Source organism: Daldinia childiae (genome assembly GCF_008694065.1).
Source record: "Daldinia childiae strain JS-1345 chromosome Unknown Scaffold1, whole genome shotgun sequence".
NCBI lineage: Eukaryota > Fungi > Ascomycota > Sordariomycetes > Xylariales > Hypoxylaceae > Daldinia > Daldinia childiae.
Window position 1 is genome coordinate 3,336,373 of NW_022984642.1, and position 51,764 is coordinate 3,388,136.

Consider the following 51,764-nt stretch of genomic DNA (forward strand, 5'->3'; position numbering starts at 1 on the left):
ATGGCTGACATTCTGCGCCTTAGGTAGATAAGAATTGAGGGTAAGGATTGCTTTCTCACGCACCGTCAGATGAAAGAGAGGCTCCAGAAAGTTTGAATAATTCAGTTCCTATCTGAATAGGGAAAACGCGTTCATGAGGGAGAATTCTTGGGATTTTTGAGATTAGTTCGGGATCTGATGGCGGAAGAAGGAATATATCGCGACCCTTGTTGGTCTCACTGGAATGATTAGACGTGTTCATTGTGAATGATGCGATCTATATTGAACACGAGACATGGCCGCTACTAATGTTGCTGCTGCTGCTGTTGTTGTTGGTGGTGTTATTGATGTTATCGTTGCTATTGGTGCTTTTGCTACTAGATTCATCTTAGTAGGAATGAATAGGTGTAGACGATCGGCGACATTGTTAATTAGAATATGATATGTCAATATATCTTAATTAGGTTATGGGTTTGATTTGGTTTGATTTGATTTGATTTGATATGAAATCGCGCGAATGAACCAGGGCTGATTAAACTTTATTGATGGTCAGATAAGCAATCGGCAAACTGATGTCTGTAGTTAACAGTTAACGAAGTTGCAGTTAAGAGAGATTTGCAATCATTTTACAATCATTTTGAAATCAGCTTAGGGGTTGCTTAGGGGGTGCTTACCTTAGGTACCATAGCGGCAAAGGGTGGTTTTGAGAAACGGTTATTCATACTTATAATTATTTACCTGAAAAAAATCGTTTTTGTCTAGATTATCATTTTTAGGTAGAAAATCGTTTTCAAGTGGAAAATTGTTTCCGAATTTAAAATTAAGATTTTTTTTTAATTAAATAAAGTATATAGTGCTGAATAATAAGACATTCTCGCGTGCATGTGTCCCCAATTGGCCTAGTAGTAAAACTTGCAACCCGTAAATCCCGTAATATGTCCAAAGTCCACTATTCGAATCAGCTCGAGTGTAAAAAGAAAAGAAAAGAAAAAGTTAAAAAAAAAAATAAAAGGATTGAAATTTTTATTATTTTTTAAGAAACGATTATTTATCGAGAAATAATTCTCTGAGAAATAACGTTGCTTCTCTAATGAATAATGCATATGGGAGGTACGGTACTCGGTCGAGGAATCGTTTCTCAAAACCACCCTTTGCCGCTATGGTAGGTAATTCGCCCCCTACTTAAGACAGCTAAGGTTACAGTTACATTAGGTAAGATAGGTAAAATAGGTAAGATACATACTCGGGTATGTACCTAAGGGGATAGGAAGCCGTGCCTGCATATGAGGCGGTGCGGCATAACGAGGGTTCCATTTTCAGCTGTAGAAAGTTTAAAAGTTAAAAGTTCCAATTTCTCTCCCTAGGTAGTTTTGCTAGTCTCCGGTCTCTAGTGGCTGAAGGGTGGCTGTTCTCTTCGAATAGCCGAAATAAGTTGCCGTTCGGTAGGCGCTAGACCTAAGGAGGAAGGCTATATATTTTTATATATATATATATATATATTTTTTTTTTATATTTTATCGTTATATTTCTTTTTTTTATAGTTATTCTTTCTTATATTCGTTAGGCTTAGTAATTGCTCTCTTGATTGTTCGTCGTTACGGTAATCTCATATCGATCAGAGATTTTCGGTAGTTATACCCCCGAGGAATCTAACAATAAGGGAGATTATCTTTCAAAGTTATCAACTGGTCTGCCAACCGACGTGTCGATAACTGGCGGTGCCTCAGTAAATAAACTTGCCCAAAACCTGTAGATTGGATTGGTTATACGCTCCTGTGTGCGTGGGTGTTCTAGCTTGGAGTCTTGCGTAACGTTGAAACGCTCTCGGATGCTCCCTGGAATATGTGGGATCGAGGCGCTTAGGTAGTCTCTGCTGTCCCCACGAATGAAGCCCATGGCATGAATTGTCCAGGATAAGTCCCTCGGCGATCCCTCCGTTCCCATATCTTGCCAGGCCTGGATTTCGACGTAGTGCGTCGTTACTCGTAACGTAAAGTCTGTAGGACATCGTGAGCATGAGCCGGTGGACGTTTCTATGTCTCTATATTGGTATTGTCGTATCCTTCCGGTCGCGCCGTCAAGAGCATTCTCGAGCGCAGGTCCCCTTGTACGGATGTAATAGATGTTCCTTTCTGAGCGAAACCGGGTGTGTGGGCATATGGCTAATTCACCCAGAGCTATGTGTGAAATAGCTATGTTCTGGTTTGCGTTGTAAACCCAGGTGGATAAGAGTAAAAATCTGAGCTTGCCATCGGGATCGGAAACGATTTTAGGGTAAGCTGAGTACGTAGCTTTGAACAGGAAGAGAATGTGAATCTAGCGGCGACCAGAACGCATCCATACGAGAAGGGAAATGCGAAACATGGTACGGCTTTAGCAGTGCTCGGAGATAAGTATCATATTTGGGGTCCTTCATGCGCGTATACTTCAGAGCGAGCTGAATATGCCGATGATGTAGGGTAAGAAAACGACTATCTATCCTAGTCTGGTCGTTATAGACAACCGTCCTCCAGCGGTTCAACCCGAGAGGGCAAGTGAAATTTACTGGTTCACTAGGCACGTCCCGTTCGTCGACAATATGTAGTGTATTACATGCTTCACAGACCCAATAATCCGGAAGGTCTCTTGAAAGCAAGCTAAGGTAGTTGATGTATTCCCAGCGAGTATAGCGGGGATCGTTCTTGTGATAGATGTTAGTTGGTTCAGTGTTTAATATTTTGTATATCGCACTACACGTATGTGAGAATAGCATGCAGCTAGAGGTGTTCAGAAAGCTTGACAGATAGGTTACCAGCTCCACCGGCAGTTCCAGAATAAAGCATGTAGTATTTGGTGTCTGGTCTTGTTGTGGCTGATGTGAGGGCCCTATTCGCTTTCGCTTTCGCCTTGCGATGAAGTCACGAAAGGAGCCCATCTTCTTTGACGATGTTAGAACTGAAGTATACCGTTTTAAAGGAGATGGGTGAATATGATAGTAAGGGGTGAAGTGATTCTATTGAAGACAGATGACGCGATCTATCAATTTATAGGAAAACGCTTCTCATTTTCAAAAGTAAGAAAAAAGAAAAGAAACTCTTAAGTTATCGGCTCGGATTAAGGGGCTAAGGTATAACTCTACCTTAGGCAATTCTATAACTCTATAGTAAGATCTTGAGGCTCCAATGCTGAGCGCTATGCCCAACGCTTATACACCCATCCAACTCAATATCAAGATTCGTATATTTCCTCTTATTGCCACTCAATAATAGTTCCTTAGTCCTTATAGTTTATACTTAGACCATGGTATTTGTGTCCATAGCGCGCGGTATGACCTTCTTTACACCTCGCCGGGCTTCTACTACGAACAAACAAGGTGGCCAATTTAAATGGGTAACTTAACATATATTTATTTATTGCGGCCGATGTACGAACTTGCGTCATCAGTAATACCAAATTCCATATTCAAGACATCGTGGTCCTAGTCCATTATAGACTTCCCTCTCTCGAATGCGTCCACCGCTAACTACCTATAATAAAGTGGGTATAATCTAGGTACGCACAAAAAGACATATATGCCATATGCCCGGTCGATCATCAAGGACACCTACCCATTGCCGTGACTATACCTGCCAATATAAAAAAGAAATGCTGTTCTGAGACGTGGTGGGGGGAAGGGGGAATATAACGGTAGTTGTTTCGTTGTAAGACAGACTGAAAAGAGCTTAACATGTGGACGGAAGAGGATAAGAACAGACCCCCGCCACGCATGTCCAAAGGTAATATCGGCATATTCAGCTCTACCAGCAACTTCGAAAGAAAGAAAAGTCCAATCTTGGGCATTATAAGTCCATATAAAGCAGCGTGTGTCACGCACTGAGATCCTACTTCCGAGGCGTAGCTGTTCTACTTGTTAATATCGACATCCGAGAAACCAAATAAAATTAATTAGGTACTTACCATTCACCATCTGCCTCTGTTTATTCAGCCAGCTTCGGGGGACCTCTTGTCGCCGCTGCAGCACGACGTGGGTACTCTGTAGTCTACTGGTGAGATCGTACCATGCAGTAGATATCATCGCGTTTTCGCGTTGTAAGTTCTTGATGATCTGGTCGGTCCGTGCCTGTCATTTTTTTGTTAGGCGTTGATAGAATGCTTCCATCGCAATAAAAAGGAGATGTCTCATAAGCCACCGTCTCCAGGTACAGGACAAATAATGATACATGATATTCAAACAAGAAACATATTTCTTAAGTATTATGAAACTACAAAGTAGATAAAGACTTTTCTGGTCTATATCTTCGACTGATCCACCGATATACGTATAAATGTGGAAAATTTTACATACCTTCTGGACACCGACTTCCGATCCAGCACGGACAGCCTTCAGTGTCCGCTCTAACTCACGATTCTTGACATCGGACTGCTCATACTGCTGTAAATCAAACAGGTTTAGTCAGTCTGTATGTTCGGGAGTGATGTTGTATCATAGCAATTCAGAAAACCTAGCGTCCCGTCGTCTAATCCGTTTAGTCCAGCCACTTGGCTTTGGTTCGTCCCGTGAGCTACGGTAAATGTGTGCTAGTATAGGGGCTGATGCCGGACTTGCACTGTCTTGTAAACCACCTCCCTTGAAGCTAGATGTAGTATATCTATTTCTAGAGATATCACCACCACGCGGAATGCCTATGGGGGCCGATAATGGGCGAACAGCTTTGCTAGAGGGACCGACATGTCTCGCTTGAGAATCTTCGGGAATTTCCTTTTTCTGCCCGAACCAGGAGCCAACAACATCCCAAACGGACTGATGCTTGACTGTGACTCTAGTAACGCCTTCGTCTTCGTCTCCATTTTCGTCTTCGTCATCGGCGATGGTAGAACCAGCGAGAGATGGAGTAGAAACAGATGAACTCACCTGTTGTAGCTGCTTGTATCGTGCCCGCAGTTTCTCCATTTTTTCGGATTGCTTGGCACTATCCGTGTTAACGGAGAGCCCGTCTGCGGCCCTCTGCATCTCACGGTTAGCTACTTCGGCCTCGCGTCGCAGCTGATCTTTCTCGATGAATGCCGTCAAGAGTTGCGACCGCTGGTTTTCGAACTCTTCTCTTAGCGACTTGTGCTTATTTCTTTCTGCTTCGAGCTCGGCGCGTAGGGAAATAGCAAGCATGCCATCGGTTCTCTTAAGCTCTGCGAGTGCCTCTTGGCTAGACTTCTCGACAGCGTTAACTTGTTTGGCATAGTCAGCATCGTCCGAACTAATCATGTATTCCCTGAAGATGATCTTACAATCACCCTGCAACTCTAAGAGAGCTCGCTCTTTGTCGGCAAGTTTCTGGTTCGTAGATTCTAGCTGTCGCTCGAGTTGCTTGGAACGGTTCTGCTCGGCGAGGACCTGCGTCCGGAGGTTGGAATACGCTTCGTCTCTGAAGTAGTTGGACATCAGCCACGTTGTGTTCGATGAGAGACTATAACAAGCTTGAAGAGCCTGAACTAACCCATCTTTACCCATGTTCTGGATAAGTGCATCCAGCTGGTGTTGACCAACGGTATACTTCTCGAAAATATCGTTATACTTGTCCTGCAGGGTTTGTCGAGTGGTGCGAAGATCTTCCATCTCCTGAATGAGTTGACCTTTTTCTGTTTCTGTACCTATGCTACTCCTAAGAACAGCATTCTCCGCTTGGAGACGCTGGATTTCGATGTTCCTCATCGATACGGCATTGCCAGATTCGTTCAGCTCGTCTTCAAGGGAGGTTGGAGCGTGCCCCGAGGGGGTACTCGGAGCGGCCGTGGGGTCGAGCATCATTACCTTCTCCTGCAGATCTTTAACGATAGCCTCATCCGTCTGACTTCGAGCCTGCAAACCCTCGATGCGCCCTCTTAGCTCGTTAATCTCCGATGTGTACATAATCTTCTGGTCTCCGAAACTAGCGACTTCTTCTTCATACTTCTGGAATTGCTCGGCATATTTTTCTGCTTCTTTCTTGTAGACCTCTATCCTTAGCGTAGAGATTTCAAGTTGCTCTAGGAGCTTAGCTGTGTCAACCCGTTCGTTATGCAGTGTTTTGAGCTCCGTCTCTACCGACTTCATCGACTCTAACTTCTTCCTCAAATTGTCGGCCATGTTAGCCTTCTTAGAAAGATCCTCGTTCTTAGAGCGGAGCTCTTGGTTTTCGTCGGCTAGTGCCTCTGCTTTCTGTGCCACTTGCTCCAGGCGAGCTCTCTCCTTCAAAAGTCGATCCCTTTCCTCGACCAAAAAGTTCCGCTCGTTCTCCAAGTTTGCGATGATTGATTCGTTCTCTTTTAGTTGGCGCTGGATATGGTGCTTGTTGAAGTTGCTAACTTCCGAGTCGATCTGCCTATGTAGATGCTCATTTTCTTCTTGAAGTTTCGAATGCTTTTCTAGAAGCTCGTCATAGTTATCCTGAAGACGGTCTAATCGTACCTTTAAGAGACTCGCTTGTCTTGTTGCCTCCTGCACATCTTCTTGTAGCTTCTGGTGCTGATTCACCAAGGCGGCTTCTTGCGCAAGATCATCGAGGTTTGCATCAGTATCATCATCGGCGGTCTCCTCGAGCTGGTCAAGCTTAGTTTTACTCTCGCTGATAATCCGGAAAATTCCCTGTTGCACCCTCTCGTCTAGCTGTGTAACTAATGTGATGTACCGACTGTTGTCGTCCTCGCGTAAGCAAGCAGCACATACGAAGAGGACCAAAATCTGGAAATAGTTAGTGTCGGTAGGGAACCCGTGTGGTAGACGAGAACTGCGACTAGAAAAGGACCGTATTTGAGAAGACCATAATATAGAGTTATTCACCTCGAACATGTCTATTTTGGTAGGTTCCCAAGCTAGTGCCTGAAAATCGACCAAGTCGATAAGGGGCTCGATCTTGGGGGCATGTCGTCGCGCGATGTCTTTAAGACCCAAGTGGATGATATGGAGGTATCGCTTTCTACCCTGAGTCATATCGCTATCGGTCGGCGTGGCGGCGAGGCTTTGTTGGAATCTCGAGGGGTTGTATTCATCGTCTAGAATTTCGAGCAGCGCGGAGAAAATAGCACCGTCGAAAAGATCATCGGGTTTCTTGATCTTGATATCTCGATTCTGACCAGGAAGTAGCTTTGCGAGCATTGAATTGGTCTACATAAAAAGACACTGCATTAGCGGTCGGGCGTATCCTGAGATATGAAGGTATACGGGGGACGGGGGGAGGGGAGAGAGGGGTATAAAAGATATAGAGGACTACATACCCATTCTAGCAAAGCTACCTGTGTAGCTTGCGAGGTGACGGAAGGGATCATGTCGGTAATAAGTCGTTACCTCGGGATATAGGGTCTAATTGTTGTCGTATATTAAGATTAGTGGTGGTCGTGAATCACAATGGATTCCAAAGAACCGGAACGGCAGCTAGCTGCGCGAAGGGAATGGCTGAATGACAGTCCAAGAAATATATACCGGATGCAGATGTAATCGCACCCCGAAATTTGCGTAATATACTAAGCACTTTCACTGAGTTTCACTGAATATTTAGCTGAGTTAGGTACTTAACGTCGGTATGTCGATCGAGGGAGTATGAAGAAAGTAAGTAGGATTTGATATGGAAGACAGCGCTATAAAAGACAGGTATAATTCATTGTGTTGAAGAATTACAATGGTTTAAGGTTTAACAAGTAAACAAGAGTATCATTTCTAAAGACAACTTTCTATTGTCATTATTAGCCAACAAGGCTGTGAAGGAATTATGACTTGATTTCAAAGGCGGGTTGAGTTGTTCGAGTTATTCGTTTCGTACACATTTGGAACTCGACGAAGAAACGGGACATAATCAAATACATAAGGTTAGGTACATTATACATTAATCAGCTATCCACATTGTATTAAAACGTTGTACATTACCTATGTACCATGGATATGTACATACACTAGCATCCAATGGATAGTATTATTATTGAATAACTGATCGTCGGGACAGGCGGCACGGGTCTTTGTGGACCCTCAATATCGATTAAACAGCACTCGAAAGAGGAGACCACCACCTTATGGCGCCTGTACTTACAGGGATTATGCATGTGCTAATACAGTACGCCCCTTGTAATAATGTTAGCTTACTGGACGTGCACGATACAAAACAAGGCTTCTAATTCTGGATAGACAAACGCCCTTTAAAGCATCTCAACTATTATACCAGGTTTTTATAGCATAAAATACCCTGAAACGACGTTTCCGAGAAGCTATAACAACCTCATAGGGCAACAATAGATATACGCTTTAGGATCTTAGCAAAGTAGCTCTAGGGGTCCGCTGAATAACATTATTACAAGGGGCGTACTGTACACTTAAAACTGCACATGCGCATGCTTAATGGTACACATCTATGCATGTCAGGTACGAAAGACTGTAGATTTTATGAGATTTTATACATAGCGTAAATACGTATGTAGTTACATACATTAACAAGTACTTTATTTAGCTGAATATGCTATAATTAATAATAATATAGCGAACACTTCCCAACTTCAAGTACCGCTCTTTATTTGATAATAAAAGAAAGGGAACAATAGTCAAACATATCTAAGAATTTCTTTTATAATTCGAGTCCTTTATAGTCAAATAGCCTTTAGAAACAAATCTCTTTTATTAATTCATGACATTAATGAACAAGTTAATATGCTAAAGAGTACGGAATATATCATACTATGTAAATCCTCGGTTTGAATCATACCGCAAGAAACACTCTCGACATCGGGACCTGGAAACATAACTACGTAACTCAGATCATCGTCAGCAAAGGAACACCTCGCAAATTTATCGAGAATGATCATCCCATCTATTGTCTCTTCGGCTGGTGTCTAAGATGGACAACACAGCGTCGCATTTCACTACTACCGTTTGTTTCAAGATGCAATCCGCCCCCACAGTGTCCGCGATGTAACACGATCAACTTGAGTGTCAAAGCTTAAGACAGATTCCTTTGCCAATTATTCCGTACGTACCCCTCAAGTATACTTGACAGGTCCGTCATCCCGAAATACCAACGTTATACGCGATATCTGCGCGATTAGATACAATGCCTGTACAATCATTGGCAGTTAACGAACTCCTCAGTCAAAAAGCTTTACGCGCTGTGACGCTCATCCTTCACACGTGGGATTAGCCTGCAGTAATATTAGATTTCAATTAACTATGAGAATCTCAAGGGGAGACTTTCGCATACATACGGAATACAGATCTACTAAACAAATAATTGGCTAATCTACGATGTTTCAAGGTGGTGACTATCCCACATACATTCAAATTAGACGAGCTGAGTGGTGCAGAGTCATATGGATCTAACATCTCTCGTGACGAGAAACGCATAGGTGATAGGTGGCCGAAAAAGCATTCCACAAGACAAGACGACTAGTTATTTGAATTCCGACCAGAATCTAACGGAGTCGGCCGAATGGATAGGTAGCGTTGGGCCTCTATGTAGACAACGCACCCAACTTCAAGTGATAATGGCCCTACCGCTTCTTCCTTCAATAGGGCTTCCACTCGTTGCCGTTTTAATAAACGCCGTATGGGGATCCACTCATGTACGGCATTCAATGGGGAATAAAAACCACACACAAATACCACATAGATAATCATTTTGGCATCAGGTGAGTATACCTGCGTATATTCTAGACACCAGAACAGCCCAGTCTCGGTGTCTTTCTGCAAAATCCAATGGTTACTTCACATCACGAAGGTGTACGATCTTGCTTTTGACTTCTCATCTGCCCACCTAAGTTCGAAATAGCGGCATGACAGCAACGCTCGACAGGGATGGGGAGTCAAACGCGGTGAGACTCCATCGTGAACTCCACAATACTCTGCGGCTAACGTGGCAGCTGCGTAGAATCGGATTGCTGGGATGCTGAGGGCTTAAGTGCATATAGCCAACGAAGCCAATGTTCTAAATACCATATATGGCCACTTGGACTTTCTCGGAAGCCTACTACACTCCGGACTTTATCCTGCTACCCTCCTGACTTGATGCATATTCAAGGGGACGACGCTAAGACTACTCCAAGAAACCTTGCATCCTCGGCGTTTTCGGTCATGGTGAGTAGCGTATAGACAACGCCAACCCGCATATTCCAAATAAATAAATCATACAAGCACAGCCACCCATTACATCGACTGACTCTGTTCGACTGGGCTTCGAAGGAATTAAAGATCTTAAAAGAACATGGTGCAGCGAGAGTGTGATATTTCCTACGAACACTATAGCCACCCTAAGGAACCCATCTCCTCCGGAGAAATACAAAAAACGCCAAAAGGATGTTGTCTAATTCAATCCACTCCGTACGTCCACTTTTCGTATCACCTGTCCTTCAACAACGCCTGTTCCGTCTGTCTACCTGCGGGCTCCGTAGTGCGGAGGAAGGGTATATGGCAGGTCATCCGGCGCCTTAGTCATGGCCGTCGTTACGTATGCGATCAAGCATTACGGTATTTAATTCTCGCCCTTGGAGATCTGGACCACCTGATCCTCCTCGATGACAGCGTTGTACTCGGCACTCCAGGCTGAGACCGTCTCGAGGATCTTCTGCGGTGCCTTAGCTGCGAAGCCCCTATATTAAGGATCACCTAGTCAGCCTATTCATTCACTATTAACAGAATATGTTTCGCCTCATGACGTAATGCAGACAAAATAAAACATCTAGGTAAGGAGAAGGAGAAGAATATCGATCGAAATGAGGGCGTACTTGATAAGTTGGTACTCGTGGGTGATCACGCCACCCGCCTTTCGGATATCATCCTTTGCGCGGTTGACGATGTCGTCGGTAGTTCCGCTCGGGAAGCTGACGATGACAGACTTTTGGATATCGACAGCCGAGACGCCGGCGACGACAGCAAGTGCTGCAGCGATGGTAGAGAAGAAACGCATGTTTGTTGGATGAGAGTACTTAGGTAGGTAAGGTACTTTTGGATTTAGCGGTATTGTGGCTTGCAGATAGTAGAATAAGTATAGCCAATAATAGGTGATGTGATGATGCGACAAACAAAGAGCTGTCAACCAAGACCGGCTAAGAAAGAAGAGAAAGTCTGGACTATTTGTAAAAGCTTGATTCTTGTCTAGAGGAGAACAATACAGGTTCGAGTTTGATTAAATCGAAGATTGAATGATTGAAAGATTGAAAGGTTAAAGATAAAACGTCAGTGATGGTGGAACTTGGCAGTTTGACCTGCGTGTCGATCTTATGAATAGACCCTTCCGCCTGAACTTAGCTGGGGAAAGAGCTGGGAGCAGCCTGGGGTCCCGGTACAGGCCGCGCTGGCCTACATAGAGTGGGCCACCTAAACTCTCGCCTTTTGGGGGACTTCCCGGATAGGCAGGTGATGGGGCTTGTTCACCATGACGGACCAATCAAAATGAAGCCAAAGACCTCATAATTAATGCCGTGCCACACGACAAGAATGTCGCAGCCACCTTCAAAAAGGCAGTTCGGAAACTCGCATTAGACATGAGTTAAAACATGTGACTTTGTTATTCAAGCAATTCTATCGTACAGATTAGCAACACAACATTAAATCCACAAATATCAGGCAAGATGAGCCGACTTTTGAGTCTTTAAGATTTCTCTACACAGATTCATCTCCGTTATCCTAGATGACAATGATTGATCATCCATACGATCGTGTCGCTCTGTAAGATTTTACTCATAGTCCAAGATGAAATTCTCGGACAAAGTCACGCCTGAACCTACTTGGCATCCCTCTCAATATCACTAGGTGTCTTGCTTTATGTTATTCAACAATAAAATTGACGTTATCGTACTCCAATATAGTTTTGATTATATTACAGTTTTGCCTGATCTCAAGGGTAGCAGGTGTCATTAGCGAGGCCGTAGCTTGAGATGTTTCTGTACTTTAATATCGAGGGCGCCACTACTATAAGACAACGTAAAAAAAAAGAATCGCCACTTGCTAAGACAGCCTAGGTTCCCTCTTTGTTCTACTCAGCCGCTTCTGGTTTTACGAATACCAAAGTCAAGTTCGGTGCGAGGTTTAAACGGCAGTCTGGGCTGAGAACAAGAAGGCGATTGTTACTCAACGTACCAAGAGCACTTGAGATATCTCATAACTCTAAGACATAAGCTCTGGTAAACTCGTGCTAGACAATTTCGTTCTTTTTCATGGGTGATCCGTCTTTCGGTGACGTAAAGGGGCCCAAGAACAAACCAAAGATGATCGGATCATATATTCGGGGGATGCCGTTTAGCAATTAGGACTACCGGCGTAGCTATGGCGGTACTAAAGATCAACATAAAGTAACTTGTTCAAGGTCAGATAATCTAGACGCTTCAGATAACTTTTCTGATATATTTTCTAGCAGGAATAGAGAATGTAGGGTGCGTATATTCACTAAAAGGACGACTATCTAAGTCGTGTCGTCTAATACTACGAAACGCATGATCATTTTACCCCCTTTCAAACGAGAACTACTTTATATGCCCAAGACATAATAACTTCAAAGTCATTGGACTGAGCTTGTGAAGATTTTTTACTTATCCTAGATCTATCAATTCCTATTGTTATAATATATAAGATCCTTCCTACGTGGGCGCCTGATAATACTATAATATGGAATTTGTTTGAATAGAGTAGATAGTTTGGACAGTAGCGAAGATATTTGATCGAATACGACTATAACCATGTCGGCTACAAGCAGCACGACCCTAGGATATTCGCGGGATTCGCTGTGGCCTGATATGTAGACAATCCTCGGATAATTTATGATCTATATGTAGTTATATGTAGTTAGCTAAGAGCTGAGCTTGTTGCTAAATTTACAAAGAAGGCGAGAACATACTATTGTACCTTACATCCCATTCTAGCTAGAGTGGACTACCATTTTGGCCACTAAAATAGCAAGGGCACCATGCTAAAGATTGTGAGCTATAACAGCATGACAGTTAAAAAGATATATAGTGAAAGCAATAGAGTTATACTACGAGCCCAAGAGCATTATTATATATTAAATACTATGGATAGGCCTCAGGACTTTAATATTGACGTATGGCGACGAGAGTGGGAATAAGGAGCAACCCAGCAGACATCTCAAAACAGGTATGCCGGACACAAGTTTACACGGACAGGGTATCAAACCAAAACATACGTTTTTTAGTTAGCTATCTATAAATTATACCCATCAATTACTTCTTTTATAGCTAGACGTGATTACGTGCTCGCTGCTCAACTATAGATAAGTTATCAAAAAACGAAGCACTAGCCAATAGAGATGATTTAGTGTATATGACACAATTGGATCACACCATATGCAACTCGGATGTCACCATGCAAGGCCTTAGCCTTAAGCCTCATCAAGTTAATCAATTTGCAACATCCTCATATTTAAAAGCAACGGTTTGTATCTCTCGAGACACGCGTGGGAAATATGTGTACGCCAACCAATGTTATCCGTCCGCCATGGATGCTGCAAAGGAGGCCCAATCTACTACTACTACTCACCGTCGACCCGCCCCCAAGACGGTGACTGAGAAATATGCAGATGTTACACTGCGCCTGATTGAGGACCATGGGGACGAGTTTGGGCCCCTGACTCCTGAAAAGGAAAAGGCGTTGAAGCGGAAATTGTATCGCCATATTATGGTTCTCATATCTGCTATCAATATCATCCTATTTGTAAGTCGCTTGCCCCCTATGTCAGGCACCGGTAGGCTCATCTTCTCGGTGGATATAGATCGATAAGTCTACGCTGGGATATGCTGCTATTCTGGGGCTGTTTGAGGAGACCGGAATCACAAAGGATGAATATAATAACTTGAATACCTTTTTCTACGTCGGTATGTATAAATTTCGTAGGACCGTTATACCGATATTGTGATCTAACTCCCTTAGGGTATCTTGCCGCCCAGTGGCCTGGACACTATCTTCTACAGAAGCTTCCGTTTGGCAGATTTGTCGGCGCAATTATATTTCTCTGGGCCGTCATCATTCTCCTCCACTGCGTTGCTACCAAGTACGCCGGGCTTGTTGTCCTGCGCCTCGCCCTCGGCGCCGTCGAAGCAATTATCGTCCCCGCCATGGAAATCACCATCGGTATGTTCTTCAACCGCGAGGAGCAAGCTTTTCTGCAGCCAATTTTTTGGGTCACTTGTCAGGGGGCTCCCATCGTGGCTGGGTTTATATCCTATGGTCTGCTATGGAGCAAGGGCTCGGTGCTGCCTTGGAAGTTATTTATGATAACTACGGGCGGTTTGACCCTTTTGCTCGCCATCTGGACTTGGTTCTGTTATCCTAACAATCCTGCCGAGGCCCGGTTCCTCACCTTAGAGGAGAAAGTCCACGTTATACAACGGGTACACGGGTCCAGTCAGAGTTCTATCGAACAGAAACAGTTTAAGAAAGCCCAACTTATCGAGACCTTAAAGGACCCTGTCTCGTGGCTATTTGCTCTCCAAGCGTTTACGCTGATGTACTCAAACAATCTCACATATGGCCAACAGAATCTCCTGACTACCTCTCTCGGGGTCTCTAGCCTCGGCTCTACGTTGGTTGCAGTAGCAGGTGGCGGATTCGGGGTGGTCCTTTGTATCGTCGCCGCTATAGCACTTAAATGGCATCCGCGGAACTTTGCAGTCCACAGCTTGATCTGGTGCATTCCCGCTGTGGCAGGCGGAATTGGCATGGTGGCTATTCCGTGGGATCGGAAACTAGCATTGTTAACATGTCTGCTACTCGCAGGACATACGTACGGTATCACATATATCATCGCGCTTGGCTGGACAACATCGTCGGCAGCGGGTTACACCAAGAAGCTAACACGGAACGTCATGTTTATGATCGGGTACAGCGTCGGTAACCTTGTGTCGCCGCAAATATGGGTTCCCGTCGCGGCGCCCCGGTACTACGGCGCTTGGATTTCCATGATTGTCGTTAGCTGGGTCGGCACGCCAGCTATCCTATTCATCATACACTTTATTCTAGCGCGCAGGAATGCAGAGCGAGAAAGATGGATCGCGGAGTTTAGCGAAGAGGAAAGGGACGCCGGTCGTGTTGAGCAATATGATGATGATGGACAGGTCGTCACTAGAAAGGTGGACATTGCTATGCTGGATTTGACGGATATAGAAAACAAATTCTTCATATATCCGTTATAGATTCGATTTTAAGGGGGGTCAAACCTGGATTACTACATGGCGTGTTCTTATCTACAAGAACACGATTTTTATCGAAATATTATTAGAATAGAATTTAGTCCGTGTCACTTGCAATTGCACGTACTGAGGTTCGTGCTTTTTGCCTTCGCCAGAATAGTAGATATCCGAACGTTCGTTTTAGCAACCACCTTTGATCATTTTACATATCTCTATGAAGCTCCAGAATTAATTTCTAGATAGTCCGATCTTGTGACAAGAATAGAAATGGATAGATATGTCCTGGTACTTGAACAAGTTGGCTATGACTCACTACTAAGGGGATCTGAGCAGCGACGTTAGCAGACGCGTTGTAGGTAGGTAAAATCATTGTCTCGTGCCTACAGATACGATTGAGAATTGTGTAAAGCCATTCGCCTTAATGTATTTGTCTTCTTGAAGCGCTCCTAGCCGTGTTCATGAAGCAAATGTTCCTTAGTGGAACCATCACAGGAAAGAAGCGCAATAACAAAGACAAGTAGAGGCACCCCTAAGATACACAAAGTCTCTTAAAAGATAGAACAATATAAGTCCCAAGGAGTACCTATTTACTTAATTAAATAATAGAAAGAAATTTGTTTTAGATGTTTAATAATTTTCACGGCTTATGGACGTAAAGTAGTTGGGTGGGTGCGACAAGCAACGCTATAAGGGGTAATACGGGTACGAAAATTCATCCAAACATCTCTCCCATGTCTTCCAAAAAGCTCCATGGCGCAGCGGAAGCGCGCCGGGCTCATAACCCGGAGGTCCTCCGATCGAAACGGAGTGGAGCTAGACATGTATTTTTTTTGTTTCGTTTTTCTTTTAAAACTTTTTTTTTTTTTCTTTTTGTGAAAATTTTCATTTCTTATGCTAAGTCCATGATACTACATTGACCCTTGTCTAGGATTTTAGTTTAGGGTAGTTTCGTTGGGGTAGCTAGCTAGCTAGCTTACGAGATTGCTAGGTTAAATGAGCAACAACATTTCTTTATATTTATAATAGACTCTTTTTTTTTCAGCTACATATTTCCTAAATATTATAGTTATATTTAATAACGGGATTAAGTTGCCCGAACAATTGTAGTAATTTAAATATATGCTTATACTCTACACTAGACCGCAGGCGCACCTTTCCTACTAGCTTAAGCACTACAATATAATTGCGAGCATGGCGGATATATCTCATCAGAAAGTTGCAAGTGGAATATAGATTCTAAAATGAAATAACTACGAATGATAGCGAACTGCCGAGAAATGTATTAAGAGATTTTACGCCGAGACCCTAATTGGCTACATCAAATTAGCCGTTGAAGGAGGCAGATTGCTATAGAGGAGCCATGTCTTTACGCACCCAAATACGTTATATTAGGGACCACGACCTAAAGTAAAGAAGGGTTCTTATCGGATTAATATATTCCTCTATGTAGGCCTGTAAATAAAATCATTAGGGTCTGCCTCGATTTAGAATAAATTTAGACAGACAATCTGAAGCTCATCCTGTGTGTAGCTACCAGGGCAAGCGATACTCTTATTTTGACGTTGATCTTAAAGAAAAGGGGAAATGAATATGGGTAATTTTCGAAGCATCTTCGTTAAAGTGGCAATAGGCCTGGTTTTAACAAGTGTCGCTTTTGCTGCTCCAAACGTGACGGCGGTACCTCTCATAGAGGGCTGCGCAGCGTATCCTGGATACGACAATGCGACCGGTATCGCGGGGCCTCTACGCGTCGTGGCCGACTCGACAGGCAAGGAGCTCGATGGCTTCCGATTCATTCCCAAGTTCGCCATCGCCGTTGGTGGTGGTAGCTGGGGTTTTGTATGAATGCGCTTTCTTCGTTTCTAGGTTTATGCCAGGGAGAATAGAGGACAAGGGCTAATATAGGAATACCGACGTAGATGGTGATCCCAACGACCGAGAACGGAACAGCCGACGCCAACGACACGCCTTTCCGCTGTGGCAATGGTACGCTCCAGGCTCACTTGAATGTGGGTATCGAGGGTGACCGGTGGCAGACTCTCATCGCGGCTGGGACACCTGCTGAGTCCGTCTTTGGATTTGGCCTCCCGGACCTGCCTGATCCTAATTACCACCTTGAGATTTGGTACGTCTGCCCACGGTTCCTAGTCGTTAAATTTTTGCGTGAAGGCTGACATGTGTTTAGTATGTTACGAGAATCTATTTCATAGACCCCTTCTCAGCTACTATAGATATAACGAACTCTGCATGTCTATGTCGAGCACAGATCTCGACCCAAGTACAGCGACGCTAACATTCTCTAGATTCACACCTCGTGGATGGAGTAGCACAGCCAGGCGTATTTCTAGGAGCTGTCAATGTCACGACCTGGGGGTTCAACTACCAGAATAATACCGAAGCGGGCGAATACTATTTCCTGAGATTGCTGGGTCCCAATAGCAATAACTTGGCGACCGGGAAGCCGCTGAATCCAGGTGAATTTACTGGATATATCAAGATTACCGCAGCTTGAATGGGTATTCAGGGGCATAATAGGTTACTCCGGGGGTCCGATAGAATCTGCGTGGCTAACCGAGCAGAATCTCCTTAGTCAGATATTGCGAGGTCGAGTAAGGAGAAACTAAAGTGTATCGAAGGCATAAACGGAATCAAGGAGTTATAGTAGTCTATTTGGTTTAGTCTATAGTCAAGCCGTACCGCCGAAACATTAATCCCAGAGCCAAGAGATCGTGCGTTTCCAGCCTCCCGATTTCTCCTCAGGTTCATCGGGATACTGATCTGCCTGTAAAATTGCATCATCGAGCGGTATGCTCTTCAGCGACGCAACCCTAGTTTTCTTAACATACTTATATATCAGATATGCACAAAGCACGAGCGGCATGTCCCTACGTAACTGTTAGCACACGTAGACCTACCAGCGTTATAAATATCATAGAAGTATCAGGGGATAATACGTACAAGTAGGCTGAGATGAAGCCGCTAGCATCCCAATTTCCTGCTGTGAAGACCTCAAAGCCACCTGTCAACAATATGATAATACACATTATAAGAGCGAGGATCGAGGTGTAGTCTATACAGACGGTTAGCATATTACTCATCTACTATTCTCAAATACACAAAACTTACAAGACCACCAGTTATGCCACGGCAGCCGTGAAACCGGGATACCTTGCTTGGCCACGGCCAACTTGAGTCGAATGTGGTTAATTAAGATCGTGATCCACGACACTAGAATGCTAGCTGCCGTTAGATCGACGAGGTACCAGAACACGGTCAGTGCGCTTGAGTCCAGGCTCAGGAAGCTGAGAAACATGAATGCGGTGTAGAACAGCACGCAGGCGTAAGGGGTACCCCAGGATGTAGTGCGGAGGAACACGCGAGGAGCCTGTCCTTTCAGAGCTAAGGCGTATAGCACACGCGTACCGGATAGCAAGGTCTGGTTTGAGGATGACCAAGCTGAGGTGATAACTATGGCGTTGACGACACTGGGAATAGCGCTGATACCGGCGGCTGAGACTGCAATGACGAACGGGCTCTGAGCGGCGGTGCCTGAGGAATCGTTGAGTCGGTCATCGTCGCTGGCTACCAATAAACCCACTACGAAGATGGCCAACATATAGAATAGTAGCACACGAATGAACACGACACACACTACACCAAAAAATAATTAGCTGCTATGTTGGCTCTACATTTAATAATCTAAATACCTTGCAAGCACGCGGGATAGCTCTCGCCGGGTTCCTTAGTTCGGCCGCAGGCATGGCGATGGACTCGACGCCTGCGAAGGAGAAAACGGCGCTGGCTAGGACGCTCCAAAAGCCCAGAAAGCGACCTAAATTTCCGGGGGCGATATACTCAACGAAGGGGCCCGGGTCGCGCCAGTACTTGAAACCGGTGGCTGGGATCCCGGGGATACCACCGGCAGCAACGATGATATCGAAAATGATAAGGAAGACGATGAGCAGGACCTTGAGCAGGGCGAACACGAACTCAACCTCACCGAAGACGCGCACGAAGGATATGCCCACGATGAAGGTTAACACGATGAAGCTCATGATGTAGGCTGCTGGGTGTACGTCCTCGGTCCAGTAGGTGAACAATACACAGATGGCTGTAAGCTCGCTCGGGATCGACAGCGCGGCGCCGTATACCAGGTTCCAACCCACGGCAAATCCGAGTGCCGGATCTACAAGGAATTCGGCGTGTCGAACGAAGGAGCCCGTCACAGGCAGGAGGGCAGCCACCTCGCCCAATGCAAAAGTCACGGCGCACACGATAAGCCCGACGATAGCGTAACCCAGCAGAGCCCCGAGCGGGCCAGCCGTCTGTATAGCACCTCCGAGCCCCAAGAAGAGACCTGTACCAATAGCACCCGGCGATAGCTATCATAGAAAGATGTCTCTGACCAAGACCACGCGACAGCGAGCGGGCCTCGGTAGCAGTAACCAAGTCCGCATCGTGGTCATCGCGGTAAGTATCGAGGACATCCTCGTGCACGATCCCGTTTTCATAGCCCATATCTGAAGTTGAAGACGACCTCTGGACTCGACGCGACTCAGCGAGAAGCGGCTCGGTGCTCATGACGGACGAAGAGGAAAGACAAGCCACAGCAACAACAACAACAACAACTGAACGAAAAAACGAACGAACGAAACGGTAAAAGGATTTCCCTAGGGGTCCAAAACCCCAACACAGACCGACCGATTGAAACTTCAGATGGCGCAGGATTTACAAGAAGGGGTTTAGCGCCGAGGGGAATTGTATGTACATACGGCTTTTCCGATTGAAAAATAAGATCGGCAGAGACAAACTACATGTGCGTGCGTTATTGCGCCATATTTGGTTGTCATGTAACCATTTCGAATAAAGGCTGATGCTAGACGCTGCAGCTTACATACATTTTCTAGTTACATGGGGACGTTTAGTTTGATATGGGGAACAGTGCTATTAACAAAAAAAAATTAAGCTTAGGATTCCCAGCTATCTTTTATGTATTTGAGAGATGCGCGCGTGGGGGAATTAGCAAGGGTAGAACAAATGAGATAACGGGAATTGTAGTTGACGTGATCCACCATGTGTTTGTTAAGGAAAGATTTCGATATTTCTAGGTTCAAGGTTGTATTAATGCATGCATGTACATTAGATACATAGGTAGGTAAACGGATGTATGGCATTGAGGAAGAGGCTAAAAATAAATTGTATTTGCTGCAAGGACGGATTAATTGCCTGCTCTGATATTGATTGTCATGGAAGAATTCTAGAAAATACCTCCTATGGTGATTAATTGAAAGGTTGCATTATTAAATAAGTTGTGAACCGACATGAGGGAAGATTGAAGATAGCGGTCAATTAATTATTATCTAACCAGGTCCTTATCTTAAGTGACCGTCAGGATCTAAATCCCCCACGATAAGTATTGAAAGGGCATCAAACCGAACTTGGTATTGAACGAATAAAATTGTCTATCATAAGTTAGTTGATTCATTATTAGGAACCACATGATTTCGCACATTTTTATGATTTCTGGTTTGATAATTAATAAGTGTTGACCAAGACCACATGGGAGAGAGGTCTATTCCATCGTCAAGTCAAAGTAAACCTTAACTAATCCTAAGCCCGTTAATAGGGTTTGCTCGCTCAGTCGGATTGATTAGATATAATCCGCTTTGGTCAAAATGGAACCCGTATAATAGACAACCACGCCTTCAGATATTAGCAATATAGGTACACTATTTGTAGAGTGCTATCTTCCGAGTCTTTTGAAATCTTAATTTGACGTAAGTGGAGTATATAACATGAGTCACGCCGGCAACACCAAAGGATATAAAAAGGCATTCCTCATAAGACTAACAACTGCTCTTTAGTTAATTATCAACATAAGACAAGATTGCAACCATATATACTATTATCTTAAGTACCCAACATAAATAAATATGCTATGTAACCCCGACGCTGATACCCTCAATATCTCATAATGAATCATACTGGCTCATCTCTTGGCGAACACGAAAGAAACCCGGTACCATCCCCTAAACTCTATATAGTAGCCAAGTGGGACTACCCCTTAGAAAGTGCAGCTATACTCATTATGAATCACTCTCGCTCAAAATGAACAATCCTCACTCATCGTGAACCATTCTTACTTATCCATGAGCCACCCTCGCTCATCATGAATAACTTTAAACTCATCTCCACTCACCATGAACCCATTCTTACTTATAATGAAACACTTTCTCTCATCGTGAATAAATACTATTCATATCCCATCAATAGTGATGCGTCTATTGTAAAATTTCGAAGGAGGATAAATAGACGCGATAGTGATACCATCTTGTATATAGAACTTTAGCTAGAATAGAACTATAATTCAACTTAATGAAGCTTATGCTCTACGATTAAGACTATGTGTGGTATGCTAGAATCAATATCCTCTCCTACCTACGTATTCCCTATTCCAAGATGACAATCACGTTCCCTCAACCGACACTATTCTGCAGTCCTTCTACGGGACATAAAAAAAACATCACATGGGGAAAAGAACGAGTCGACATCGTCTGAGAAAAAAAACACAACTTCCAATTTGTTATTAAAAACGCTATATCTAAAGACTTCGAAACACATAACATTGTCCCCGACTATTTGCTAACTTTTCTCACCCTTCCCAGAGTTCATCTGCAGCAAGCTTCGCAAAGTTGCCGCCTCCGCCTCCTGACGAGCGAGGCGAAGTCGCAGCTCATCCCGCTCGTCCTTGACGCTCCGAAGTTCCGTCTCCAGCTCGCTGATGCGGTCGATCCGCTTCTGCCGATACTTGCGAGCCGCAGCATTGTTGCGCTTGCGCTTCAGAGCCGTGACTGCGTCTACGGGCGGCGACTGGCTCTGCGACTTGGCGGCGGGTTGACTTGGGCCGGAAGAAGACTCGGGCATTTCTGGCGGTGAGACAGAATGGGTTTGGTTTTCAGCGTCCGATTGCGACGAGATATGAGAACCTGTGGGTGGATTGAATAGAAGATCTGGACTGAGTTCACAGCTAGGTAATGTGTTTAAAGCTGTGTAATTGTTAGTATGAGCATATGAATTAGGGCAGGATAGGCGTAGAGAGCCAACTGACCGTTCAGCTGTCCGTTGCACTCTTCATTTTGAAAAACGATAGAGTTCCCTGCCCCCTCGAAAAGGGGGAGGGACCACTCCGTACCATTTATACTGTCATTCTCTAAACCCAGGGACCAATTTCCAACTAGAGGCTCGATCGAGCCCTCCAATGACGGGAAGAAATCCGCCGGCCCTAAGGCGGAATTCTCCCAATCAAAGGAATTATGTTGGTTTGGAGAAAGGGACTCCCTGGCACGGCGGATAGTATCCGACGTATGAGAGCCTGATGCATCTTGCTGCGATCCAGGTAATTGCTGCCATGACGATATGTTAAAATAACCTCGTCTCGGATCTAGAGTGATTTTATATACGCCGTCCCTCGAGCGAACGGCGGAGCGTAGTCCCAATCAAGATGGGAAATAAAAAAAAGATAGAAGTTGGAGAGGGGAAAATCTCTCGGGGTATTCTTGGATTCCGGCTCTTTTAAAATAAGTACAGAAGTACAGATCTGATCCTACAATGAGATCAAATAGTGGTCTGTGCTTTAGTAATATAAGTCTTGGCTTGTCGGGCTTAGTCAGGGGCTAAAAGGATCGGCGCCTCCGTATCTGCACAATTGCATAGCCACCAAGCCTTAAACTAAACGATTTGGAAGGATATTGCGGTTATCGAGGCGGTCAATTAAGTCAGCACACACCCCCCTAACTTTAGGTATGCTTCACATGTTTGGTTACTTTATTAGTATAGCTTTGATATTAACTCCTCCTCCACATACTACGACTTGCAGTCCGCCATGATAAACGCAGTTCTGGTCTTTAACGGCCAGGGCCAACCAAGGCTGACCAAGTTCTATACTCAGCTAGTATGCCATGCCATCTGCGTACAATCCCACCAAGAATAATTAATCGACCCTAACAATCTCACCTGCAGGAAACTAGCATCCAGCAGCGCCTCATCTCCGAGATCTTCACTCTAGTTTCGAACCGCCCCGACGGAGCATGTAATTTCCTCCCCCTACCCCCTCTGCTTGCCGCATCCGGCACCTCGCAATCCGCGTCCGAGCCTCACAACGACGTCCCCTCGCTCGTGACCTACCGCCACTACGCCACCCTCTACTTCATCATCATATCCACGTCGACCGAGTCGCCGCTAGCCCTGCTCGACCTGATCCAGGTGTACGTCGAGTCGCTAGACAAGCTGTTCGAGAACGTCTGCGAGCTCGACCTCATCTTCAACTTCGAGACCCTCCACGCCGCCCTGAGCGAGATGATCGTAGGCGGCGTCGTCATCGAGACGAACCTGGACCGCATAGTCGCCGGCGTGCGCGCCCAAGGCACCATCGCAAAGCGCCCGGTCAACGAGTCTAGGGGCACGGGACTGGGCGCCGGGCTGGGTGTGGGAGGACATTTCGTATGGCCCGGCAGGTGATTCCCGTGCCATACGTATGCATAGACATGGTGCCTGGAGTTTTGCAGGTTTACGGATTGGGACAGGCATTTTATCAGAGAAGCATCGTCTTTTAATAGAATATCCCGGCTTTATACGGGGTTGCAAATGACATCGAGTGGGTATTCCTAACCACCATTCCCAAACTCCAACCATGCAATATGAGGCTCGTAATATATAGAGGTGATATGTTTTACTTGGAATTCGTAATAGCTGCTATATCGGGAGTTCGTCTCTCGTCTCTCTGTGCGGGAGAGAATGCGCCGAGTACGCCCCAGAACTTGCTCCTTAGCTAGATGTATTGGTTAGATTATATAACTGTGATTAAGGGGGAATGTTTGACATACCCCTTGGAACGGTTGGTTCTCCGTCTGCCAATCCATAAACAAGACCGAATAAATCAGGACAGCTATAGTAGAAATATACTGTTAATATAAGTCCTCATAAGTTTGAATGCAACTATTAGACTTACAAGTCACGCTAAACAGCTGCGCCAACCGAACAATTTTATCCCACCGAGGCCGCGCAGTCGCAAGCTTTACCCTCCGTTTGTAGCGCCGTTCGAACCGGAACTGTTCCTTTTGGGAGAGCTTGGAGAAATCTGGCGGCCAAATCTTCTTGGGTTTGTATGGACTATTATAAGCCTCTACCAAGGGCGTCGCTGTCGCATTCCTCAATCTAGGAGGTATAGGCCCTCCTGCCATTCTTCGTACTAGAGTTGCGAACATTCTGGACTTTCTTCTGCTTCCACGACTAGTTTTGATATGCGTCGCAACGAAGTTCGAATCTCTTAACCGGGGCTTATTTTATAAAGTGTGGCTTTGTTAAAAACTAAGTACACAGCCCCTCGACCTAGGAAATCTTTAGCCACAATTCGTTAAACCCCTTAGCATCCTTAGCGTCAGATGGGGGGTAGTAGTAGCCGTATATATACCGTATATATACGGCTCCCAGGTATGAGCGGCTCCCAAATGTTAGTGAAAAACGTGAAGCTCACCAAATTCATACGTATCGGCGTTTTGAGCCAATCAATTTTTTTTGAGCGGTACAAGTGCTGCGCGGCTCCCCCACTGTGAGCGGCTCCAGCCAATGAGCGGCTCCTGCGCCCCTCATATTTTTTGCGCCGCTCCCAATTGGGAGCCGCTCCGGGTAAGTGCATATATAAAAATTAAAAGGTATATTCCCATACGTTTTTGTATGGGAATCTACCTCTTTTATTTTTTTATTTTTACTTTTTTTATTTTTTTATTTTTTAAATTTATTTTATATGGTCACAATTTCAATTACATGTTACGGCATACAATTGATTTTATTGGAAGGTTACGTGTTTTTCAAATAGACTAAAGCATATTACGTTACGGGCACGCGGGTGGATTTGTAATTATGGGGTATAAGGGGTCTGTGCATCCAAAATCATATGTAATAATACCCTATACGTACCACTCAAAACAGAGGAGCGGCTCAAAACGGGGAGCGGCGCAGAGATGGGAGCGGCGCAAAAAATATGAGGGGCGCAGGAGCCGCTCATTGGCTGGAGCCGCATGCATATGGCTCATTTTAGCCTAACGTTTAAAAAAATCGGTGCGTTTAAACCGTAAGCGGTAATATTACCACTCAAATATTTGAGTCACTTAATCTTTTAAACGTAAGAATCGGGAGCGGCTTTTTGAATTGAGTGGAATAAATACGGTTATATTTAATAAGCGGTATATATGCAGCTACTGCTACCCCCCCAAAGTCGCTAAGGATCCATGTTACCCTTCTTGCTTTGAGATGGTAGAAATAATTATAAATCCGTAGATTTGTTTCACATCCGAGGTTTTTAAAAACTAGAATGGTCATTCTAAGGAGCTACTGAGAAAACCATATAGCTTTAGTTAATCCGCCAGAATCCCAATAACTGAAACGAAGTATGCACCTAGGTAACTATTTAATTACCGATTGCATAATCAACTATCACCGAGTCACATATCTAGCTTCGCTTTCTCTACTTCGCTAAACTCATATCATACATAGGTAGAATACCAATAATAATGCCCACCGATTGGTAGAAGCATATGTATTTAGATAAAGCTGAGAGCTGGCTTGAAACCATCATATAGTATAGGTCGTATATCCGCCATATCTTATTACAGCTCCTGAGTAAGCCCCTATTTATCAACGACTAATTGAACGCTGGCTTGCTTGAACGCAATATGATTTCCAAAGCACTGATCCTACGTACGCCCCTGGTATCTCATGCAGGCCGGTCTATGTTTTATATCCCCGGACGGTTTCGTTAACTTTTGGCCCCCTCTGCCACTGCCCCCTATTCTCCTCCATTGCATTTGCCATTACTATTAGGATTATGGTCGAATTCGCAATAACGTCGAATAGTAATTAGTACGTTCGTTCCCAGGAGGTCCACCAAACCCCGACGTTAGCCGCCACGACGAGGTCCAGCATCTTGAGGCCTTCGTCAAATACGATCAGCTTCCCCATCTTAGCTCTTTTTCCTCTGTTACCTCCGTCGCCTGCTTTCTCTCTGCCTAGACTCATGTCGAGGTGCCAATCTCCGTCTTCATCGTGTTCGAGTCCGTGGAAAACTTTGTTAAATTGGCTTTGTAGCTGATCCCTAGCCCTAACGCTTCCTTCGGTAGATCGCTTCTCGGCAAACAACTCACTACTAGGTAAATTGAACCTCAATTCGCTGATTGATTGCCCTCTGGTCTTATGGCTTTTGTTCCCTGACTCGTGCCCGTCTACAAGAGGGTTGGAAACGCCGCCGCCATATGTGGGTAGGATATGATTACACCCGAGACTCCGCCCAGCGTTTCCGGTTACGAATTCGCAGCGGCCACCCCACGGGCTGTAGAATACGTAGCCACGTGGCTTGAGACCCGGTGCGGGTTGAGTAATTACAGGGGCATCGCCGTCAAAGTCTCCGCCAAACGACGCAATAGACCCATGGCTACTGTGACGACCGTGTTGAGTCTGAATGGTAGGTAAGCCTAGTCGTTCTTCTTCTGAGCGACTGCGATGATGATTGAACTTTTCACGCAAGTTAGTGGCGAAGGATTTCGAGTATGCCATCATGACTTGACGTTCAAAGGTATTCGAGGCCGTGTTAGATCCAAGGAACTCGGACCGCTGTAGCCGCGATCCTGAAGATGCGCTCTCAGGGCGTATATCAAGGCTAGATCTTATATCTGTTGGTGGGTGGGTAGGCATGCCGCGAAACTTAGCATAGCCGGATGTCTCCAAGTGTATGCTTATCGAAGGGGATGGTTGGTGATACTTGTCATCGCTGATGAGTTCTGGGTTCTCTAGTTGAAATGATGCTACCTTCCCAACGTTCCATTGTTGTCCCGAGCTCGGGTCTCTTCTTATGAGAGTTAATGAAAACGGAGTGAAATGCCTAGTTGGCGATTTAGGCGACGGTGATCGACCGTTACCATATGGAGAAGCATACTGATCAGTAAGTTGTTGTAATGTTGGCGGCTGCTCGCTAGGCCGTGTTGGTAGTGGAGGAGGTTGATCAGCATGTAAACCAGTTTGATAATCGGGAAATTGATTATAGGCCGGCACAGGCGGTAGACTTTTCTCGTAAGAGTCTAAATTACCTTGTCTTGGCCCTAGAGGTTTTCGCTGAATGGGACTCGTTGGTGTTGCGAATTGAGATGGTGGGGGCCGCTCGGATAAAGGAGCGGATGAACCAGGTTGTTGGACCGTAGTTCGGGTCGGAAGCTGCACAGAGCCGGCACCGGCCTGGTTCTCCTTTCCGGATGGAGGTAACTGTACGTTTTCATCTACTCGCGACGAGGCAAGACTCGAGGACCCCGGTACGGGTTTCCTATGGATCTGATTACCCGACCTTGAGCTCTCCCCCTCGTTCTAGGAGACGATGAAGGCTTGGGTTGGCCGGGAGGAGGTATGAGGGCCTCGTCCTCAGGGGTATTCAGGTGGACATAGTAAAATGAGCTGGCTACGTCTTCTGCTGTAACGTTCTTAACCTGTGGCTTCAAGGTTGAGAGAATGATGTCTAAGCTGGATGTTAGAACAGTACTACAAGATTGATTCGAAATTTGTGCTATCTAGGCCTACCCCTCGTGCCGGGTACTCTCGAAATATATAGAGTGATCGGATTTTGTCTTTCTTCGGTTGGCTTTTTCGGATACTGAGGTGGATTTGCAGCCAAATAATTAAGCGAAGCCAGCGAACGTGCCTCGACTTGCTCTTCCATGGTTAGTGGGATGTATGATTCGGCAAACCGCTGAATTGTTTGCGAATAAATAGACTGATATAAGAATTTCCGTCTACAGACGTAAATTGTCTTGTTACGGTGAGGGCAATTGACAGGGATGAATAATAAAAAAGTGAGATGCCTCTCCAGGAGGCAAAAAATAATGCCCTGAAATGCTGCGAGAGCTCAGCGTACTGAAGTTTATTTGATCGAGCCACCTCGTGTCGAGGAGCCTTGCGTAGAGTTTATCTGTCGACTCAAGGTTCAACCATGGGGTTGGGTTGAATTTAAATATAAATAGAAACTCGGTGAGAGGCTGAGATATTGTTATGTACTTGTATCGTAGTATTTATACTATCCGATTATCCGAAATAACAAAAATTATACTTATGAAGGTCATCGGGTGGTGGAGGCAAGCATAAACCGAAATATTGAATGCGTCAGCGTTGGGGCTGAGTTGCTTGAGTTTGGCTGAGTTTTTTTGTCAAGATCAAGTTCAAAATGTTCCGAAACGTTCTGGGCATCGAATTTCGTGATGTTTTCTGACTTTCTGGCTTTTCTTTCGCTCTTGCCCTTCTTTACTTTAGGTACGCTTAGGTACGCTGCGTGGCTGCTTAAATCAGGCACCGTCCAACCAACTAGGACCCCACCAGCAGCCCACTAACAAAAGCGCTTAGCAAACACCTCTGTTACTGCATATGAGTTGTATAGTATTAGGTATTTGATAGCCGATAGCCTATTAATGAATTGGTCTCAGCTGTCACTTTATCTTCCAATTGTCGCACATGTACAATGACGACTTAATCATTGCCACGAGCTGCCAACACATCCAATTAACATACATACGTACACATCTGTCATCATCCTCCAGCCACGTGCTTTTACATGTATAATCATGTAGAGTCCTAGAGATAAACCAAAAAATTAAATAAATAGATTGGTGTTAATATAGTGAGAAAATAGTTTGTCCAGCTGCTAAACCCCAATAAAAGGGGCCGCGGGACCCGCGGGGTTTCTTTTCATCTCAAGTCTATTAAACAACCTAATACTACCCTTTGTACGGTTTGTACAATTTAGTTACATAATGACAGCAATAAAACCAATCCCTACTACGGATGAGCCTATTATAGAGTTTCAAAGGGAAATATTAGTGGGACGGTTCCGTGGGATATTATAGGTCTTAATAATATTTGAATAGCCTTATATACGGTGAAAGTAATGAGTTCGTAAAATATAAGCTATACGATTTCCAAGCTGCTCTAACGAATAAATAAGCGAGAAATGTTAAAATAAATTTTAGTCTAAGTTACTAGTAGAAACTTCAATGTCTAATAATAACTCACGATATTGACTAAATAATCCCTAGGCTACAATATCGCGCATAAGCCGGCGTCGTGTTTGCTCAACCAGGCAGCATGTTTGACATGGCATGTGATATTTCTTTCCGTCTAGGCCTCTGTTTAAACAAGACAGATCAACAAAATACGCTCTACGACACGTCTCTATACGATCATCATATATGTTCACTGGTGCTTATCCAAAAAACGTAATGCTATTTTGCGTTTCTATCTACGCAAAAAGTCTTATTTCCAAAAAACGTATACTTCATATATTCATATCATCCAGGTTCATAAAGTCCCACTCCGGTCCAGTTTATCCAACGTGCCCTAGCCCAGGAACCACCGATAGCCAAGAGGGGGGGGAAGGGGAAGAAGACTAGCCTTCAGAGTGGTCAAGCTTGTTCTTCTCCGTAAGCGACGACGTCGGCGAACCGGCACGGCGTAGCTGCTTCTCATACCGAACGGTCGCCAACGCGGACGGCGAGTCCTTGAACATGAGGTCAATCTCCTCAAGGCTACGGCCCATGGTCTCGGGGAATAGGAAGTAGACGGAGACGGGCACGCAAGCAGCGATGACAGCAAATACAATATAGTACTGCCAGCCGATGCTGTAGATGGCGACGGGGTGACCATGGCGACTAGGAAGTTCCTATATCCGACATGTCAGTATATATCATCCGATCGACTTGGCACGCATGAAGGCCAAGAGGACAAGAACCATGGGATGACTTACCAGGCCCAATGGTTGGCTGTCGAGATCGAGCTCATGGCCATGCGCAGCCGGAGTGGGGCGACTTCGGTGCAGTACAAGAAATTGGCGCCAAGGAACCCGATGGGGACGAACGTGTTGTACAGATAAATAAAGCAGCCTGCGGCGATCTGCGAGGCTCTGTTTGACGTGGGGAACGATGTTGCAACCGCGAGTGCTATCATGCAGCACGACACTTCAACAACAACAAGTCAGTAATCGTCTCTCTTACTGAGAAACTTGGGGAACGAGACATATCATAGAAGTGATGACTCCTAAAGACAAGTTAAAAAGGGAGAAAAGAACATACTGCCAGCGCCGCTAGTGATGAAAACAGCGCGTCGCCCGAAGCGATCGATGGCTATGAAGGCCAAAAACGACGACAGGAACTTCCAAGTCAAGGCACCGGCAGAAAGGATACGGGACATCTCGCTGCTCAAGCCAAGATTCTCCTGAAAGAGGATCGGCGCGTATACGCTGATAAGATTGCTTCCACTGCGCGAATTTCTGTTAGCTTCTTTCTATCACATTCTCGACTCTCGGTCTTTAGGAGGCGAATATGCTACATACGACATCTGCTGGTAAAACTGCAAGAGGATACAAAGTCCAAATCGGTATGCTAGCTTGTCTTCGCCCATCTTGAATATTTGGCTTAGCTTAGCGCCGCCGTCGGCCGAGAGCTCGAGAGAAAGTTCAATACCCTCAATCTCGGCACTGACCTCGGGCGCATCCTGCGGAAGGCCCCGGAGGATAGCGAGGTTCTCGCGGGCCAATTCGCTCTTGTTCGTCATGAGAAGCCAGCGCGGCGACTCTGGGAACATATAAATAGAGCATATGAGGACTAGCGAAAAGACGCACGCGATGGCGATGGGTGGGCGCCAGGTGACGGGCCCAGTTTTCAATTCGAAGAAGCCCAGGTTAATCCAGGACTCGAGGACATAACCGAGGCAAATGAAGAGCCCGTCTAGCACGACGTGGCGACCACGGTTCTTCGCACCGGCAGTTTCGCTCTGCCATACGGGGACGAGGGAACTTAGCTGTCCAACTCCGAGACCTACGATAACTCTACCAACAATAAATTGCGGTAGACCAAAGGAAGACGCCTCGAGGATCTCACCGATTAAGGTGCACAGACCAGCGAAGAAGATAACATTGCGGCGGCCAAATCGATCACCCGTGTACGAGCACGAGAGCGCACCGAAGAGGGCACCAATAACGAAGACAGCTACGACGAAACCCTGCAGTGTCGACTTCTCGCTTTTCTCGGAGCCGACGGCGTGGACAGTGTCGATCTCAGGGAACGTTTTAACCCAATCGTTCTGGGTGATTAGACCGCCAATACCGGCCTGATTGTACCCAAACAAGATGAAGGACGGAGCGACGATAAGAGCCGTCTGCAATCTGCTTAGGAGGTGACCTTGAAGGCCAAAGTATTTAGAAGAGGTCATATTTCTAAGATCATATCATAGGGACGGGATAGAAGGGAGAAGGGGGGGGGGGGGAGAAGAGGGAAGCAAGAGAGGAAGAGGAGAAGAAGGTAAAGGTTTAAAAAAGGGTAGCGGTAAAGGCAAAGATAAAGGCAAAGGCAAAAAAGCTAAAGCCACTACTACTATACTATCTGTATATGTATGTATGCTGGCTCTATGTATTGCGGGAATCGGAGGGTCTAAAGAACGAACCACCAAGGAAGAAGGGCCAAAGGGGAATCCAGGAAGGGAAATTATTGATTCGGAGATACCTATTATACACCTAGCTAGCTAGCTACATAACATACTGTTCGTAATCAGAAATCCGAAATCAGCCACTCGTTTTCCCCCCTAATAACCCCAGCGTTCGGCTTCTCGTTGATTGCGGAGCCCCATGGGACCGAAAGAGCGAGGAAAGGCAAAAAAAAAAAAGAAGGGTTCCCATGTCGGAAGTAATTCTGGGGCCACTGAAGAAGAAGGGAAGGGGGTCGTGTCGTGTCGTGTCGTGGGGAGAAGAAAAAAAAAAGAAAAAGCACAGATGATCTAAACTTTTTGAGGGGATGGTGGATTCCAAGATGCGACAGCATGACATAGTGCATCTCATATTACGCATCTCGTTGGTAAAATATTATGATTGTCTCTTATCCATGAGACCCATGAGACTTTCTTCTCTCCCCATATTGTCATAGTGTAGGTATCCTTGGTTATAGTATAGTATAGGTTAGGTAGTATGTAGGTGGTATTAGTGAGGTATGTGCATGTATGTATGTACGTATGTACCTAATGTATGTACATAGTATCGATAGGTTAGATACTATGGTGCAGGAGGGACCACCCTAGCAGTTCGTATTATCGCCATTGATGGATGCGGGTACAACGGTTACGGGTTACGGCATAGAAGCCGCGACTAGAACTTTTAGTACGCGGCTTTCGCTCGGTCTGGTGGATACAAAAATCCAGGGTCGAGGCTTATTTCGGTTTTTTATACCCGGGTTTTTGGGGATTACATACGCATATGTACCTACATTGGAGTACAGTATGTATTACATATAGTACCTATTAGTAACGTATTAACTAATTAACTACATGTAAATTAATATGTTTGTCTATACATATATACATACATACATACCTACGTAAGTCTCCATGCCCGTATTCATGGTCTCCATGTTCAATTTTAGATAGATTGATTGCATCAATGTACATGCATTTCTCAGCCATCTTAATTATTTTTTTCCCTATCAAATGTCAAATGTCTTGCCCGCAGATAATGCACCTGACTACGTACATGCATAATACGACCCAGAGTTAAAATGAAGTAAGTACCTTAGGTATGTAAGTAAACATAAATAAAACTAACTAACCTAGACTAAACCCCATTCAATTTTGTTTACTAATGTCGCCTTGTTTATTGTATGAGTGTCTCCCGACTAGCCTCATCATGAGATCCATGTCCATTATAGCTGATGAGGCTCGAGGGGTAAAGTGGGTAGATTACATAGAGTTTTTTCAACGTCCCACATAGATCATCTCACCATCTCTTAACTTGCTGACGAGGCGGGGACTCAACAGTCAGAGATCACGTAGAGGCCAATTGATAAATCCCGCACAGACGAAAATTCTGTAGTAGCGTTTGACAAAGATGCGGTGTCCCCAAGCTAATTGCCAACATACCATGTTGATGCATCACTGGACCTAGATAGTCCCTGTTCTTCGTACACGAGGCTAACAATCCCATCTTCTATCCCCCATTCCCCATCCCCCATCCCTCATCCCTCTTATATATGTACATCATATTCCCTCCCCCTCAATTCCATTTCCCCGCCGTTATTCGGCGGTCAATTCGCCAATCCTCCTCTCAATTTCCGGCACTTGTCTGAGTAATACTTCCAGGTCCTCTTTTTCATCCTCGAGCTTCAATCTCCTCTCGGCGTCGAGTTTCGTGAACACATAGTGACCTTGTCCGTCGAACTGCAAGATCCTGCTGTGATACTTCCACAGGCTTCGCCGGTGGCTAACCGTCATTAATGTAATTCCTAAAGCCTTCGCATTATCGTACATGACTTTCTCGGTCTCGAGCGTCACACTGCTCGTGCATTCGTCTAGGATCGCGTACCGCGGTTTGTGATAGAAGAGACGGGCCATGGCCACACGCTGCTGCAGACCACCTGAGAGTACGTCGCGCCACTCTGCTTCTGCATCCCAGCCCTCGGGGTAAAGATCTACAAGATGCTCGAGGGAGAGAATCTTGAGAATATCTAGTAATTGGGCGTCAGTGACCCCGCGCGCACGAACACTTCGTAGACTATCCGGGTATGTGATTTGTTGGCGGAGGCTTCCCCGCGATAGGTATGGCCGTTGTGGAATGTAAAAAATATCCGTGAAAGGCGGCTTGTAGACAGTGCCACCATACACAGGCCAGAGGCCTCCTAGAATTCGGAACAGACTTGATTTCCCGCAACCGTTTGGACCAACGACAAGAAGATGATCACCTTGCTTAAGCGAAAATGATAACGCCCTTACGAGAACGTCTCCATTAGGGGAGATAATCGGCACGTCGATGAATTCGATATTCTTGCTCTCGACTACTTTTCCCCTACCCTTCAACACTGCTGCGTTATCCTCAGTACCCGAGCTAGATACTAGCTTCTTCTCGAAGTGACCGGCTTGGATATCATCCATAACGTCCAATAACGATGCAACACGTGACGTGTAACCAGCTAACTCCATGATTTCGCGGTAGGAGAACATTATCCGTCCAAAAGCATCCGATGCGCTGAGCAACATCCGCCTGTTGGTTACGAATGACTCTGTTCGGTCGCCCATGCTAGAAGTGCCGGCTAGCTGTCCGGGTAGTTTGAAGAAAACGGGTACGCTGCAGAGTAGGAGACCTAGAGCACCCCAAAAATATTTGATGACAAAATCCTCCATTACGCCGTGGTAAAATCGCCGGCGTAATATGTAGTTGACGTGTTTAATAAGCGTAAAATATCCCTTGTCGAGAGTATCCTTTTCTGCTTCGTGGCCGTGGTAGAGTGCCACCTCTTCACCGTGATCGATGAGTCTCGAATGTTGGAACCGGAATTCGCCTTCAAGCCGTGCTTCGTCCGCAACGTATTTCCCAAAGGGAGGTGTTAAAGCGCGCATGACACCAGCTGAGAGCTGGACCAATAAGGACATAAACATAACACCTTCGCCGCCAACACTCTTTGATAACGACCAAGTGTAAATAGTCTGGCCCGTGTTAGCTTTCTATTACAAATGTCACAATACACATAGGTTCTCACCATATCCAAGATTGGTTTTGCCAGGTTACTATACAGTTCAGCCAGACTGTTAGAAAATTTGGCAACATCAACCGCTATAAGCTGATCTGGGTTTTTTATCCGATCATCTAGTGCGGAGATCCCGTAGAACGTGAGCTGGGAAAGGTATTTGTCGTGGATATACTGGGTTAATCGTGTTCGATATCTAAGAGATAACTCGGCTTGGTGGTACGACAGCTACGATACTGTTAATTATCCCGTCAAATAGATTTGGGTTCAAGTTTCCTACCATGGAATTTGTGAATGTCGCAGGAACAGCAATCAACATCCACCACACAATTCTCGTGAGAAACTCCTTACCGCTTCCTTTTACAAGTGCCTTTACGATCGCGCCATCCATCTCGGCAACTTTTAAACTGATAAGCGTCCGTACTACTAAGAAGAAACTGTGGCTAATGAGAAGCCGAGTCTCCTTGCTTCGTGCGCCAGGAACGACTATTTTCAGTAATTTTAATAGGGACTTAAAGAACTCGCGGTTCAGCTCGACCTTTTTCTTCTTCGTCGTATCGACACCGTCGCTCGAGGTCGTACCCGATCGTCGCTTAGCCGCTTCGCGTGCGGACGCAGCTTTCTGCTCGGAAATGGCATGTCGGACGCGGTTGACGAGTGCGACGAGGAGAGTAAGGTAGACGGCGCGTGAAATTCGGGTTCGATTATCGACGTATAACGTCGTCAAATGCGCAACAGCACTCTTAATCGACCGATCAGGAAGAACAAGTTTAGATTGCACCGCCATGGTGACCGATATGGGAGACGAGATGATTAGTCTCTACGAGGCGAGTTGATGCGGATTTCGCTTAAATTCCAAAGCTTGTTTACCCCGAAGTAAAATAGAATATAGAATTCATCCCATAAAATCAAGATATATAGGTTAGTAGGTTAAAATTACACAACATGAAATATCGTTATTACATGGCTGCGAGTGATTGTGATGCGCATAGCTGACAGCTTGACCGAATCTCGTGTTATGAAGCTATGTATTGTACTTGGAAGAAAAGCAACCTAAACATCCCTCGGCGTATGCGACCAATACCGTCGGGTTTGTCGGTTGAATTGTCTAATTGGTGACGTCCTTGCTTTTAAGCATGTGATTAACCCCAGCCTTTCCCTGAAGGTTTCCCCCAGTAGCCCCCAGCTGCAGTGGCTTTGTTAACCAGTCGTTAGAGTGTGGGGGCGAGACTCGGCTTGTTGCATAAACTCAAGGCCGTGCTTATCCGATCCATATCTGAGCGCGGGGCTCTGATTCGTTCAAGACTTTAACAAATTTCTATACATTGAGAATAGTGGCTGCTTGACTAAAAGAGTCATTTATTTCGTTCTTCTCTTTCAATTTATAAAAATCTAGCATTATCTGCAGACCAAATCAATAGGCACTTTTACGATGGGCGACGACGAAGAAATCGCGGTTTACGATGAGGTCGAGATAGAAGACATGATTTTTGACGGCACGCTACAGATTTATCATTATCCTTGCCCATGTGGCGATCGATTCGAGATATCGCTCATGGACCTTCAAGACGAAGCGACGGATATTGCTGTTTGTCCAAGCTGTAGTTTAATGATACGGGTTATCTATGATCTAGTTCGTCTCAGATTTCTTTCTTGCCGTCAGGGCGAATCCACATATTAACAAGACACTCAGGACAACTTGCCAAAGCCTGATTCTGACCCTCCGGCTCCTGAATCTTCTGAACATCAAGTACCTATCGCCGCCTAATCGTTTGCAATTCGAAAGGAGATTGCACGATATGATACACAACGGCAGAAAGTATACACGAAAGTAGCCAAGTGCCGAGCCGTGAATGAGTAACCGGAGCACAATGATACCTCACCTTTGTGGAGCTGGACCGCTTCGTGCCCGGTATGGGTAGACAGTAAAGACGAAATATTGTCACATTTTGCAAGCTTACCTATCTATCAACGGAGATGCGACATATTGGCTCTATTCAGGTTACCTTATACTCCCTAGGGAGCGGTGGTGATATTGCGTCTGCAAGATTGGTGATCTACTGGAACCTAAACTGCAGAAGGATGCAGTTTAAATCGGGTCACCGCATATTCAGTATGCAAGAAGTGAGATCTCAGATGATCGTTCTGCTAGGTCAGATTTGATTCAATGTAGAAGTATTATTGATGTTTAAGAAGATGCAAACGTGGGGTATATCCAAATGCGAACACCGTTAATGCCAAAAACGCTTATTAGCGTCTTGGAAGCAAACCCAGACCATTCCCCAAAAAAAATCCATGATCATGTCCCTAAACGCCATTGAAATGCTAACCGACCCAGCAACTCATTCCAATTCATAGTAGATACAGCCCAGCAGCTGAGAAGACGATGAGACCCATGACAGAAGCTTTCTCCAACGCAGGCTTCTCTGCAGCTACAGTCGTCAGGGGCTTCGGTGGCTCTGCGAGCGAATCGGTGGAGTTAACAAGAACAGGCATGGAGGCTATCAAGACTCTAGGATTAGCCACATTCTTCATGGCGAGCGGGATCGAAAGCTAACATGCTACCTACCCATTGAACCTGGCGCATCCTCGATTCTCATGCTTGTTGAATGCGCAGTAACTCTTTGTTGAGCAGCAGCAAAAACGACAGGAAGCGCCACAGAGGCAAGCATGCTGGATAATCGCATCTTAGCTGAGGATGTTGTTTTCTGTATATGATTTTATTATCATTCGAGCTCAATGCGGTTTTATCGTTTCGTGCGATATGCGCCGATAAGGTGGTAGTACAGCCAGTGGAAGCAATGCAGTGTTGAGCTGCCTGGCAGCAGCGCATAGACAGAAGGAAATACTACGGCAGCTACAGTAGTAATAAAAGATCCAACTCATGCGGACGAGATATTTGTGGTTATTCTCGTAAAGTGTAAAGTGGAAGACGAGCGGGGGGGGGTTTAGGATAAGGGAAGCTGTCAAAAGAAAAAGCCGGGCACATGGTGGTATGTTACTGGGTGTGTGGACGTATGGACATGTGGATGTATGGATGTATGGATGTGTGGATGTGTGGACCCATTAAGAAAAGTTCAAGGCAGGGATATGCGGATTACGATGCGAAACAAGATTTCCTGCAGATAAGCTACATGTAGTGTATCTATGCGTGATAAGTGACGAAAGAGGTTGGTTATTAAACTGACCTCTGAAACGTAACGTGCTCTCAATTCAAACGGAATCTGCCGTTTTCGGTGTTTTTAGAAACACGAGGCTTGAGTTACGTGGACGGATTAATTGATTTATCATATCTTATGTTTGAACTTGTTTGAACCTATTTGATTCTATCTATAGGTAGGTAGTTAAAGTAAAAGATCTATGTGAAGCATAGGTATCTATCAATGTACTACTTCAATGTGCATGCCGTATTCCGTAGCTGTGGCAATTCTTCTCGGCCAAATCCACTTAGCCTTGCATGTAGATCATCGACGAACGACCATTTAGTCAGGAGTCAGCGGTGCATTAGAGAATTAGCTGCATTGATATATCTGAGTAGGGCAATTAAGCCGGGTGGGATTATGACAGCGGGTTGGCGCGGGTGAGCTGTTGGTTGGACTATCTAACGAAAAAAAACATACGTCATTATACGGCAACAAGGGTGGGTTACATTAAAGACGTTGATTTCTTTCAAACTTGCAGAGGAATGCAAAAATAGAAGTGTCGCAACTTCCAACCAATAACTAACCTAGTTTCTTTTATCGCGACATGCATGCTATGCTATTCGTTCATTCCTTTATTCCGTTTTCATAATGATGTCAACTTGAATTGAAGAGGAGTAAAGCACGACAGCTCTTATACGCTATCTCAAACACCTCATATACACCAGGTACACAATAAATAAAGACGCATCGAGATAACAATAAAATCAGATTTATTATAAACAGTATAGGTAGTGTAAGATACCTAATATCTTCAATGACTTATGAAATCAAATGTATTTCATATGCCTTTCACAGCTTGATGCACTCACTTATGCTACTAGATACTTTCCTCCTACTACTAAGAAGTCATATAGAAGACTTGGTAATGATACCCTTTGTTAAAGGCAGGTATCTCTTACTAAAAAAGCTTAGCATTCCGGTAACGTGACAACCATGGAGCATAAACCTTGCCATCCCACGCTACTTCTAATTTTGACTCCCCAGCTCGTCTCCAGCTCTCCAGAACCGCCTCAGCTATGTTAGGAGGCCACTGCCCAAATAGATCCCAATCATTAACAGTGTTCACAAACGCACTCATGACGGCCGCCCCTATTCTCTCATAGCCTAGGATGCGGGTGCTTCTGATGATGCGGGCTATACGATGATGGTGATGGGAATACGCCACTGCCCAGAGTTGGAACTTTTCCATTCCGCCACCAAGATGGGTTATAATAGGGTCCTCGACAGCGCCGCGTTTAAAATACTGGATCTTGAAACCGTATATGTTGAGCAAACGAATGAGAGCAAGCTTCAGATTTTGTCCTATGGCTTCCTCCTGGCGCATGTACATAAATGCCGACTCGTCCAAGATAGGCGCGGCCTCTGCAGGCGAAGTCTCGGCACCGATCCGCTCCGGCAGCGGGAAAAGCCAACCTATGAAATCGGTCTCGCCGATGTAGTCTTCGGCTGGTAGGCCGAGCAGGCGGTCAAATAGTCGGCCTTTCCAGTCGAAACCGACGAGCATCGGATGATAGAACTCCGATAACCGACGAAGGAAGTCATCACTCGGCTTAGGTACGTTCGATACCCTATCCATAACTGATATTCCTTTAAATGAATGGTTGATTGGTTGCTGTATAAAAGTAACCGCAGCCCTGTCGAACTCGTTGAGACCTGACATCATGTATGTTGTATGGCTTTTATGGTAACTAGATTTTCTTTTCCAGACTTATAAAAAGCTTTTTATGTCAATAACTAAGCTGTCTAGAATGTTATAGGTTGTGGTAGATACGTTGAGGTGAAATATGCTACGGTGGTTGAATATTATATCCTATTCATTCACCACACTATAATGACATTGTTTGGGCGTGTTTTTGAATTGCCATTCTAGGCACCTACAACTTGTTTGTCTCATAGGTAGCAATGCACTTGAATGGAATGACTGTAATTAAAGAATCTATATATTTCTTTTGTAAGTGACAGAAACCAGATTGTTCTATACATTGTTTGCCTGTGCAATTCCTTCGATAGAATCAATTTACTACAAAGACTACGAGGAACGATAAAGCACTCATTTTTACAATCATAGGCTAATTATCTTATCGCCTTTTAAGATCTAGTCTCAAGCATATCAATAGTTACAATACCTCAGTAATTACCTACCATGTTGCTGCCATAGTTAGTATTACGATTGTAATCTTATAACAGGTAGTTATTAAGTCGACGATAGTTAAAGTAAGGCTTTCTATATGTACACACCGCGAAGATGGGAGATTTTTAGTGTTAGTTTGTTGTTCTAGTTTTCAAATGTAGGCATTGTAAGCATTTTGCTTCGACAGTTTCAGTCTCTGTTGCCTAAGACTACTTTAGGCAAGCATGTCTTTGTAGACTAGGCAATAATCAGGTTAGCTTTAACATATATCCTTAGGAATAATATATATCTCCTTTTACTATGATGATGTGCCATAACCTAGGTCCTTAAGCATTAGTTATTTCATTAATATTTAGTATGTGTCACACGGACAACATAGCTAAAAACTATTGGTTAAAATACGAGGCAATTAAAAACCAGTTAAATAATTAAAATAACTATTTTTATAATTATTAGATAAAACGTATTATAAAATAATATAAGTAAATTATATTATAAAATTAATATATTAATACGAAAAAATTAAATATAAAAATATATTTTTTAAAATTATTTATAAATAAGTTAAATTTTTTTAAATTAAATTAAAGATTTTTATAAATTTTAAAACTTTAAAAAATTATTAATATATTAAATTTATTTTAAATTTTATTAAAACTTTATTATAAATAATTTTTTATTATTTTAAAAAAAGTTAATTTTTTTAAAAATGCATATATATTTTAAATTATTAATTATTTTATATTATTTTAAAATTTTAATTTAAAGATTATATAAATCTATAATTTTTTATTAATTTTGTTATTTTTAATTTTAATCTTTTTAATTTTTTAGTTTTTTTTTTACTTTTTTAATTTTTAATTAAAAAAATTTAAAAGTTAAATTATTTTTAAATAATTAAACTTATATTTTTAAAAGTTACTTCTTTTTTTATATAACATAAAATAAATGTTATTAAAAGCTATAAAATTATACTATTTATTTTTAAAAAAATTAACTTTAAAAAAAAATTAAATATAATTTTTATTTATTTTTTAAAAAAATAAAAAAATTATTTTTTTATTTAACTTAACATTTTAAAATTATTACCATTTTAATTAATTAATATAAAATTTATATATTTAAATAAAAATAATATTTTTATTTTTTATAAATTTTAAGATTATAATATAATTATATATAAAATATTTAAAATTAAAAATATTAATTTTATTATATAAAACCTTTTTAAATAATTAATTTAATTATATTTATAAATAAAAGAATTTTATAAATTTTTATAAAATTTTATTGGTTTAATAAATAAAATTTATAAAAATAATATAAATTAATTTAAATATTTATATTAAAAGATATAAATTTTATATAATTTTATAATATAAATATAATAGGTTAATATTATAATTTTAATTAATTAAATTATTTAATTTAAATAATAAATAAAATAATTTAATTTTTTTTTAAAAAGTTTAAAAAATTATAACTTATTTTATTTAAACAAATAAAATTTAATAATTAATAATTATTAAATTAAAAAAAATTATTAAAAAATAATATAATATTTTTTTAATTTTTTAAATTTAATAAAAATTTTAAAAAAATTTATTAAAATAAATAATTATTTAAGTTATATATAAAAAAAAAATAAATTAAAAACTTTTTTATTTAAAATTATATTAATTTAATATATATAAATAAAATTTTTAAAAAATAAATAAAAAAAATTTAAGTTTATATAAAAATTATTTTAATTAAATTTACTAAAAAAATAAAAATAACCAAAATATTTTAATTAATTTAATTATATAAAATATAAATAAAAAAATTATATTTAAACTTTTTATTAATTATTTTTTTTAAAATTATTAATTAATAATATTTAAAAAATTTTTAATTAAATATTTTAATTTAAAAAGAAAAATTTAAAACTTATTATTTATATAAATATTATAAAATACATAGGTTTAATAAAGATTATTGTTATTGGTACACCTTTGTTTTGTTATCGGGGGCTTATTGGTACACCTTGTACAACAGGTACATCCTTACCAATTTTTTTAATTTAATCAAATATATTACATTATAATATATCAACTTTCATAACTTATTTAATCTTGTATTTCAACATATAAGATTTATATTACTATTTTTGCCTTAATTAAATCTTTTTAATAATATAAATATCGACTAGATGTATGCATTATTTTAAAAATTATTTAAATATATATTATTTAATTTAATACAAATACAACCGCGCGAAAAGATATCACATGGTCCCCCAAAAACCACCACCAAACATACTCAAATAACTTTATATTGAAAACCTGTAACAGGTTAATACCTATATTAATAAAAAACTTTAATTAAGGCAAAAATAGCAATATAAATCTTATATATTAAATTGCAAAATTGAATAAATTATAAGGGTTAATATATTTAATAAAACTCTAAAATGAGGCTCCGTAAAAAGCTTTTTTGCGGTCGTATTTACATTTAATTAAATATATATATATTTAAATAACTTTTTAAATAACACATGCATTTAATTAAAACTTATATCATTAAAAAGCTTTAATTAAACCGAACATAATAATATAAATCTTATATATTAAATTATAAAATTAAATAAATTATAAAAATTAATATAATAAAAATTAAATTAAAAATAAGTAAGATGTATTTAAATATATTAAATGTACCAATAAACTCCAATAGTAAAATGAAAATATACCAATAACAATAATTTAAAATTAATATAATAATAAAAGATTTTAATTTAAATTTTTAAATATTTTTTATATCATATTTTATAAAATATTAAAATTAAATTAAATTAATTATTATTAAAAAAATAACTAATAAATTTATAAATTTTTAAAAAAAAATAAAATAAAAATTTTAATTAAAAAAATTTTATTATTAAAATAATAATATTATATAATAATAAAAAATATTTAATTAAAATATTATTTAATATAAAAATATTAATTACAATTTTATTTATAATAAAAGTTAAAATTTAAAAACTTTTTATTATTAAAAAAATAATATTAAAAAAATAATAATATTTAATATAATTATTATTTAAAAAAAATTATTATTATATTAAATTATTATATTTATTTAAATTTTAAATTTAATATTATAAATAATAATTACAATTTTATTTTTTTATAATAATAATTTAAAGCAACATTAGTCGGGCAGTAGGGGTTGTATTATATGGGCAGTATGCCAGGCTGGTATATATCGTTAAATACCTACCCCACCATACAAAGTCACTACTGTAAACTTGTACTATTAAAATAGTCTCAACTACCTATACTTTTAAAGATATAAGCCTTCCTATTGGCTTAAAATCCCACACCGCTCGGCAATATCTTTATCCTTATCTTAATACCACACTTTATCCAATATCTTATTCAATTTAATCAATTTAATTCAATTAATTTAACAATAATGCAAGGCCTTATAATAATTCTATTCGGTCGCATGTATTTGCTAAGTATTATTATCCGGTCGCATGTGTTTGTTTCGATGGAAAAAGGCTGAAAACGAGGTTTTAAAATGATAAATGATTTTGATATGATATGAGGCTGGCTGGGAGAGGCTGGCTGGGAAAGGCTGGTTTAGAGAGGTTGATAAGGCTGGCCAATTAAAAACGTGCAGTTTTAGGTAGATAGATTAGGTGGAGGTTTTATTAAATTTGGCAGGATTGTTATGAAAGATACATGTGCGATAAGGTAAGTTTGTATGGGGATATATGTAGTACTTGTGCAATACTTGCTAACCCCGTTATTATACAATTATATCTAATATATTGCCCATTTAATACGCCTTTTACTGCCCGATTAATGTTACTTATAATTTAAATTTTATTAATTTATTAATATTTTTATAAATTTAAATAATATATATTTTTTTTTAAAATATTATTAATAATATTATATATAAAACATTATATAATATATATTAAAAATTATTAATAAAATTAAAAATTTATTAAATAAAATTTTTATAAAATTTAAAAAATTTATTTTTATTATAATAAAAAAAATAAAATAATAATTTTTTAATTATTAACTTTAAAATTATAATATTATTATTATAAAAATAACCGTATAAAGCTTAAAAGTATATATTAAATTATAATTTGTGACCTTTTACCCATTTTAGTTTAATGCGCGATCTTTTTTTTCATTTTAATATAGTATTTTATTTGGTCAACCGTAACACTTGCAAGTTTACGTAAACGTTTTTACGTGCTCGCAAACTCGCACGGTAAAATCCGTTGGAAACTTTTATTAATTTTTTATCATTTATTAAACATTTATTTATCAATTATTTATCAATTATTTATCAATTATTTATTAATTATTTATTAATTATTTATTAATTTTTTATAATAATTTTTAAAAGTTTAAACGTAAAAAATGTTTTTAATAAATAATAAATTTAATAAAAAAAAAGATTTTTTTTTAAAAACTTTTATATATTATAAATAAAATAAAATTTAAGATTTTAAAATTATACTTAAATAATATAATTAAAATAAAAAAAATATATAAATTAATTTTTTTTTATATATTTTTAATATTTTTTATATTAAAACCAAATTTTAAAGATTTTTTATAACCGGTAATAAATTATTATAAATTAAATATTATTATTATATTAATTAAATATTTTATTCCTTTTATTTTAAAAATATAAAACCGGTTTTAAACTATTAAATAATTTATTAAAATAATTTTTAAAATAAGATTTAATTTAATTTACATTAAAAAAAAATAAATAAAAAACGGCGTTTAAATATAAATATAAATTTTTTTAATATTTTATTATATTATTTAAATTATATAACATTTTTATTATATTTTAAATTATAATAAATAATATTTTTAAAAATATAATTAATAATAATTTTTTAATATATATTAATAATTTATTTATTTATATTAATATTAAAGAAAAGTATAATAAAATTGTTAAAAAAATATTTAAAAGATTTATAATTTATAATTTAATAATAATAATATAAAAGTATAAATAAATAATTAAAAAAATAAAATTTTTAAATTATATTATAATAATTTATAAATTTTTTAAATTTTTATAAAAAATTTATTTATAAATATTTAAAAATAACCGGTTTAATTATAAAAGTTAATAAAAAAAATAAAAAAAATAAAAAATAAATAAAAAAAATAAAAAATAAATAAAAAAAATAAAAATAACTTTTAAAAAATTAAAAAAAATATATTATTATTTTTATTTTAATTTATTTTAATTTAAAAAAAAAAGTTTTTATTAAAGTTATTTTATAAATAAAAAATAATAAAAAATTATATTTTATAATTTTTTATTTATAAAAATTAATATTAATAAAAATAAATTATAAAATATATAATAAAAAATTATTAATAATAATTAATTATTTTTAAAAATAAAAATATTATTTAAAAAAAAATTTAATATTATATTAAAATATATTTTAATTATTAAAATTTTATTTATTTTATTATTATAAAATATTAAATAAAAAGTAAATTTAATAAATATAAATATTATTATTATATTAATTTATTATTAATTATTATTTAAAATAATAAAATAAAAAAGTTAATATTTTATTTAAATTAATTTAATATTAATTTAAAAATTATTTTAATAACTTTAAATTAAAAATTTAAAATGGTTTAAAAGGAAATATTTTTTTAACCATATTTTTTCCTAATTAATTACACTTTGGTATATTTTTTTAAACCATTTTTAAATTTTTAATTTAAAGTGATTTTAAATATTTTTCATTTAAACGGTTATGTAATAATTAATTTAATTAAAAACATAATAAATAAAGTTTTTATATAAAATAAATATTAATTTAAATTATTGTTATTAATATACCTTTGTTTTGTTATTAAAGTTTATTAATATATTTAATATATTTAAATATATCCCACTTATTTTTAAATCCTAATATATTATAATATATTAACCTTTATAATATATTTAATTTAACATTTTAATATATTATGTTTATATTATTATTTTTGCTTTAATTAAAGTTTTTTAATAATATATATTTTAATTTAATATATACGTTATTTTAAAAGTTATTCGAATATATATATATTTTTGATTAAATGTAAATGTAACCGTAAAAAAGTTTTTTACAAAACTTTATTTTTAAGTTTTATTTTAAAACTTTATTTAATATGTTAATTTTTATAACTTATTTAATCTTATAATTTAATATATAAGATTTATATTATTATTTTTGTTTTAATTAAAAGTTTTTATTAATATAAATATTAACTTAATGTAAGTTTTCGATATAAAATTATTTAAATATTTATGGTAATGGTTATAATAACTTTTAAAAAAACTATATAATATTTTTTTACGCGGTTGTATTTATATTAAATATATATTTAAATAATTTTTAAAAAAACATATATATTTAATTAAAATTTATATTATTAAAAAATTTTAATCGAGGTAAAAATAATAATATAAATCTTATATATTAAGTTGTGGGATTAAATAAATTATAAAAGTTAAAAAGTTAAAAAAAAGGTTAAAATATAATATAATTAATTTAATTAAAAAAATTGGTAAAGATATATTTATTATATAAAATATACTAATAAACTTTTAATAACAAAATAAAAATGTATTAATAACAATAGTTTTAATTTAATTATTTAAATAAATTATTATATATAAAACGTACACGTTTTAAATTAAAATTAACTATAATATTAATCGTAATACCGGTTATAACATTAATTGTAAATAATAATTATAATAAATATTATAATAAACGTTAAAACTTATAATATTACAACGTAATATTATATAAACATATAAAAAAAATTAAAAAGTTTAAACAATTAAATAAATAACTTTAAATTAAAAAATAAAAAGTATTTTAAACGTAATTATAAATGGTTGTAAATGTAAACGCGTGGGTATAAACGCGTAAATATAACATTTTAAAGTTATTATATATTTTTAAACGTTAAAACTTATAATATTATAACGTAATATCGTATAAACATGTAAAAAAACGAAAAAATAATAAAAACAAAAAATTAACTTTAAATGATTAAAATAAAAAGTATTTTAAACGTTATTATTATTTATTATATTATTGTTTTATTAAAAATTTAAATTTATATTAATTTGTTTTACATTATATAAAATTAATTAAAATTAAAATTTAAAAAACGCTTTTTTTACGACTTATAAATATAAATATATGGATTAAAAGTTTTATGGCGTTTATGGCGCCAACAAAAAAAAAGCAAAAAACGAAGCCCGTTTTTTAAATTTTAATTTTAACACATTAAAATAACTTAAAAAAAAGAAAATTAAAAATTAATTAATTATAACGATTTTATAAAAAAAGTATTTTTTATATTTTTTAAAATTTAAAATAATATATTTAACTGTAATAATTTTTATTTTTAAATAATTAAATAATTTTTTAATTTTATAATAATTATTTAAATTTATAAAAAAAATTAAAATAAAAATAAAAAATAATCTTTTATATATAAATAAAAAAGAAAATTTCGAAAAAAATTTTTGTTGGATGGACAAAGATGTTGCATGCAATATAAAAGGGTATTATATATATGATAGGTAAAAATTGTTATTAATGATGTTTAATACGTATTTTAATCTTGGATTAAAATACATGGGAATATATATAAAATAAATAGGTTTATTTTACCCAAATCACATAATTAACATTCTTATATTAGTAATTTTTTCTTTTTTTATATAGTTATATGATATTATAAGTTTATTATACACGTTAATTAAAGTTACAATCTTAAAACGTTTTAAATGTAATAAAATTGGTTTTTTTTATAATTTTTTTTTTTTTCTTTATTTATATTAAATTAAATTAATAATCTTTTATAAAATAATATATTTACGCCTTTAAAATGTTTAAAATTTAATATTAAATTATAGTATTATAAATTAATAATTTATTAATATTAATATTAATAATTTAGAATATAATAAAGACTATTGCTATTGGTACACCCTCGTTTTGCTATCGGGGCTTATTGGTACACCCAGTACATTCAAATACATCCCACCCATTTTCAACTCCTATTATATCAACCCTCATAACTTATTCAATCCCGCATTCCAGTATATAAATTATATATCGCTATTTTCGCCTCAATTAGAGCTTTCTAATGATATAAGTCTCAGTTAGATGCATGCGTTATTCCAAAAGTTATTCGAATATATATTCAATTCAATACAGATGCGACCGCGCGAAAGGGTATCACGTGGTATCCCCAAGAGCCACCACCACCACACATACTCGAATAACTTCATATTGAACGCCTGCACCAGGTTGATATTTATATCGTTAGAAGGCTCTAATTGAGGCGAAATTAACGGTAGGGATCATATAAGTTGAATCGTTGAATTGAATAAGTTATGGGGGTTGATATGTTCGATATGACTTTAGATGAGGCTTTGGATGAGGCTCTGCGGGAGGCTCTTTTGCGGTCGCATTTACATTCAATCAAATGCATATATATATTCGAATAACTTTTGAAAGGATGCATGCATCTAGTCGGGACTTATATCGTTGGAAAGCTCTAATTGAGACGAAAATAGCGATATAAATCTTATATGTTGAGATATTATATTGGGTAAGTTATGAGGGTTGAAAGGTTGAAATGTGGTATAGTTGATTTAATTGAAAAAATTGGTGGGGATGTACCTGTTGTACAGGGTGTACCAATAAGCCTCCGATAGCAAAATGAGGGTGTACCAATAGCAATAGTCATAATAAAATAAAAAAAAAGTTTATAAACTAATAATTTAAAATTTATTTATTAAATTTATTTAAAAATATAATAATTAATTAATATATATATTTTAAAATATATAACTATTATTTTATTTAATAATTTTTTCTTTTTTAAAATATATATTTATTTATTTAAATTGGTTAAAAAAATAGTTAATATTATTATTTTAAATTTATTTAATTTAATTTTATAATCTTATTATAATATAATTAATATTAATAAATATTTTAAAAGTTTTATTAATATTAGATTTTATTATTATATTAATTAAATTATTTTATTTATAAATTTATTAAATATTATTAATTTTTTATTATTTATAAAATTATTAAAATAATATAATATTAATTATTAATTATTTTTCTTTTATTATACCAAATTTAATAAGATATTTATATAATAAAAATAAATTAATATATATAATTATAAATATTATAAAAAATTAAATTTTATTAAATATTAATATTATTATTATTTTAATTATTATAACTATATTTATATTATATATCATTATATAAATTTTATTTATTAAAACGTTTTAAATAATTTATTTATATTTTATAAAACTTTAATAAATTAAATTATTAGTTATAATAAATAATTTATTAATTATAATTTTATTAATAATAAAAATTTTATAATTTATTTAAAAATTAAAATTCTTATTATTTATAAATAATCTATTAATAAATATAAAAATCTTTATTATAATAAAGTTTAATTTAATATATTAAAGGCCTTATAATAAATTATTTAATTACTATTAAAATTATTTATTAAATTTATTAATTTTAACTTTGCCAAATTTTTAATGTTAAATAATTTCATATATATTAAATATTACCTTAAATTAATAAACTAAAATTATATAAACGTTACAAACTTATTATTATATATATTATTAAGCAATATTATCCTTTTCGGTTTAAATTAATATAATCTTTTTACTTTATTTTTTCTAGCGTAAATAAATATTATTATTATTATTAATTAAAATAATATAACCGTTAAACATTAACAAAATATCTTTATTAAAATATAATTTAAATTTTACTTTAAACTTTACCTTTTTTATTTCATCCTTTTTAAACTCATTAAATACTTTATTTAATATTCCAAATATATTATTAATTTACATTTTAATTAAGCTAAATTATTTAAATAATTTTAAAATTAAAAAATATAAGTTATATATTAATATAACTATAAAAAATTTCTTTTAATAATATTTAAAATAAATTATTTATTAATATATACCAATTTTAACTATTTTATACAATAATTTTATAATAATTATTACAATATTCTTAAAAAATTAATCTTTAAATTTATTAAATAATTTAATAATAATTATACAATTTAAATTAATATTTAACTAAATATATATTTACATAACATTACAAAACCATATAATTATCCCGCTTACTCTTTATCGTAAAAATAGGATAAATATAATAATAATTTATTAATTAAAACGTTAAATTATTAATAATTACATAAATATTTCCTTTTTTCTTTTATTATTATAACCTTAAATAATAAATTATAACTTTTTATATAACCTATTAATACCTTTTTTTTTAATTTTATAAATAATCTATAACTTAAAAAATTAAACACTTTTATATTTTTTCTCATTATATTTTTTAAATAAAAATACTTTTTATTTAATAAATCTTTCTATTTTCTATATATTTAATTTTTTAAATAATTATTTTAAAATAGTAATCTTCTTTTTTTAACGTAATTATAACAATAATTTTATATTTATTATTTCTTTAAAAAATATATAAATTTTATTATAAAAATTTACTTACCAAAATTTATTTTTACTTCCAAAAAGTTATTTTTATAATTATTTAACTATAAATATATTAATTTTAAAAATAAATTTATTATTATTACTACATTTATAGTTTAATTTTTTATTTATAAAATTTAAAATATAAATAGATTTATTTCAAAAATAAGGTTTTATAATTGTAATTTTAAATTTAATTAATCTTCCGTTTACTTTAATAATATATATTTTACCGTTTTAAATAATTAGTTTATAAGGTTTAATTTAACCTTTATTTTCACAATAAATTTATACTTTAAATTAAAAAGGTAAGTTTAACATATCCAATATATTTAATCTATTTCTTATACCTAATATATTATTAATTTACTATTTAATTTTAAATTTATAAATTTTATTTATTACCTTTTTAATTATTACAGTTTAAACAATTATTAAAAAAAAATATAAAAAATTATTTACCAGCTTCGAATATGTTTTAAATATTAATAATATTAATATTAAATTATTTAATCCTATTATATTATTAATAATTTTTATAGCCATTTATAAAATATAATAAATATTAGTTTAAATATTTTAAAAATCTTTTAATATTACCTTATATATTTATTATAATAGTTTATAATAACGTTTAACCTTTTTAATTAAATTATATACTTTAATAAATATTTCTTTAATAATTATTAATAATATTTTTATATTTAAAATAAAATTATTAACTATAAAATTTATATTTACATTAAAAATTAAGTTATTAAATAATCTAAAATAAATATCTATCCATATCATTCTTAATATATCTTAAATATATTTTATTATTATATTTTTAAAAAATTTTATTATTTAAAATAATATAATTTTATTAATAATATATAAAATTAGTTTACCTTTAATATATATCATATTAACATAAACGTTATAATTAAAATTAATATTATCTTTCATAATAAATTTAAATCGTTTTAATACGCTACCATACATTTAATATTAGTAATAATATTTATTAATTCTCTTAAAAAGCGTTCGATTTAATTTATTATATTTAACTTTTATAAAAATGTAGTAAAATTAATCCGTAATTAAATA

At 37.8% G+C, this 51,764-nt stretch overlaps 13 protein-coding genes across 13 annotated transcripts; 4 read left to right on the plus strand and 9 right to left on the minus strand.

Moving 5' to 3' along the window:
* Positions 1–2,248: 2,248 nt before the first annotated feature.
* GL218_00872 (putative microtubule binding protein) lies at positions 2,249–7,087 on the minus strand (the record flags this gene model as incomplete). The annotated part of the gene is made up of 5 exons (XM_033577319.1): positions 2,249–2,659; positions 4,304–4,390; positions 4,667–5,181; positions 5,242–6,673; positions 6,773–7,087. The coding sequence occupies 5 exons, from the start codon at positions 7,085–7,087 to the stop codon at positions 2,249–2,251; spliced, it is 2,760 nt and encodes a 919-aa protein (XP_033442318.1).
* A 3,349-nt stretch (positions 7,088–10,436) lies between these two features.
* On the minus strand, positions 10,437–10,871 carry GL218_00873 (uncharacterized protein; the record flags this gene model as incomplete). Its single annotated transcript, XM_033577320.1, has 2 exons — positions 10,437–10,554; positions 10,690–10,871. The coding sequence occupies 2 exons, from the start codon at positions 10,869–10,871 to the stop codon at positions 10,437–10,439; spliced, it is 300 nt and encodes a 99-aa protein (XP_033442146.1).
* Positions 10,872–13,414: 2,543 nt separating this feature from the next.
* GL218_00874 (putative transporter PB1C11.03) lies at positions 13,415–15,108 on the plus strand (the record flags this gene model as incomplete). The annotated part of the gene is made up of 3 exons (XM_033577321.1): positions 13,415–13,630; positions 13,689–13,791; positions 13,847–15,108. 3 exons carry the CDS (start codon positions 13,415–13,417, stop codon positions 15,106–15,108), a joined length of 1,581 nt encoding a protein of 526 aa, XP_033442356.1.
* Positions 15,109–16,689: 1,581 nt separating this feature from the next.
* On the plus strand, positions 16,690–17,315 carry GL218_00875 (uncharacterized protein; the record flags this gene model as incomplete). Its single annotated transcript, XM_033577322.1, has 3 exons — positions 16,690–16,944; positions 17,025–17,230; positions 17,291–17,315. 3 exons carry the CDS (start codon positions 16,690–16,692, stop codon positions 17,313–17,315), a joined length of 486 nt encoding a protein of 161 aa, XP_033442319.1.
* Positions 17,316–17,812: 497 nt separating this feature from the next.
* Positions 17,813–19,686, minus strand: GL218_00876 (Dicarboxylic amino acid permease; the record flags this gene model as incomplete). Its single annotated transcript, XM_033577323.1, has 5 exons — positions 17,813–17,990; positions 18,064–18,175; positions 18,232–18,756; positions 18,818–19,462; positions 19,512–19,686. 5 exons carry the CDS (start codon positions 19,684–19,686, stop codon positions 17,813–17,815), a joined length of 1,635 nt encoding a protein of 544 aa, XP_033442149.1.
* Positions 19,687–21,747: 2,061 nt separating this feature from the next.
* On the minus strand, positions 21,748–22,029 carry GL218_00877 (putative b-zip transcription factor idi-4 protein; the record flags this gene model as incomplete). The annotated part of the gene is made up of 1 exon (XM_033577324.1): positions 21,748–22,029. One exon carries the CDS (start codon positions 22,027–22,029, stop codon positions 21,748–21,750), a length of 282 nt encoding a protein of 93 aa, XP_033442320.1.
* Positions 22,030–22,987: 958 nt separating this feature from the next.
* On the plus strand, positions 22,988–23,622 carry GL218_00878 (AP-3 complex subunit sigma-2; the record flags this gene model as incomplete). The annotated part of the gene is made up of 2 exons (XM_033577325.1): positions 22,988–23,056; positions 23,125–23,622. 2 exons carry the CDS (start codon positions 22,988–22,990, stop codon positions 23,620–23,622), a joined length of 567 nt encoding a protein of 188 aa, XP_033442344.1.
* Positions 23,623–23,833: 211 nt separating this feature from the next.
* Positions 23,834–24,368, minus strand: GL218_00879 (uncharacterized protein; the record flags this gene model as incomplete). The annotated part of the gene is made up of 3 exons (XM_033577326.1): positions 23,834–23,932; positions 23,988–24,049; positions 24,113–24,368. 3 exons carry the CDS (start codon positions 24,366–24,368, stop codon positions 23,834–23,836), a joined length of 417 nt encoding a protein of 138 aa, XP_033442311.1.
* Positions 24,369–26,019: 1,651 nt separating this feature from the next.
* Positions 26,020–27,862, minus strand: GL218_00880 (uncharacterized protein; the record flags this gene model as incomplete). Its single annotated transcript, XM_033577327.1, has 3 exons — positions 26,020–27,428; positions 27,494–27,661; positions 27,724–27,862. 3 exons carry the CDS (start codon positions 27,860–27,862, stop codon positions 26,020–26,022), a joined length of 1,716 nt encoding a protein of 571 aa, XP_033442102.1.
* A 1,716-nt stretch (positions 27,863–29,578) lies between these two features.
* GL218_00881 (Sugar transporter STL1) lies at positions 29,579–31,398 on the minus strand (the record flags this gene model as incomplete). Its single annotated transcript, XM_033577328.1, has 4 exons — positions 29,579–29,840; positions 29,936–30,146; positions 30,261–30,445; positions 30,521–31,398. The coding sequence occupies 4 exons, from the start codon at positions 31,396–31,398 to the stop codon at positions 29,579–29,581; spliced, it is 1,536 nt and encodes a 511-aa protein (XP_033442103.1).
* A 1,845-nt stretch (positions 31,399–33,243) lies between these two features.
* Positions 33,244–35,478, minus strand: GL218_00882 (ATP-binding cassette sub-family D member 2; the record flags this gene model as incomplete). Its single annotated transcript, XM_033577329.1, has 3 exons — positions 33,244–34,650; positions 34,704–34,919; positions 34,972–35,478. The coding sequence occupies 3 exons, from the start codon at positions 35,476–35,478 to the stop codon at positions 33,244–33,246; spliced, it is 2,130 nt and encodes a 709-aa protein (XP_033442104.1).
* Positions 35,479–36,123: 645 nt separating this feature from the next.
* Positions 36,124–36,459, plus strand: GL218_00883 (Diphthamide biosynthesis protein 3; the record flags this gene model as incomplete). The annotated part of the gene is made up of 2 exons (XM_033577330.1): positions 36,124–36,324; positions 36,385–36,459. 2 exons carry the CDS (start codon positions 36,124–36,126, stop codon positions 36,457–36,459), a joined length of 276 nt encoding a protein of 91 aa, XP_033442105.1.
* Positions 36,460–38,792: 2,333 nt separating this feature from the next.
* GL218_00884 (uncharacterized protein) lies at positions 38,793–39,470 on the minus strand (the record flags this gene model as incomplete). Its single annotated transcript, XM_033577331.1, has 1 exon — positions 38,793–39,470. One exon carries the CDS (start codon positions 39,468–39,470, stop codon positions 38,793–38,795), a length of 678 nt encoding a protein of 225 aa, XP_033442098.1.
* Between the last annotated feature and the right edge of the window lie 12,294 nt (positions 39,471–51,764).